The 72089-nt window shown below is 35.7% G+C and overlaps 2 protein-coding genes across 3 annotated transcripts; both read right to left on the reverse strand.

Moving 5' to 3' along the window:
- Positions 1–1382: 1382 nt before the first annotated feature.
- On the reverse strand, positions 1383–3839 carry LOC145682062 (uncharacterized). The gene has a single exon (XM_081753658.1). The coding sequence runs from the start codon at positions 3837–3839 to the stop codon at positions 1383–1385; it is 2457 nt and encodes an 818-aa protein (XP_081609784.1).
- Positions 3840–4072: 233 nt separating this feature from the next.
- Positions 4073–50334, reverse strand: LOC145680897 (uncharacterized). Of its 2 annotated transcripts, none has more exons than XM_081752057.1 (9): positions 50240–50334; positions 34087–34177; positions 29938–30074; positions 29265–29331; positions 26444–26609; positions 25739–25929; positions 23916–24081; positions 7857–7995; positions 4073–4270 (listed from the first exon to the last, which is right to left on the reverse strand). In XM_081752057.1, the coding sequence occupies exons 2-9, from the start codon at positions 34123–34125 to the stop codon at positions 4243–4245; spliced, it is 933 nt and encodes a 310-aa protein (XP_081608183.1). In that variant the 5' UTR covers positions 34126–34177; positions 50240–50334; the 3' UTR covers positions 4073–4242. The 2 variants fall into 2 exon arrangements, with proteins under 2 accessions (XP_081608183.1, XP_081608182.1); XM_081752056.1 differs by lacking the exon at positions 50240–50334 and adding an exon at positions 43161–43572.
- Between the last annotated feature and the right edge of the window lie 21755 nt (positions 50335–72089).

Genomic DNA, 72089 nt, shown 5'->3' on the forward strand with positions numbered 1-72089 from the left:
TTCGACGTACGACACATCATACTCCCATATAATATTAATCGGAATTTAATGGCATCATATGTTTTTCTTAAGACGGACACCTTCCCAAGATACGGTTCTTGACTTTGACACATTTATATTAGAATTGCAGAAACCCATTAAAAACTGCTTTCATAAATATCTTTTTAGTAGTTTAAACTTAGTGTCACATGACATCCTTCCCAATTAAAAAAAAAATACTTAGAATTAAAGATGGCAGACAACGATTTACCTTCCTTTCACGCAATATTGTTTAACTTTTGTTTTAAACCCATTTCGGTAACACTAAATCCTTTTCATTAGCAAATCCAAGTTACATTCTTATAAAGGAACCCGAACCCATACAAACTTTTGCGACTGGGTACACGGATTCCTTTTCCAAAGCGGTTTTATATATATCGGGTGTAAGGAAAAGGTAGTACAGGCAGACAGACTTGATTCTACAGCTAAAACGATACGAAAATGTCTTTATAAAGTTGTCCTTTAAGGCCCCCTTTTGGAAGGGACAGACCGGTAAACTTTGGTCGATATGGCAATATCGCACGGGTTGTCCGTAACAACACTTGATAGCAGCGACTTTGGAATGGTGTTTATCGTGGAGTAGAGGAAAGTGCCGTACTTCAAACGAAGGTACCTAACTTCAAAGCTCTTTGTCATTTTTCTTTTTCTTCTTTTTTTAAAATAAAGGTATGGAATATCGGATGCAGCAAAAGGTCTGAAATGTGGCGGGAAAATGTGAAGAGATGAAAACGTACATTTAAAATGTCAAATTGAATAAATGTCGTACAAAAGGAAGCTTTCTGTGCCCAGATCATGACAAAACATGCCGTTTCAAATCTAGCCATTTTGTTGTTAAAATAAAAAAAAACTGATTTAAAAAACCTTAGATAACGAAGAAGTTTAAACTAAACTCCAAAGCCGATATCACTTGTTTCTACAGAGTACCGCAAGGTGTTACCTCATAGTCCAAATTTTACCCGTCTGTCACTTCAAAAGGGAACCTCGGAGGACAAAATATCGTAAGACATTTTCGTTTCATTTCAGCTGTAGAGTCAGATTCTGTCCAAGCTGTGCGATCTTTTCCTTACACTCGATATGTAACCTTTTTCTATTCCGAACAAAAATCTGTATAAAATTTACATAGAACCAACCATGTTTTTTAAAAGTTTAGTTCCTACTTCGGTGGCCATAGGACCATGCAGGCAAAACATCTAGTAGTACAGGAATGTATGCTTCATTGCAAATGCTTTGTTAGTGGATATAATATTGTTTGACTGAAAATCACATGGATTAAGAAACATTTTCTTATGCTCGAGCCCTATTACGATTATGTTAGAAAACACTGTCCCACATGCAACACAAAATCATACCGAAACAGAAACATATATGTTGTCATTATCGATCATCTTATAATACGTAGGAGGCCCTGAAAAATTCAAATTTACTGGTATGCAGATCCACTCTTGCGTGAAAGACAAATGATACGCACAGTAGTAACTGTCATAGCCAACTGTTTTGATTTTCTTACATAGAAGGAAAATGTGCGACTCTTCTTCTAACAAAATTTTTTTTATATTATAAAAGTTTAAACCATCTTCATGAATTTCGAACGCTACCATGCAACACTTGAACACAAATCCGTTGTATATGCACCAAGCTACTGACCGATAAAGTTTCAACAACGAAGGAGGTAAACACATTGAAAACAATGGAAAATTCTGATCTTGTGAAAGGTATATCTTTGCTCCAGGTCCAATTTCTTGTTGAATATGAAAACCGTTTTTCTGAAAGAACTTATAACATATCTGCAATTGGTGTTTCAAACCTATAGTTTCTAGAACATTCTTTCGACAATAAGCAATACGGGCAGCAATCTTGGACGGTTGGTGTTTGGATTCATACCTCATACACCATGTGAAAACAAGTGGTCCTATATGTCGCATTAAACGTGGATAGTCATATCCATAAGCCATATGATGATGCTTAGGTTTTAATGTATCCTGAAAAAAAGATTTGTATATCTCATGATGTTCTTCAATTACTGTACAAAGTAATTCAGAAGTGTTTACGTGAATAACTTTTGATGTTAATATGACTGTTATTTCTCTTAGCAGAATATAAAATTTCCAAACGATATTTTCCTCGGGGATTAAGTCACCCATTATCAAACCAAAGTACCTTATGAGAAATAACATTTCAGCAGCAGACAAGTTTAATTTATTCTTTTCAAGATTTTCAGAAGATAAAGGTGCCGGCTTATTTACGTCATCTGACATGCTTGCAAAGGCCGAAATCCTACTGTTTAAAATATCCATTGTGAAAAGACGTGTTTCGTTGATGTAGTACTTCAAAATATGCATCATATCATAGTTCCCCACCCCTTCCAAAAGATCATGCATCACGTCCACACTGTAATTTTTGGTAACATGAAAACTCGGCAACATGTTCCAAGTGCTATTCTCTTTTACTCCTGTCTGTGAAGCATCTCCGAGAATTACATGTAGTTCATAATTCTCAACGTCCCGCAAATTCCGGACGTTTTCTCTTGACTGCGCCTGTAAATCTGTTTTTGATGTAAGGCAAAACCTGCAAGGGTACTTAGCAGAAAATGACTCTGTAAAGCCAAGAACGGAATTCAATCCAAGATTGTCACCTGTAATAACACACAACTTAAAATAAATCTGTACTTCTAAACCATTATACATTACACATATACCTTCACATTCTAGGAAACGCAACTCTTCAATAAGAATTGAAAAGGTTGCTTTATTACCGAAAGTTTTTCTATCATTTGAATGAAAGAGTAAGGCGAGAAATACGTTCTCTAGTTTCGCGAAAAACTCCGGTGGAATACATGCAATTGTATAATAAACTACCCCTATCTTTTTTGTACCAGCATGCCCACTTAAAGGATTGTTAATTTCATAATCGTCAAAGTAAAGAAATAAAGGTAATATCAAACGATCATCAGAAACTGTTACCTCGTTTCTCCAATGCAGTCCTTGCACACTACTGAAAAGTACTTCAGTCTCTTGTTCTGCACTGTTCTTGAAGTGGAGTAACGTTGACAGAACATTCGGTAACTCCAAAAATCGTTTAAGCATATTTCGCATAGGCACAAACTTTCCAAGCACTTGTAATGTTTCCACCGAAACCTCGCCTTTCTTTCTCTTTGAAGATAATTTCTGTCCAAGAACATAATCAATTGGTTTTATCAAACTGCCCATTGTCTCTAACATGCCAAATCGCCTATATTCGGTTTCCAAGCTATAAAATGGACTGGACATTAATCTAAACATGTTCATTACTTCAGTTACTGTATTATCATCAACATGATTTCCTCGAAGCGTTTGTAAAATTTTCTCTCTTAGCAGTTGCATCACACTACCGCCCATAAACCCGTGTACCCAGTCGCAAAGATTTTGTATATGAGTTCTGGTTAAGTTACATTGACTATACACTTTAGTAATAAAAAGAAGGGCTTCCTCCTTTACAGCCTCACGGTAATCTTCAAGAGAAAGGCTTTCCACAGAAGTTTCAATTGGTATATCACCATTATCAGTCAACTGTCTCTCAACATTGATGTGACACACCTCATTTTGGTATCCACGAAAAGGCTGGTTCCCATCACCACCCGTACTTGTTCTTTCGTGTTTCAGCAAGTGTTTGCGGAATGAATTGGTGTTATCAAATTCGCGTCCACACAATGATTCCCCACAACGAAAGGGGCTCATGGCACCTAATTTGTGACAAAATTTTAAATGAAGTAACAGAGACTGACTCGTTCTTAAGTCACTATGACAAACAAAACACTTAGGCATCTTCTTACAAACTAAAAAGAACGTATATACATGAAAAAACTATTTTACAAACTAAATGATTAACGGAAAACAACCTTTCCCGCCATTACACGGTACTAGATCTTTGATATTTCAGAGATAAGCGTGTTCACTGAAGGAAAATTCTTGTCGCAGTCATTTTCAATTTTGTACATATGTTTCTGCACAAATGTCCACACCTGTTCCGATTCCTTCGGATATTCTGCATCCAGTACTTGAAACGACTTGAATGTGCTATCGATTGCTTTCAGTGGAGTTTCAACTCTGTAGAGATTATCCTCAATACTCACGTAGAAGGCTTGAGGTTCATCTATTTTTGAAGCGACAACGACGGGCATGGGCTGCACACTACATCCAAAGCGCTGCATCTTTAGATGATGCCTTTCTAACTCTGTTTGAAGATCGGACGCTTCCTGTAAGTCATGTACACAGAATTATTATCACGTTACACACCTATTAACACGTTATCAAATTCCAAAAACTACAAATACACGTATAATTAAAATGAGCTTGTATTTTAAACACGAGGTGCACCAATAATATATATAGCAATCCAATTAAACTGCTATCAACTGTTTTCAGGCATTCTTCTATACTAGAAATGTAATGTAATGAGGTCACTTCTACGCGATATGAAATGTCATGAAAACTAATATAGGTTAATATGACAGTATTTCGAATGTATTATTATACCCCTTGAGTTGTACATTTTTAATACCGTTCATTGTGTTTGTATTATCCGATGCAATTAAGAAAAGTTCTGGAAAAATTAAGTAAAGTTCCTTAGAGGAATCTACCCTTTAGTATAAGGTTTGAGAATAATCACAAAGAAAACAATCTGAATTATTGCACTTATAAACTTGACAGTAGTTACGTGAATAGATAACTGCGACATAAATAAAATTGTCCTAAGCTTACACTTAATGGTTTACATTTACAGTAATAAATATTTCAATTAAATGTGGCAAACTTGGAATCACATCCAGACATAAAGTAAGCACGGATATTTTAAAGATAAAATAAATTTAGATCCTGCACGTCAATGACCGCAATTCTTGACGTTACAAATCTCCAGGAAGAAGAAAGAAAAACCTTTGCGGAAATTTGAAAAGCAAGGATGCTACAATATCAATGAATTAGTTTTTAAAATAATGATCGCGAAAAGGTTGGTGCAGTTACCCTACGTGCTGTTTAGTATTTTTATAAGATTGATATTACACACATATCATTACCTCGAGTATACACCCTCCATTCCAAAAGAAACCGAACTTTTGAAAACAAATAGTACCACTAGTGCCATCTGTTGTAATATTTTACCGGTAGATGGCGTAGTCCCTCATTGACAACTGGTATAAATGTCATGACATTTGGATGCACGGCAACAAAGTTATTGCGTTTCAACTGTCAGTGTGTTGTGTACATCGGTCGGAAAATGAGTTTCAAACAACGAGCTGCAATTGAGTTTTGTGTTAAACTGGGTAAAACTTTTAGTGAAACGCACCAAATGCTACAAAATGCATATGGTGATGAGTGTCTATCCCGTACGCAAGTTTACGAGTGGTTCAGGCGATTCAAATCGGGTAGAGAGACGCTGGATGATGACGAAAGATCAGGCCGTCCCAGAACCGGATTATCGGAAGAAAACATCGAAAAAGTGCGTGAATTCATCAAACATAACAAAAAATCGTCGGTGAAAGTTATTGAAATGGAATTAGGCATTCCTCAAACAACCGCATACCACATTTTGACCGAAGTTTTGGGCCTTAAGAAGGTTAATTCGCGGTTTGTACCACACAAACTCACCGAAGACCAAAAAGTTAATCGAATTGCGCATTGCAAAGACATCGTTAAAAGTGCTCGGCAGGATCGAAACTTCATGAAATCGATTGTAACTGGTGACGAGACGTGGTGTTTTGAATATGAGCCCGAAACAAAGCGGCAAAGTGCTGAATGGAGAGCGCCGGATGAAGGAACACCCAAAAAAAGTCGCTTGGTGAAGTCAAAAGTTAAGGTGATGCTGATTTGTTTTTACGATTCAAAAGGAATTATCCACAAAAAATTTGTTCAGCCCGGCCAGACAGTCACTGGAAAGTTTTACTTAGGCGTCATGAAGCGTTTGCTGGCAAGAATTCGTCGTATTCGGCCCGAATATCGCGAAATCGGCAGTTGGACTCTTTTGGACGATAATGCACCATCACATCGTTCGCGACTTGTAACTGAATTTTTGGTCAAAAATCACATTATTCGGTTGCATCATCCGCCCTATTCACCAGATCTCGCTCCGTGCGATTTCTGTCTGTTCCCGAAACTGCATTTGGCGATGAAAGGAAAGTGGCACGCATCTATTGATGCCATTGAGAAGGCGACGACCGCCGTCCTAAAGACCATTCCAATAAAGGACATGGAGAAGTCGTTTGACAACTTGTTGGAGCGTGCAAATATGTGTATCGATGCAGAAGGGGAATACATTGATTAATAAAAATGATTTGTTCCAAAATGTACATTGCTTTTTTGTTTTTTTAAAACGTTCGGTTTCTTTTGGAATGGAGGGTGTAAACACTTCTTACTTATTTATGCCATAAAATGAAGAAAGGAGTGCTATCATAGTTTCAATATTTGAAGGGTTGAATGAAGAACATTTTTAAAGACACTGGGAAAAAGCTGTTTTGAGCCAAGTAAACATTTTATCCATGACCATAAACATATTTAACCTCTACTTATGTTTTAGAAAATTTACATAGCATTCACCGAAAGTTTTACAGCATTTTTACGTTTACTATTGTTATTGGAATATAGGGTTTCATCACGGGAACTTCATAAGGCATAAACCTACAGTGGAACCGAAAATACGAATAACATCCTAAAATCCCTTCCCCCTTCCTCCCGGGAAATCGAACGCAGTCGCCCAACAAAGGAGATAAGTGTACTAGCAACGAAGGAGTAACTTTTAGGTCGGCCTTAAGTTCGTCACGTTTGAGGGATGTCGTCCCTCGGAGAGCACACAATCCGAGAGAGGGGAAGCAAGAAAGGAATGGATGGGGAAGGAAGCGGTCTGGGACCTGTGTGTTAGGTACCATCCCGGCATTTTTAGCACTGTGTTTATATTATCCGACGCGATTAAAAAACAAAAAAAACTCACTCAACCCGGGAAAAAAAACACTCAGGATGATTGGCCTGAAAAAGCTGTTACACTTCTTTGATCGAGTGATCCCACCGGGAATCGAACCCAGAACCGCTCGCACCAAAGGCGAGGGCGTTAGCGACTGATAAATATTGTGTTTTCCTATTTTATGCATATTCCTTTCTATCTACACAACTTAGGTTCACGATATCTTCGTAAGATACAAATCGCGTCACATACACCGATATATGCTTTACTAATTGCATGAAGAAGAGTCATGTATATTGCAAAATATGGTTGATAGCTCACTCCACCAAGGGCGTGCTGTCCCGAGGGGGCCTTTTCTTAAACTTTTTTGTTTCCATGTACCACCAATATGATCCTCTTGATATGGTATGGTAATCATATCAATTGAGTGCACATCAAAGATGGAGCGGGTCAGTGGCTATGGATCACGTGGGGATAATTTTGAGTATACTTTAGTGGATCTTGGGTTACATTTACATGTTCCACTGTTACGTATGACTACCCTAATCCAACAATAACAACTGACTCATTGTAGTCCTCAATATAACACATTCCACTTTGATCCACTCTCGACATATTCGGTCAGTAGGTCGAAGTAGATCAGTAGATCATGGTGACACGTAGTGAGTCAGAGTGGATCGTGGTTTGATGAAAATGGTGTTTGCTTACACAATATTTTTGTTTGAGCATAGCAGTTTTTCCAGAAAAGCTGATTTTTTTGTTTGTTTGTTTGTTCGATAAGGTTTCGTGCAATGTTCTCCATTCTCCAATCACTAATTAAATGTTAATGACATATTTCGTTGTAATCAAGTGTAGATATTAATAACATTATATTACATAATGGTACATACTCTGACATGAAAAGGAATCCTTGCCGTGCCTCGTATTTGGAAGGTTTCCATAATCCACCTCCGTCTTTCCTTTTGATACACGTGGTCACAGATGGGAAATATCTTCCAAGAAGTATTAATATTACGACTGTTCTGGCATCTGGAAAAGAATGAAATATCAAGAACATTTGTAGGTAATTAATTTACGCTTATACAGCGAGGTCCGGAAGTGGGCGTACCTCTAATTGGTGTTTTCTGACGGTTTTTGGTTTTACCTACATTTGTTTGGTAACACTGCTTGGCATTGTCTGGTAACATTCCTTTGCATTGTCTGGCAACATTGCTATCCATTTGTTTTCTGCTTGGTAACAGTTATCAGATCAGTTCCTGAATCAGACGTTTCCTGGCCGCTGGATTGGAAGAGGTTGTGCATCCAACTCTTTGCAAGGCCTCCAAGAAGTCCCGATCTGACGATATCAGACAATGCTCCCTGGGCTTTCATGAAGCAACACGTAAGAAACACTCGATATCACACAACGCAGGAATTACGAGCAGCTGTGGAACACGCCTTCACCCTCGTTGACTAAGGAGTATCTCCGCAAAACATCTGCCAGAACTTTGTGCAGAATTCAGTTGTGTTATGCCATGGATGGTGATCATACCTTTGTTTATGACTCTTACGACTTCAAGATAGCTGTGTACAGACATTCTACCATAACTAACACTATACTGTTGAAACTAAAGGGGGGTACGCCCACTTTTGGACCACTTTATGCTAATTTATTTGAATGTAAGTGCTAACTTTCTTACTGCATTCATTCTCATACCTGCAGAGGTTTGCTCTGTGATACGCAATGAATACGGTATATTACTTTAAGTCAATAATCAAAGAAAAAAGGAAATTACATTTTGTAAGCAATGGACAGCAGTCTGAAAAAAACACACACAAAAAGTATCATCTTTTGTAACTACACCCAGATTCGGCAAAGGGATAATGCGATGTTTCTTATATGCAAATATTGGGTCCAAATAATGGTGAAAACTAATCTTAATACGATACTTATCTATCGCCTATAAGTACGTGTATAAAAGCTGTACATGAAGTATATTATTTCAAGAACCAAAGGTTAAAGTCAACGTATGTATTTCTCTTTGGGAAGTTGCAACAGATACGGATAAAAAGAGAGAAATTGAACAGCTTATTGAATCAAAATAGACAATTAACAACAAGTTAAAGACTATACGCTGCGGAAAAGCTCTTTCGTCACAAATTCTAAACATTAGTTTCATTCATTGCTACAAAAGGGATTTCATATCTGCTTATTAACCCTATTGAATCTATCTTCTTCATATACTGTTATTCAAGTAAATACTGATCTCATGGATGTAAACTGGTCACTGAAGTCAGTATTTCAGACTCTTTGGGAGATTAAACGAAAAATGTTCAATTACTACACAGCAGTTGAAATATTTCTCGTGATCTGAGCTCAATAATGAAACAGAAGAATAACAGAGCTTTTTTAAGTGCTCGATATGTTGTCGATTTACAATTATCATTTATTTTTCTTATAGATTTTGATTTATTCTGCTCTGACTTACGACTAAAAGGAGACAAGGGAAAATTGCCGGAGCAGCTGTAATTGATCTTTTCTTTGCTTACGGGAGTAGGCTGAACAGTGTTGCGTTTTAATAATTATAGTGAACAATACTTAATGAAATAATAAACAATGTGTATACCATTTCTCCACAGTCACAACTTACTTCCATGCACTTCCACCAATGGTGCAAATCCTCCCATAGCGTCGTCACGGTAGAGTTCCTAGCCTTTGAAGCGACATCACGATCACAGCGCTGGAGATCCTCATCTGATAAATAGTACGTTTCCTTAAAGTGTTCCTTCAGTTTAGGATAGATGTAAAAGACGCTCTATGCAAGATCAGAATGAGGAAGAAGTAATACTGACTTGTGAATGGCGTTGTCCACAGAGTTTCTTCCCAAAGGAGTAGTAGGGGCCCCGTTATATCTAGTCGAGTCAGCAAAAATTTTTGTGACGTCATAGGTCAAAGGTCAATGACCTTGGCCCGGGGTCAATGACCTAGGGGTACCTAGGACCACCCCCTCTAAATTTTGGCAGGGGTACCTTGGCCCACCCCCTAAATTTTGGCAGGGGTACATAGGACCACCCCCCTTAAATTTTGGAAATTGCCAAATTTAAAAATTTGGTGTGGTAGCCTAGGACCACAGTATGTACCTCTATCAGTACTGGGGGGTCTATGTCGTTCCCTTTTATGGGTAAAAAATTGCCAAAAATTGAATTTTCGGAGGTTTTTGACCTAATTTATCCCCTTGGATGAGGTGTTTTTTACCCTATATGGTTATATGGGCGTATACAGGGGTTCATTAGCTTTCATAACATATGGGTATATTAATGCACCCCTTGAAAAATTTGGGAGGGGTACCTTAGCCCACCCCTTAAATTTTGGAAATTGCCCAATTTAAACATTGGGTATTATAGTACAGGACCCTAATATGTATCATGATAAATTTGGGTGGTCCACCTCATTCCCTTCTAGGGGTACAAAATTGCCAAAATATAAACGTAAGCAATACGTTGTACCACGTGTTTGGTTTTCGACCTAATTTATCTCCTTGGATGAGGTCCTATTACCTTATATGATTATATGGTCATGTATAGGGGTCCATTCCTTTCATAAGACATAGGTACATTTGTGCACCCCTTTAAATTTTTGGATGGCCCACCCCCTAAATTTTGGCAGGGGTACATAGGACCACCCCCCCTTAAATTTTGGAAATTGCCAAATCTAAAAATTTGGTATGGTAGCCTAGGACCATAGTATGTACCTCTATCAGTATTGGGTGTCTATGTCGTTCCCTTTCATGGGTAAAAAATTGCCAAAAATTCAAATTTCGGGGTTTTTTGACCTAATTTATCCCCTTGGATGAGGTGTTATTACCTTATATAGTTATATGGGCGTATACAGGGGTCCATTACCTTTCATAAGATATGGGTATATTTGTGCACTCCTTTAAAAATTTGGGAGGGGTACCTTGGCCCACCCCTTAAATTTTGGAAATTGACCAATTTAAACATTGGGTATTATAGCACAGGACCCTAATATGTATCGTGATAAATTTGGGCGGTCCACCTCATTCCCTTCTAGGGGTACAAAATTGCCAAAATATAAACGTAAGCAATACGTTATACCACGTGTTTGGTTTTTGGTCGATTTTATCCCTTTGATGAGGTGTTATTATCCTATATAGTTATATGGTCATGTATAGGGGTCCATTACCTTTCATAAGATATGGGTATATTTGTGCACTCCTTTAAAAATTTGGGAGGGGTACTTTGGCCCACCCCTTAAATTTTGGAAATTGACCAATTTAAACATTGGGTATTATAGCACAGGACCCTAATATGTATCTTGATAAATTTGGGCGGTCCACCTCATTCCCTTCTAGGGTACAAAATTGCCAAAATATAAACGTAAGCAATACGTTATACCACGTGTTTGGTTTTTGGTCGATTTTATTCCCTTTGATGATGTGTTATTATCCTATATAGTTATATGGTCATGTATAGGGGTCCATTACCTTTCATAAGATATGGGTATATTTGTGCACTCCTTTAAAAATTTGGGAGGGGTACTTTGGCCCACCCCTTAAATTTTGGAAATTGCCCAATTTAAACATTTGGTATTATAGTACCGGATCCTAACATGTATTATGATAAATTTGGATGGTCCACCTCGTTTCCTTCTAGGGGTACAAAATTGTCAAAATATAAACGTAAGCAATACGTTGTACCACGTGTTTGGTCTTTTGGCCCAATTTATCCTCTTGGATGAGGTTCTATTACCTTATATGGTTATATGGTTATGTATAGGGGTCTATTCCCTATCATAAGACATAGGTACATTTGTGCACTCCTTTAAAAATTTGGGAGGGGTACTTTGGCCCACCCCTTAAATTTTAGAAATTGCTCATTTTATATATTTGGTATTATAGTACTGGACCCTAACATGTATTATGATAAATTTGGGTGGTCCACCTCGTTCCCTTTTAGGGGTACAAATTGCCAAAATATAAACGTAAGCAATACGTTGTACCACGTGTTTGGTTTGACCTAAGTTATCCCCTTGGATGAGGTTCTATTACCTTATATGGTTATATGGTTATGTATAGGGGTCTATTCCCTATCATAAGACATAGGTACATTTGTGCACTCCTTTAAAAATTTGGGAGGGGTACTTTGGCCCACCCCTTTAATTTTGGAAATTGCCCCTTTTTACATGTTTGGTATTATAGTATAGAACCCTAATATATATTACTATAAATTTGGGTGGTTCACCACGTTTCCTTTGATGGGTACGAAATTGCCAAATTTTAGTACAACCACGTGTTTGGTTTTGGCTCAATTTATCCCCATTGGATGAGGTCCTATTACCTTATATGGTTATATGATCATGTATAGGGGTCCATTCCATATCCTCTTAAATTTTGGAAATTTTCCAATTTAAACATTCGGTATCATAGTACATGACCTCAACATGTATCATGATAAATTTGGGTGGTCCATCTTGTTCCCTTTTAGGGGTACAAATTGCCAAAATATAAACGTAAGCAATACGTTGTACCACGTGTTTGGTTTGACCTAAGTTATCCCCTTGGATGAGGTTCTATTACCTTATATGGTTATATGGTCATGTATATGGGTTCATTTCCTATCATAAGACATGGGTACATTGACGCACCCCTTGAAAAATTTGGGAGGGGTATCTTGGCTCATCCACTCGGTTTTAGAAATTGTTTTAATATAAGCATTTGGTATCATAGTACAGGACTTCAATATGTACCACTATAAATTTGGATGGTCCACATCGTTCCCTTTCATGGGTAAAGAACTACCAAAAATCGAATTTCGGAGGTTCTGACACCTTTTTAGCACGTTATATGGTTTATTACCTTTATATGTTTATGTTCCCTTTTAAATTTGGGAATTATCAAATAACAAAATTCGGTAAACGTTTTCTAGGACCCATTGGTGTTCCTCTTATGACCAAATATTCAAAATTTAAATGTTATTGACCGGCTTTATTATTGAATAAGTACAGGATTTATTACTTTTTTCATAAGACACAGGTGTATTTGTGTACCAATCTTAAATTTTGGGAGGGGGTACATTTCTTATTGTCATATCAATAATTGATAATTGTTCTTTGGGTAAATCATTGTGATCACGTGATCAGTTATTGACCTATGATGGGATTAGGAGTCCAGGACATTGGTACATTGAAACTTTGTAGGATAATTTGAGAATGCGTCATTGGTATTGATTATTACAGCCAAATATAAACGTAAGCAAGACGTTGTACCACGTGATTGACCTTGATGAGCTAGTGTACAGGGATACATAGCTAACCTTATTGAAACTTATGACTCATAGTCTTAAGGGAATACATGCTACAACACTGGCAAAGTTATTGTTGATGCAATTTGATTGGCTGATCACTATCTTTCGTGCAATCTGATTGGCTGATCACTATCTTTCGTGCAATCTGATTGGTTGATGAGTGTTAAATCTTTGCTGTATTCAGTTTTTAAGTTTTGTTTTACATTTAAAAATCTTGTTTTCGTTCAATATTTTGCACTCAATGATAAATATGATCAAAACCGTTTATTTGTTAATCGAATAGTTAAAAACCGGATAAAGTTTGACGGTTAACCGTGAAACGTAAAATTTTTTAGTTTGAATTTTTTTTGCTTGCAACATTTTGTTTGAAAATTCTTGCTTTCAAATTTTTTGTTTGAATTTTTTGTTTCAGAATTTTGTTTGAATTTTTTTTGACAACTTTTGTTTCAAAATTTTTTGTTTAAAATTTTTTTGTTTGAAATTTTTTTTGTTTTGAAATTTTTCGTTTCCAAATTTTTTGTTTGAAATTTTTTGTTTCAAAATTTTGTTTGAATTTTTTTTTGTTTCAAAATTTTGTTTGAATTTCTTTCGTTTGAAATTTTTTTTGTTTGAATGTTTTTTCGTTTCAAAATTTTGTTTCAAAGATTTTTGTTTGAAATTTTTTGTTTCAAAGTTTGGTTTGACATTTTTTTTAAAGTTTGTGCACTCATTAGTAAAGAACCGGAACTGTTTAGAACTAAAACCTCTGGCAACATTGTGGTGCAATAGTACACGTCAGAACATGATAATGCAACGTCATCAGTTTTGCATCATCGTTCGCGTTAGTATTCATGATAACATCATCATGGCTACTTGTCTGCAGTTTCTAAACACACGTGATGTGATGAAATCATTTACCAAGATTACTGATTTACAACAGAATGTACCTTATAGAATCCCAAATGATCCCTACAAAGTTTGGATTAAGAATCGTAGTGAAGCTTGAAAATGATAAGAATATAATTTTACCAGCAAGATATTTACCCATGGAAGCATCAAAACAAGAAGAACTGCTGCGTTTCTTAAATACTGGATCTGTATCTTTATGCTATAAAAGACTCTTGGGTCGAAGTCATCAATTTGAATTTAGTACACAGCCAGATTCGTCATCAATTGTGATTCAAACATCAGCACATCAGACATAGTTGTATGAATGTGGTTGGTCAGCATGACGTCAGCAACTGTGATGAAACCATGTATTCAAGCGTCAGCACATGACGTCAGCCGTAGTTCTATAAATCAACCAATACCGTGAAATCATTTGAGCAAGTGCTTTTCAGGAGGAAAGATGTGTACTTCTAACGATAAAGAGTTCATCTTCGCAAGCTATTATCCAATAAATATATTTCAAACAAAACATGTGATGATTAGTATCAGTGCTAGAACATTTGAACCAGTGATTCGGTTGGGCAAAGCAGAACAATTTGGTGTACAACTGACCTGTGAAGAATGGCACGAATCGACCAAATGAACGATTATTTTCATGATGAGCTAAATGTGACCATAGTCAAATCATTAGGCTCAAATCATGAAGTGGTGCTGCGTACAGTCCTCGAAGAGAAGATGATGCTGTTACGTAAAAAGAGTACATTCCATCTCCCTCGCAATATGGTGTATCTAACGGAAACAGAATGGAACAAATTCATCAGCGTATTTCAGTGTGTGAAACATACAGTGGAAGTGTGTAACAAAACAAGTATATTCCTGAAAAAGTACTATTTTGAAAAATGTGTCATGCATATTGTACAACATGTATCTAGATATTGTGATGGTTGTCAACATCGTTCGTGGGTGCATACCTGTATTGATAAAAAGTTTATTTGTGATCAAATGGACATTGAGTTTCCACCAATTGATATTGCATTAGACCTTAAAACACTTCAATTGGAATTAAAATTATATGCTAAAGACAAACTAGTGCAAGAAGTTCAAAATACATTGTATCGACAATATCCAGAACCACTATCTGGTATGGATGTATGTGGAGTGTAATAAAATGATCCATTTCAATGAATTGTGTTTTTTCATTTCAAGTACAACCCCATGTTCTGACGTGTACTATTGCACCACAATGTTGCCAGAGGTTTTAGTTCTAAACAGTTCCGGTTCTTTACTAATGAGTGCACAAACTTTAAAAAAATGTCAAACCAAACTTTGAAACAAAAAATTTCAAACAAAAATCTTTGAAACAAAATTTTGAAACGAAAAAACATTCAAACAAAAAAAATTTCAAACGAAAGAAATTCAAACAAAATTTCAAAACAAAAAAAATTCAAACAAAATTTTGAAACAAAAAATTTCAAACAAAATTTGGAAACGAAAAATTTCAAAACAAAAAATATTTCAAACAAAAAAATTTTAAACAAAAAATTTTGAAACAAAAGTTGTCAAAAAAATTCAAACAAAATTCTGAAACAAAAAATTCAAACAAAAAATTTGAAAGCAAGAATTTTCAAACAAAATGTTGCAAGCAAAAAAAAATTCAAACTAAAAAATTTTACGTTTCACGGTTAACCGTCAAACTTTATCCGGTTTTTAACTATTCGATTAACAAATAAACGGTTTTGATCATATTTATCATTGAGTGCAAAATGTTGAACGAAAACAAGATTTTTAAATGTAAAACAAAACTTAAAAACTGAATACAGCAAAGATTTAACACTCATCAACCAATCAGATTGCACGAAAGATAGTGATCAGCCAATCAGATTGCACGAAAGATAGTGATCAGCCAATCAAATTGCATCAACAATAACTTTGCCAGTGTTGTAGCATGTATTCCCTTAAGACTATGAGTCATAAGTTTCAATAAGGTTAGCTATGTATCCCTGTACACTAGCTCATCAAGGTCAATCACGTGGTACAACGTCTTGCTTACGTTTATATTTGGCTGTAATAATCAATACCAATGACGCATTCTCAAATTATCCTACAAAGTTTCAATGTACCAATGTCCTGGACTCCTAATCCCATCATAGGTCAATAACTGATCACGTGATCACAATGATTTACCCAAAGAACAATTATCAATTATTGATATGACAATAAGAAATGTACCCCCTCCCAAAATTTAAGATTGGTACACAAATACACCTGTGTCTTATGAAAAAAGTAATAAATCCTGTACTTATTCAATAATAAAGCCGGTCAATAACATTTAAATTTTGAATATTTGGTCATAAGAGGAACACCAATGGGTCCTAGAAAACGTTTACCGAATTTTGTTATTTGATAATTCCCAAATTTAAAAGGGAACATAAACATATAAAGGTAATAAACCATATAACGTGCTAAATAGGTGTCAATAACCTCCGAAATTCGATTTTTGGTAGTTCTTTACCCATGAAAGGGAACGATGTGGACCATCCAAATTTATAGTGGTACATATTGAAGTCCTATACTATGATACCAAATGCTTATATTAAAACAATTTCTAAAACCGAGTGGATGAGCCAAGATACCCCTCCCAAATTTTTCAAGGGGTGCGTCAATGTACCCATGTCTTATGATAGGAAATGAACCCATATACATGACCATATAACCATATAAGGTAATAGAACCCCATCAAAGGGAAGAAATTGGGCCAAAAACCAAACGCATGGTACAACATATTGCTTATGTTTATATTTTAGTAATTTTTACCCATGAAAGGGAACAAGATGGACCACCCAAATTTATCATGATACATGTTGAGGTCATGTACTATGATACCGAATGTTTAAATTGGAAAATTTCCAAAATTTAAGAGGATATGGAATGGACCCCTATACATGATCATATAACCATATAAGGTAATAGGACCTCATCCAATGGGGATAAATTGAGCCAAAACCAAACACGTGGTTGTACTAAAATTTGGCAATTTCGTACCCATCAAAGGAAACGTGGTGAACCACCCAAATTTATAGTAATATATATTAGGGTTCTATACTATAATACCAAACATGTAAAAAGGAGCAATTTCCAAAATTAAAGGGGTGGGCCAAAGTACCCCTCCCAAATTTTTAAAGGAGTGCACAAATGTACCTATGTCTTATGATAGGGAATAGACCCCTATACATAACCATATAACCATATAAGGTAATAGAACCTCATCCAAGGGGATAACTTAGGTCAAACCAAACACGTGGTACAACGTATTGCTTACGTTTATATTTTGGCAATTTGTACCCCTAAAAGGGAACGAGGTGGACCACCCAAATTTATCATAATACATGTTAGGGTCCAGTACTATAATACCAAATATATAAAATGAGCAATTTCTAAAATTTAAGGGGTGGGCCAAAGTACCCCTCCCAAATTTTTAAAGGAGTGCACAAATGTACCTATGTCTTATGATAGGGAATAGACCCCTATACATAACCATATAACCATATAAGGTAATAGAACCTCATCCAAGAGGATAAATTGGGCCAAAAGACCAAACACGTGGTACAACGTATTGCTTACGTTTATATTTTGACAATTTTGTACCCCTAGAAGGAAACGAGGTGGACCATCCAAATTTATCATAATACATGTTAGGATCCGGTACTATAATACCAAATGTTTAAATTGGGCAATTTCCAAAATTTAAGGGGTGGGCCAAAGTACCCCTCCCAAATTTTTAAAGGAGTGCACAAATATACCCATATCTTATGAAAGGTAATGGACCCCTATACATGACCATATAACTATATAGGATAATAACACATCATCAAAGGGAATAAAATCGACCAAAAACCAAACACGTGGTATAACGTATTGCTTACGTTTATATTTTGGCAATTTTGTACCCTAGAAGGGAATGAGGTGGACCGCCCAAATTTATCAAGATACATATTAGGGTCCTGTGCTATAATACCCAATGTTTAAATTGGTCAATTTCCAAAATTTAAGGGGTGGGCCAAAGTACCCCTCCCAAATTTTTAAAGGAGTGCACAAATATACCCATATCTTATGAAAGGTAATGGACCCCTATACATGACCATATAACTATATAGGATAATAACACCTCATCAAAGGGATAAAATCGACCAAAAACCAAACACGTGGTATAACGTATTGCTTACGTTTATATTTTGGCAATTTTGTACCCCTAGAAGGGAATGAGGTGGACCGCCCAAATTTATCACGATACATATTAGGGTCCTGTGCTATAATACCCAATGTTTAAATTGGTCAATTTCCAAAATTTAAGGGGTGGGCCAAGGTACCCCTCCCAAATTTTTAAAGGAGTGCACAAATATACCCATATCTTATGAAAGGTAATGGACCCCTGTATACGCCCATATAACTATATAAGGTAATAACACCTCATCCAAGGGGATAAATTAGGTCAAAAAACCCCGAAATTTGAATTTTTGGCAATTTTTTACCCATGAAAGGGAACGACATAGACACCCAATACTGATAGAGGTACATACTATGGTCCTAGGCTACCATACCAAATTTTTAGATTTGGCAATTTCCAAAATTTAAGGGGGGGTGGTCCTATGTACCCCTGCCAAAATTTAGGGGGTGGGCCATCCAAAAATTTAAAGGGGTGCACAAATGTACCTATGTCTTATGAAAGGAATGGACCCCTATACATGACCATATAATCATATAAGGTAATAGGACCTCATCCAAGGAGATAAATTAGGTCGAAAACCAAACACGTGGTACAACGTATTGCTTACGTTTATATTTTGGCAATTTTGTACCCCTAGAAGGGAATGAGGTGGACCACCCAAATTTATCATGATACATATTAGGGTCCTGTACTATAATACCCAATGTTTAAATTGGGCAATTTCCAAAATTTAAGGGGTGGGCTAAGGTACCCCTCCCAAATTTTTCAAGGGGTGCATTAATATACCCATATGTTATGAAAGCTAATGAACCCCTGTATACGCCCATATAACCATATAGGGTAAAAAACACCTCATCCAAGGGGATAAATTAGGTCAAAAACCTCCGAAAATTCAATTTTTGGCAATTTTTTACCCATAAAAGGGAACGACATAGACCCCCCAATACTGATAGAGGTACATACTGTGGTCCTAGGCTACCACACCAAATTTTTAAATTTGGCAATTTCCAAAATTTAAGGGGGGTGGTCCTATGTACCCCTGCCAAAATTTAGGGGGTGGGCCAAGGTACCCCTGCCAAAATTTAGAGGGGGTGGTCCTAGGTACCCCTAGGTCATTGACCCCGGGCCAAGGTCATTGACCTTTGACCTATGACGTCACAAAAATTTTTGCTGACTCGACTAGATATAACGGGGCCCCTACTACTAAAGGTATACGAGCGGTACATCGAACACTAAAGAAGTTGAAAGTTCGACTGACGCGCGTCAGACCTGAGAATGGAGCCTTTCTTCACCGGAAAGTTGACCACCGACACAATATTAAAGCTTGGATACACTACACTCCATACAGCCCTGATCTTAAACTTAGTGACTTTTGCATCTTTCCTAAACTGAATGTACACTTAACCCACTATTTATCAGAGAACAATGTCCACCGTGCGATACGATTGTGGTGTTGCTCTATCGGCAAAGCATTCTACCGCGACGCCATTGAAGGTATGATGCGCAGTTGGAGAAGTGCGTGGAAGTGAAAGGTGACTATGTAAACAAGTAATGTTTCAGAACTGAACCCTACATGTCAATATGCTCTTGTTTTCTTCTTCTTCAAATTATGTTCACTATAACCCGATATATTAAACAACAAGCAAAAATTTTCAGCCCACCTTTGTAATAAAAGTGAGATTTCCGCAATCTGAAATACGGTATTATTATACACGATTTTGCTTTCGTAGTTCACGGTCTTAAGTCAGAGTTTTAATAAAATTGCAAGTTTTATTAATAATCTAACGAGTTTAAGATATATTTACAGCTGTTCTGGGACAGACTGTTAAACTGTTGTTACATAAATATTGAGAGACATCAATTTCTTGTTTAAAACCGTTGTTTTTGTGGCATACACCTTTCGCATACGGAAGTTCAAGTTATAGTAGATCTGAGTGCAATATTTTCTTTTAAGGGGATGTCTACCCACTTGCAAGTGTTTTAGGATCCCTATAAGATAACACGTAGATATTTCTATGTGAATATTTAACAAGGTATTGCACTTACCGTCTCCAAATTTTCTATATTTTCCAACAGCAATACCTATATGTTCATGGTTTCTGTTTTTGATTTAATGCCCCAGATCAATTTAGATTAATTATAATGTATACTTCCGTTTACACTTGGCAACGTAGAGGATAGAATTTCTCCAGGAATTGAGAGCTATCTGCTGAACCTCTAGCCCTAATAGTCTTCGCGTCACGTGGTACTGATTTATGAGCGCTTCTGGCTAAAAACAAATGTTGTCTCTGTTTCTTCCTTTTTTTTTTTTTTTTTTGTCAAAAACTTGTTTTGGGCAGCTTTGTCCTCAGTTTTGTCCACTGCCTCTATAGAAATAGCAGTTATACAATGGAGATCGTTTCCAGATCTCATAGCAGATAATGTAACATTCTTTGAAGAAACTCGAAGACTGACATACGAACCGCGTGATAATTTGGGGAGGGAATCTGGAGCGTTGCAATTTTGTGTTCTGAAGTCCGCCTTATCACACAAGACGAAATGACCATAAACAAGAGACTTGTGAAGGAAGAAGGAAAATGTTCTTAGTAATTGTTGTGTAGTATTCTTAGTGGTTTTGTAATAATAATAATACTGTATAAGGAAAAGGAATGAAGACGTACTAAAGAAGCTAATGAAGGACGACAGATCATGAAGATAATAGGAAAAAAAAGAAACACATGCTTGGACATCTTATTCGGTACTGCGATTGGATCACCGTGTTGATAGGGGAAAAGGCAGAAGGAAAACCAGGAAGTGGAAGACCAAGGATAGAAAAATCTATAAGTTTTACGTCCCACAGTTATGCCTGGTAGGTTAAAGGAGCTAGTGATGTTGAGAAAAGAAGGAAATGCTGGAATGCAGAAAGTGGAAGGAAACAGGAGAACCCCGAGAAAACCCCCACACATGGTGTTTGTCCTCCACAAAGTTCACTTGGTGCGAGCTGAGATCGAACTAAGGACGCCATGCATTAGAGGTGAACGCTCTACCACTGAGCCACCGCGGCCCGACCAGAGATAGATGCAGTTACGAAGAAGAGACCTTGTCAAATTATAAAACAGCTCTCCCAGGGGAGAGAAAAGTTTTAAAATTTCCTTCTTGCGCATCAACCTATGATTGAAGTGAGAAAGATGATGATGATGATGATGATGATGATGATCATTATTATTATTATTATTATTATTATTATTATTATTATTATTATTATTATTATTATTATTATTATTATTATTATTATTATTATATCGAGAATGTACTTCTGGGTTTCCTCCTTAAAAAATACACACACTATTTCCAATTATGGTTATCCTACTTTTTACAAATTTGTCTTTTTTTTCCTCTGTCTTTCATTCCCATCATGCGATGGGCGGGCCATAGAAGGTGACGCCTTCTCTTGGCCAGAGTGATCAAATTTGTCTAATTCAATATTGGTTTAAATAGTAGTAGTTTTCAAGCTACATATATGAGTTCTTTGACTAACTGAATAGTGCACGCCCCTTCTGGCTCACTCGCCACTATTTAACATTAAATTTCAGATGCCTCGATATACTTGCATAAGTTTATTATTTCTAAAATAAACATTACGTAAAAGTTTATTCAAATTGATATCAAGTTTTTCTGACATTTGTATATTACGCATATCTTTCTTAATTTTCATTACTCACATTACCCCAGAGAACGAACAAATTTTAGAGTTCTGGTTTGAACTTCTCTTACAATAATAAGCAAATATACGAGGAAAAAATTTACCATTATTGACGATGCGGAGGGGAGGAGATTTTCTGGTCTAGGAAGGAATGTGTGTGGATGCAGAGCAGAGGTCTGCACGGGCCGGAATTTTCAGCCCGGGCCCGGCCCGTGAATTTACAATGTGAGGCCCGACCCGAGTCCAAAATATGTCTTAGCATTTAGGTCCCGAGCCCGGCCCGAGCTTGTGATAATCAAATGAGCCCGAAATAAGCCCGAATTGCAGAAACTTAATTATTAATGCAAAATTGTATTTTTATTTACAGTAATTCGAGGTTTGATTTTGCAGTTGTGTTTTAAAGGCCTCCAGAAAGAACGGTGCAATTTGTATCGTTTTACACTATATTTACAAAGTTAGGCCCAAAAAAGTCCGAGAAATATGGTTGTATATTTAAAAATTCACAGCCCGAACCCAGGGACGTCATTTAGGGGGACAGGGAGAGGCATTTGCATCCCCTGAGTTTGAGATTTATATAGATTTTATCAATAGAATAGTAGTAAATCAGTGAAAAACGCGAAATTTTACATATATCAAGGGGTCTTGGCCCCCCAGTCCAAATCTGAAATGACGCTACTGCCCGAACCCCTCCTGGACCCGAAGTGATACATTCTTTGTAGGCCCGAGCACGTGCAGACCTCTAGTACAGAGGCGTTTCAAGTGGTGGGCGACAGCCCACGGCCTTGCATCTTGAGGGACCTCGCAAAGACCAACGAGCCTAAATCGATTTGGCACTCACTTTTGTCGATGCAACAATAGAAACAAATATGAATTCGGACTTATTTACAGAAAAACAATACATAAGGCTTCAAACTAACTTTTCATCTATTTGTATATATTAGATCGCTAGCATACGCGACAGGCGGCGAGTTTATTTTAAAATTGCAATAATGAATGTGTATAAGTCTCTATCATCGAGATGAATTGTTTTCGATAAATTTTATTATAATTAGCAATTTTTAAAAAAGGGGGCAGGAAGGACTCGTAAACCTTATTCGCCTTCTGTGCAGATGGTATGGTAAAAATCAATACTGGATAATGAAAGTGTAAGTGTAAAGGCTAATATGGAACAGAGAAACAAAAGAGAACTTCTTCAGAAGGGAATTGGGAGGAGAGGGAATGAGAGTACAATGCTGTGACACTTAAAATGCGTCTTGATTTGTATACTTCAACAAACTTTTCTTATTAGATTACGCAATTTCTAGTTTCTTACTCCGATTATTCAAAGTATTCAAATGTTCTCGCAGGGAGTGACCGCCCCTCCCTTTAATCCGTCCGTGGTGTCATTCGTTTGGCTTTTCGCTACTAATTCAAAATGCTTTCCGAAACAAGTTGTCTTCTTGTGACAGCAGGGGGTGGAAGAAACAAACAAACCGTGAAAGGAAGAAAGAAGTGGTTTTGGGCTCTTCCAGTCCAGACCATTCTAACCACTGAGAAGTGAGAATCACAACGTGATTTTTCTGGTAAGAGCGTCCTTTTTAAAGCAGCTAACAAGCAAACAGATGGTCAGCCCTCTTCCCTCTGCAGCATACTTTTTATTCTCTGTTGCCAAACTTACTGAAGAATATATTGCAATTAATCTAACGCATGTAACGTAAATTGGAGACCGTGGTTGGATTTATATGGGTCTTGTCTATTTGTATTAAAAATTTCAAGTCATTACCTACAATACTTTGTTAGAAATTACCATATTAAAATTTACATGTTTTCAAATGGGAAGTTAGAAACATAAACGAAGAGGTAGAAGATCCCCTTAATAAGAAAAATAATTACCTTCCCTGATGTTCTCCTGCAGCAAAAGTTCTACTAATGTGGCTCCGTCATTTGTTGTTCGTTTGGTCGTGGTAAGTATATGCTGAATCTTCTTTAAGTCTGCATTCCACGTTGAAAAAAATGTTATATCTTTCCCAGGATATAACTGGCCAAAATCAATGTCGATCTGAAAAGTAAAAGAAATTGTTGTCACATATACCTAACGCTGTTTGATGATATAATGTTCTATGCTTTCTTCTCTTTATACAAAAGTTTGGTAGTATAGTTTTCTTTGAAGTTCATTAAATAATCTTTGTTTCAACAGAGCGTTTTTAGTCAAGTTATGAACATCAATGGCATTCACCCCACTATAGTATCCATTTTCAGAAAATACTATGTCTGATTGAAAAAGAAATCCCAAAGTAGGCATGTAAAAAACAATTACTTAGAGTGGAACTGATAAAATACACGCAAATATAAAACAAACTTCCAAGCGCTTTCGCATTTATGGAGTCGTCATACAAAGACGCAAAGACGAAAGTGGAATAAGAAATAGAGAAAGACACAAGGACCGCACCTATACCAACAGTGACTTCTCCACAAGGTTCTCTACTTTCTCGTATGAGTACTTGACAGCAGTCACGTGATCACATGACCACCATAGCACCTAGCAGAAATATGGCAAAATGAAATGAAATGAAATGAAATCTTTGAGTTTTACGTCTCACGGTTATGCCGGTTAGGCTAAAGGAGACGGTGATGATGATAGATGAATGAAATGGTGGAATGAAGAAAGTGGGAGAACCCGAGAAAACCCACGAGCACGGTGTTTGTCCACCACAAAGTCCACACGGCGGGAGCAGGGTTTGAACCCGGGACCCCAAGCACCGGAGGTGAACGCTCTACCACTGAGCCACCGCCCCCCCCCAAAAATATGACGTAACTCGTCTTACTCTGTATCTTTCTTCTTCCACTTTCGTCTTTCTCTTCCTGCCTAACAAAGCCATAAAAGGTGAAAGCTCTTACAAGCTTTTTTTCTCTTTCTTAAATCTTTGCGCGCATGTACTGCACGTGTATTTTATCTAATTTCTGGTAACTGTTTTATACATTGGTTGGTTTTTAATTACACAAAAACGTGTCTTTAACGTAAGCTTACATAATTCTGAACCTTCTGCCGCTGATGCTGGTATATTTGTAAATTAAAATAAACTATTAAATGTTTTCATAGGAACACCATCAACAAGAGTGAGGATGTGGGGCTGATCGGGGAGCGGGCTGGGTAGCGTAGAGGTTAACTTATTGGCATTGTACGTCGAAGACAAAAGATCTATTTTCGGCCCACTCGCACTTTTTCACTCGGATTTTTCATTATTTCTGAATCTATACAGGATTTGGTGTACTGAAAATCCGGTTGATTTTCTCAGAATTACTAAACGTTCTACCTGCTACAAGATGCACCATCTCGTCTATCAGCTTACTCACAGGAAAAAATTAGAACCGAAAAACTCCGAAACATAGTGCAAGACAGGGTACAACTTCATACACCGAAAAACATTTATAAACTCTCTCGCCTCATGCTAGGTGCTTTTTTTGCAAAGAAAAACTGCCGTGTTCGCAATTTATATATAGCATCAACATAAGACCCTTATGTTCATGATTTTTTTTTAACTCATTAAATTTTGTTACACGTTTTTTTTTTTTTTCATTTTCCTTTAAGTACAGTTCGTTCTGTGATACGGAATTACACTTCTATAAAATAATATAAAGGTATTTTCTTTCTTCGCTTACATTCACAAAATAATAATAGAAAGATGTAAACTTTTTAGCAATATCACTACACTTACAAGTGTGTATCCAAGAGGCTGTTTTAAAGCAGGAAATTCCTTGAAGTAGGAGCTGATATCCTTCTCTGACTGAATGTAATTTGCTCTCCGATTTAATGTCGTTTGTTTCCACAGATCACACACTTTCTCCCATGGCTCTATATTATTTCTCAACCACGTGAGAGCTTCCTCGGCAAATTCATCAGTGGACTCTGAAAATAAAGGACACCATCTACATAATTCAGTGGGAAAGAAACGTACATACTCAGTATACGTAAATACATATGTATTAATTTCTAGGACAGAAGTACAAGAAATAATATTTCAATAAACATGTGAAACAGACAGTATTATACTTCTGAACACAATTGTCATATGAGGTGTTCGGAACATGTATTTACAAAACGTCCCGTTAATATATGAAAGCAGTGATAGAGTTTTACACACAGATGAACAGCAGATATACTGATTGCACAAATTCACGGAAATTTGTTGATTAATAATGAAGGTAGTGCCCTTGAACTGTGAATCTGTTGATTGACCATAATACGTGAATATGTGTAACCATGTTGTAAAAAATCGGCACGCATCTCTTTTAGGAAGTTTTGTATCCTTGTCTGAATATAAGATAGCATAAAACACTATGCACCGTGATGTACTGATAAAATTATAATACAGAATTTATGAACATGAAAGTAAATAAATGAAAAAGAACTATGAACGAACCATCTAAATCGACTTCGGTAGAAGTTGTAGCTGCACACCGGTTTCTCAAAGGCAAAACACCACTTTGCCGCAAATACCTTCTTGTGTTGCAATATCTGTCCCAAAGTTTCCCTCTTGCCAAAACCTTCTTCCCTTGAGCAACTTTATAGGGGACGTAGTAAGTATGCTATTTGAAAAACAAATCACTGTTATAATATACAGTCCTGATATCCTATTGCACAACACAAAATTACAATTAAACTATATTATTTCCACAGAGAAACAAAATACATGGAAACCTGTTTCAAACGAAACTTATATAAACCGGAAATTTGCCGAAGATGAATAGTTTTTAGTCCCGGCAACTCTGTCTGATTTGCCACATGGTAAAGATTTTTCTCTTAACTGATTGCCAGCTCGAAACGTAGGGGCACTGTGGTCTGTCTGTCTCTGCGTTGGCGTTACTACTGAACTTCTGTTTTCAATAGTTAAGATCTTTCGGCCGTGAACAAGAATGGAGATAAGTTATGTTATTTAAGTTACCTGTTTCCTGTTTTTGTTGATACACACATAAGCACTTTTCTGTCAAAACTTTCTTTATAAATTAAAGACTTACTGCTTGCTACTCCGTCATTACACATGCATTTCCAAGAATTAGGTCATTTTTGAAAAAAAATGGTAGAAATTTAGACCAGTTGTTGAAAATTTCCATTGTTTCTGCTGCAGAAAATGTGGTTTCAGTGTGGCGTGTTTGTGTGCCCAGTGTTGTGCACAAATACGGCAAAAACAAATGTTATTGTTACTTTGGAGGACACAATACGATTATTGAAGAGAGAAAAAGAGACAATGTTTGTAAAATATAAAGTTCATTTCAAATGTTGCAAACGCAAAATTTCCAACACTGAAACCCAGAAAATGAAAACAATCCTTAAAAGGCGGTGAAAATGTAAAGAGGAATGTGAGAGGAAATACATAATAAAATAATACATACTTGTAGTTTCTACTTTAAGCGTCTGTCTTATTCAAATAAGTTCACTTTGTAAATTGAGTTTATGTTGTAAATACATTTTTGTGTTAATTAATCTTTCACCTCAACCATTTTAACCTAGGTATAGTACTACGAGATTATTTTTACCAGCAGTTATTGTTACAGAACTTAACTTTTCGAATTTGCATACAACGGAAAATTATTTTGTTCCTTGACGTTCCGTCTTATACAAGTTTCACTGTATATATATATGCTGTAAATTAGACATATTGGAATTTCTTTTTTTTCTGGATTCCTTTAGTACTTCAATAAAATGAGCATTGAAAAATGTATTCTGATAAGTTATGAAAAACGTTCACTTGTAAGTTAAATTGTAAATTTCTCCTTGTTCTGAAGACAATGATAAAATAAATATTAATACAATTAAGTCTAATTTTCAATGGGTGTTCAGAAACTATACCGGCGAAATCGGAAGATGATAGTTAATGTAATTCTAAGCAAAAAAGCTTCTACACATATCCGATTCTCAGCGGCCTGACACCTACAGGTTGGTAACCATTCTGTACATTTTTCCAAAACAAAAATGTATTACTCATCCTGTATTTTTTCTAAAGGTCATCTATGATGCATTTGAATGGTGACAGAATGGCCTTTCCAAGGGTATATGGCACGTGACGATAGTTGCGTTGGAAGAAGCCTCATGAAGCTAATTTTCAGAACAAAATATCTTTCTTCCAAGAGCTTCAAGAAACACGGTTGCCAACACTGTCGCCAAATAGGAACGACAAAAAATTACGCATCAACTTCAATTTTTATGCTGAATAATGTCGCAAAATTTATATTATATATATATATATATATATATATATATATAGGATGGTGCATTTAAAATTTGCCACCCCTATATCTTCGAAACGACTGCGAATATGAGAAAACGCTAAAACACGTCCATCATTATTTTAAGGGGCTTGAATTTTCAGCTATAAAAGATTCCCCCTAAACACCCCATATAGCGGTATCTGGAGTCAACTTGAAAATTTTAAATAGCAAAGGGGGTCGAGTGATATATCGTTGGAAAGGTCTCGACAAGAGAAATATTTTACCGAGAGTTTCAAGTCCCTATGTTGACTCCATCTAAAATGGCTCGGGTTCACATTCTTTCCAACGATATATCACTCGACCATCTTTGCCATTTAAAATTTTCAAGTTGACACACGTACCTCCATAGGGGGGTACCTGGGGTGGACTTTTTATAGCTCAAAATTCAAGCCCCTTAAAATAATGATAGACGTGTTTTTGCCTTTTCTCATATTCGCAATCGTTTCAAAGATATAGAGGGTGGCAAATTTTAAATGCACCACCCTGTATATATATATATATATATACACACTACAGTATCAGAAAGAAAAATAAAATTGTCCTTATACAATCGAACTACTTTTATTAAAATGAAGAAAGTTTTTTTCTTCCTCCACAACTTCCCTTCCAACTCCACTATCGTCATATATACATCAGTGGAAAGGTACTTCCATTGCCGTTCAAATACGCCATGCGTCATCTCTCTAAAGTACATACAGGATGAGTAATAAAATTTTGTCCTGAACAAATTTGTATAAAATATTTAACAACCTGTAACTATCAGACCGTTGAAAATTGAACATATTCTTATGGGATCATTTTTGCTTAGAAGTACATCAGCTATTATCTCCAAAAGTTGTCAGTATGGTTTCCGAACACTCTTCAAAGAATCATAAAATACTCCACTTCTTTTAAATTTTTTCCAGTGAACGCAAAGAAAAACGAAGAAATAGCAATATACAAGAATTCCCTCACCTAACTGAATTTTACACAAACCTTGTTTTCAGCCGGAAACAATCGTACAATCGCCTCACTTATTGAAATGAATGACTGTCTACTGATCCTGTAAGACAGAAAATGAAATTTCACAAAGCAATTCCCATAGAAGCTTGAATAAATATTAAGAGACGACGCTCCATTGGGGAGGGAAAAAAACACTTGTTTATAAATTTTGTAACACTGGCACTAAAGAAAGAAGTGAATGTTTAGTTTCATTGTCAGGCAAATAAACGAATTGTAATATTTAATACAACTCAACGTGTTCCAAGTTACTGCAAACAGCTATTAATCAATCCAAAGGGTGTTATGCAGTCATCAGAACACTTTCAAATTCCAACTGATCCATATTGTTGTGTACCACAATGAGCAACTAACGAATTAATGCGTTTGAACTTTTGTTTTGATAATTTCAATGCATTTTGAGACCAAATTAATCCTAAAAACACAACTACAAACATACTTGTAATATAGATCATAAGTGAAAAATACTGTCACGGTGATAAACGCAATCAATACCGTCGAATATGTGCCATGTGAAAACGAGATTCTACTCGGAATTCTTAGTGAAGACGATAAATGTATAGGACAGCAATTACTTAATATTTAAGCCTATTGCATTTACATTATCTTTAACATACGATACCACAAAATATAACGAAACGATCTGTACCTTTTATCTGCGCCAATATATCGAACGATGACATCTGTTAATAAACTGCGAGCTCTGCTATTAAGATGTCCCAAATTCTTGTGCGTAGATAATACTTCTTTTCCTTGCAGTGAACTATTCAGAATCTTCTGCAAGTCCTAGAACAAGGTACTTGTGATCATAGAATTTGAAATAAAACAAAACTTAAACAACAAAAGCAAAACTATAAAATAATTTGATATCACTTATGTTAAGATCACATAAACGTGAATACGTATAACCAGACGAATTTTATTTCAAAAATTTACAAAAAGAAATTCTTGTTTTCTACGAAAAACAAAAACTAGCATGAGCATGTATGTGTAAAAGTACACATATGTTCCAAATTTCGTCGAAATGGGTGCAGTATTTTTTTTTTTTTTTTTTTTTTTTGCTATCTCTGGTGATTACCTGAAAAAGAATTTCATTTTCAACCCCTCACAACTTTAACAATTTTTCACATGGAAATTTTATTTTGATGTCACTTGCAATCTTTTCTACCAGAAAACAAATGTTTTAAATTTCATTCATATCTGTTTCGTAGTTTTCGTAAACGAACAACGCCGAAATGCCATTTTTTGTATTCTAGAAGCGTAAGCACTAGTCGATCTACTTTTTAAAGCCTTGCTTGCAGGGCGACCGTCCTGCCTGATAACGTAGAGTTGGTTTTTAGTTTAGCGTCCCTTTCAGCAGCGAGGCTATATGAGACGTGGACCTACTGATTAACGTGGAATCCGAACCACATGAGCTCCCGCTGGAAATCGAACCCGGGTCCCCCACGCCATGCCTGATAACGTACACGTAGAAGAGTTTAATAACAGTCCAAGAGCCGATTTGAATGAATGTGGTATCAAATGAGTACATTAAATAAGGTTATAAAGAATATGAGTTATGTTTACATTGAGTTCGTCCTACCAAACACATGCTCACTCTTGTGGTCATAAAAGATGTGTGACTAACTGATTATTATCTGGCTATCTTTGCAGATATTTACATCTGTGGATGTATCTCTTGATCCTGCCGAACCACATACTACATCAACTGGAATACACAATAAATAAATAAATAAAATAATGCTGTAAGAATTCTATATTAACCTATCCTTATTCTCTCTCTCAAATAAATTAATTGAAGTACCTTCATTACACGTAAAAGCAATCACCCTAAGCAAACAGAAATGCATGCTAGCGTTAGGACTTCACACTTTGACATATTTTCTTTTACAAATCACAACCAGGAGTGGACCGTATATACCCATGTAACGGCTGCGCTTAAGTAATACTTGCACCCACGCTTTAAAAGTGAATTGAAACAAAAGTGGCCTGCTCGGACTGCCATTCTGATGGAGGTTTTCCTTAGTCGTACCAGGATAATGGAAGCAAGAACTGAAATATTTCCAGGTCACTACACCTCTGTCCCAGTCAGAGGGCCATAAATAAAATTCAAGGGAACTCACATAATGTCTACATCCGAAAAACGATAATTTTCTCTACTGGAATATATAATTAAAAGTTTAAAATCATAAAATATGAATACGCAACTTACCACTGTCCTAATTGCTAATATCTATTATAGTAGTGTAATATTTCAAGAGCTTTTCGACTGGCATGTTCACGCGAATCTTCTGTATATTAATAACATGTTATAAAATGCGAGAGATGTTCAACTCAAGGTAAGAAATAAGAAGTAAGGAAGAAATTAACAATATTTATATATTCATTTGAAGACACAATTGAACTCACTTGTGAATGCTCATCGTATCACTGTGTCTTACACCATTTTTTTAACAATTTGAGGAAAAGTATCTCACAAGTAAACCTTACGTTTGGGTGAATCGAGTTGCTGACTGAGACACATATGAAAAAGTAGTACTACATGTGGTCAGTATTTCAGTGAAGTTATAGGTGCGAAGCTCCAGGGGTTTAGAAGATACAGCTACCAGAACATCACATGCAAGTACAGAATAGTTGTCATACAGTTGGAGGTAAAAGCTCTGTAAGACCTCTTGTAACGACAAAAGGTGAATAACAAATATATGGGTACATATTAGAACTAGGGGGAAGTCATATAGTGAGGGTATACCTGACGGCGGCCATCTTGAAATCCGCCATTTTGAATTAAGGTTAAGTTTTTAAAATATGAATAGGGTCATATGATACATGATTTAAGGCGCAAACTTAATCAGAATAACAATGGTGACGTTAATTTTGAATTACGTGCAATTGGTAAAAAGTTACAGGGAAATTAAATATTGTTGCAGCATATGTATTAGTCCTTTACCCCACCTTGTAAGTTTTGTGTTAATGATAAGAATTAAATAAAAAGCAGGTGGATAAATATTAGGTCTATGGTAAGAGTTGCCTTGCTGGCGGCCATGTTCAAATCCGCCATTTTGAATTAGACAAAAGTTTTAAGCAAAACGCATAACATTGACACCTTATTAATAGCAAATTTTACCGTAAATCTAACGGTATAACCATTTTTGCTTTATCATTAACCAGCATTTGTTATCGCATGAACAAGTTGCTAATTGAAGGAAAAATGACCAAACTGGAATTGAGGCATAATTGAACTTGGGTCTTTCTTCCAGAAAAGTCCTCAGTTAGTACAATCAATATGTAGTTCAGAAAAGAGTGAATGACTTGCACAAATGCTATGCTCACAGTGAGCACACCTGACAAAGGCAGTCGAGTTACACTCGAGGAGTGACACATTTGTCCTTAACAATTCTGTCAAAGCAGTAGTCGTAAGGAGCGATCCATTTAATTTTGTGCTGGTTAATGATAAAACAAAAATGGTTATACCGTTGGAGTTATGGTAAAATTTGCTATTAATAAGGTGTCACTGTTATGCGTTTTGTTTATAACCTTTGTCTGATTCAAAATGGCGGATTTGAACATGGCCGCCATCAAGGCAACTCTTACCATAGACCTAATATTTATCCACCTGCTTTTTATTTAATTCTTATCATTAACACAAAATTTGCAAGGTGGGGTAAAGGACTAATATATATGCTGCAACAATATTTAATTTCCCTGTAACGTTTTACCAATTGCGCGTAAATCAAAATTAACGTCACCATTGTTCTTCTGATTAAATTTGCGCCTTAAATCATGTATCATATGACCCTATTCATATTTTAAAAACTTAACCTTAATTCAAAATGGCGGATTTCAAGATGGCCGCCGTCAGGTATACCCTCACTATATGACTTCCCTCTAGTCCTAATATGTACCCATATATTTGTTATTCACCTTTTGTCGTTACAAGAGGTCTTACAGAGCTTTTACCTCCAACTGTATGACAACTATTCTGTACTTGCATGTGATGTTCTGGTAGCTGTATCTTCTAAACCCCTGGAGCTTCGCACCTATAACTTCACTGAAATACTGACCACATGTAGTACTACTTTTTCATATGTGTCTCAGTCAGCAACTCGATTCACCCAAACGTAAGGTTTACTTGTCAGCAACCTGATGCTTTGATCATGGAATCTGTTTAAAGAAAGAAAAATAGTATATTGTTTCTTTTCTTCCTTTTTTCTTAAAAAAAAATTCAGTTAAAAGTCACTTGCATTTTATAATAAGTTTCTCATATGCGGGAGGACGGTAGGAAAGTTCTCGAAATAAGGGCTATTTCAATTTATACGAGCGACTGGGACACTTACCCTTTAATTATCTTACCTATTTATTAACAACATTCCAAATACAGCCGAAAGGCATTTCACATTGAAACAAATAACAACAAAGGAAGGAAAGGAGCTTCGAAGTCGGCGAGGCGGGTCATATATTCAAGGTACCATCCAGACATATGTCTAATGAAACTAAGAAAAAACCCTGGAAAACAATTGTTACGATGGCCTGCCTCAGGATTCGAACCAGGGACCTCTGCATACGCTAACCACTCACACACGCTCGCTCGGTTAACTACTAACTGCAATAGCACACAAAATGCTTATCTTTAACTATTACCATTTTTCCATGCTCATTTTTCATTTTCATGCAATAAAACAGATAAATATTAATCCGAAAATAAATGTTTAAACATGTTTTCTAGCGGTGTTAGTTGGATGTGTCTAATTAAAAATACTTTTCTACGTAAGTCATTGAGATAGAATTACAATCTACTCACAAGGTTCCTCGTAACAATACAATGTGCTTTCATTTGCATTGCTTATCCTATCTCCACCACCAACACTAGGGAAAAAGGAAATAGTTGTCACCTGGAATAAAAGTTTATTATTAGCTTCATTAAATACAATGATTAAAAAATATAAATGCATATAATTACACAGCGCAACTGCGTACGCGCGTAATTTCCCTTAAAGTGTTAACAACTGTTGATTGCCGTTACTTTTATTTTTTATCTTATGACAACGCACAGATTCAACAACTTCAAGATGCCTTTTCTTGAACGTGTGCTGATCATAACCAGTTTCATGTCCAGGGCCGGCCTTAAGCCGATTGGACCGATTGCTCCAAATCGGGCCCCGGGCTAGTGCCGTTTACTCTACTGTCCAGTCTAATCTACTGTACTCTCCACTGCCGTTTTAACATCATATTAGGCCCCAGAGCAAACAAGTGTGTTGTGGTCCCTATGACTAAATTTGCTCCTAACACATGCAATTAATACATGCCATAATGCTCGCCCGGCCCCCAATCAAATGGCTATGGTACCGTTAAGATGGTTCTGCTACTCTCGGTTATCAAGTACACAGCAACATATTGCAATACAGGTATGGTACATCCATGGACTCCATAAAAAAGGGTATGGCCTCTCTCTAACAACAAAATGAATAGTTTGTATTAAGTTTCCGGGTATAAGTACATATTTTCTGAATTTAATGCTGCAGTAGTTTATTTTTATACTTTTCAACTTCTGTTGTAAAAATAGATATGTCCAGGGAGTATTCTGCACACCCTCGATGAAAAACTTGGTGAACAAGTATCCTATCATTTTCAAGGGCACACTTTTGGGGATAAAAAGTAGCACATCATTTCAAAGCGCTGCGAAATGAAAGAGGACGGATTAAGTCTCGACTCTAAGACAATCCTATGCAAAATGATATCGGGTCAAAATGTAAACAAAAACTTAATTGAAAAGTCCATGGCCACCCCTGTGAATTGGAAACGGTGAGACAAATGTCAAACTAGGAAAGCACTTGTGGCATTATTTTCAAAGTACAACGATTTAAAGTAAAAATATCTTGTCCCAGGGGCCACGCACAATCCCAGGTGGGTTCCAACTCAAAAGTTTCGAAGGCAAGGGGATATAATAACGCAACGTTTGAAAGCTGTTGTGAAATGAAAGAAGATGAGTTCCCAATGACAGACTAATTTATATACATATATGATGAAAACAGGATAGAAAAAGAAAGTGAGAATAACAAAGAAGTAAGAAATAGTCGAAATGGTAAATAAATTTAAAAAAAAAAGAATAGTAGTCTCCGTTCTATGATGCTTCCAATCGTCTGCTGCAGCGGTCAGGGTTGCCGCCTGGTGGCAACAAATTATCTGTACTTTGGTCGGGTCACCTGTAGATCTCTCTATTTCAACGGGTTGGATGAATGAAGATGCTACATAATTGTCAGCTGTGATTTTCAGAAGCAACATAATTGTCAACATTTATATGCAAACTCATTTTTCACGATGTCAGCCATATTGGATTACAGATGATAAGTCTTTGACCTTTTGTGGATATCTACTATTGACAATAAACCCAAATACCACATTTCTCTTCTCCAGCTCCAGTGGTTTGAGCTAGACATGCAAGTGATACATAGTGCGGCATTTTGAACTCAAGATGTCGCGTTTTTGAACATTTTGTATGTTTTCATCCCCTACGCTTACTGCCAAATTTGGTTTTCCTAGCTTCAACAGTTTGGAGTGCCTATACTTTCGACATAGGTTTTAAGTGGCCATCTTGGATTCAAAGTGGCCATAGACTTTTCAATTAATTTTGTGTTTACTTTTTTGACCCTCTGTCATTTTGCACAGTTATCGTTGAGAGTCGAGTCTTGTTCCATCTTCTTTCATTTGATAACAGCTTTCAAACGATGTGCTACTATACCCCCTTGCCATTTGATAACTTTGAGCTGGACCTCACCTGGAACCCTACGGGAGCACAGGTACATAACTTTTTTTAAAAACTTTAAATCATGTACTTTGAAAATAATGCCATACGTGGTTTCCTGGTTTCACATTTGTCTCACTGTTTCCAATTTATAGGGATGGCCATGGACTTTTCAATTAAGTATCTGTTTACATTTTCACCCGATGCCATTTTGCATAGGGTTGTCGTAGAGAGTCGAAACTTACTCCATCAGAATCGAAACTTTCATTTCGCAACAGCTTTCAAATGATGTGTCATTTAAAACCATTTAAAACTTTTGAGTTGAACCCCGTTTGGGACCCTGCGGTGGACCTTCGGCAATTTTTTTTTAACCCCAAAAAGTATGCCCTTGAAAAATGATAGGATACTTGTTCACCGAGTTTTTCATCTACTCAACCGTTTCCGAACAAATAACCCGGTTCAAATTATTCTGCCAGGAGCCAGCTAATAACTTTTACACGATATCCCGACCGGTGGCACGTGTAACTTTGGGGTTAGTCTAGTTATAAAATATCAAATTAAAACACAATTGTCTCATTCACATCTCAGCGGACCAGCTCGTGACCTTTTTATGTCAGTGCGACTCTTTTGCATATCGTTTTTCTTATTATAGCTATATTAAAAATACCAAACCTGAGGACAAACTTTGCCCTCTCCTGCGAAATATCCCGTGGATGTATTTTTTAAAAATTAAGTCAGGAAAACGGAATGTATACTAGTGCGTACTGAATATGAAGGTTTGTCTTCTAACTAAATTAATCCAATAGAAAATGCCATCCATCTTCCATCAGTTTCTTAAGGTTTATGTCGTCCCATCGTCTTTCATTTCGTCTGCAGTCGATAACGATTTCAAACTGATTATACCTTTCATAAGTAGCTATCTACGATGTTCTCATTAGGATTCTCTGACTTCAATTCTTTTCAAAAAGCTGTTAAGAAATCTTTGAACCAACGAATTCATATCAATGCGCATTTCATTATGCCTTACAAATATAAACTTATGGAAACATAGACTTTACTATTCTATTTATCGTAAAATTCTAATCTAATATGATATATTACATGACCCTCTTCCTATTTAAAAATGTCGAGCGAGATATAAGACTGACTTCAAGATGGCGGCCATAATACGCAAACCCTCAAAGAGGTGTCTACTTCCTCCCGGTGTCGGCTAATGTGATTTTGTTTTTCATCCCTCTACCCGTTTTACAAATAAAATTAAATTTTCAAAATTGAAACACATTATTACCGCTTATTCTGAACAATCAGGTTTTTGGTCACTGCGGCATTTTTATGGACGGAAGCGGTTTAAATTTTGCTTACACTCGTTTCTTGATATTGCAGTCTTCTTTGTCAAGTTTGGTCAAGAAACTAGATTTCGATATCGATAAGTTTACTTATAAGAGAAGAAAACTATGAAATACAGGTAGGGAGCCTGGTAGAGAACCTTTTTGAAAAATTGGGAGGCATAAGGGTGAAATATGTATTTTAAAATCATTCACTTTCTGCATTTCTAGTCGAGTTACTTATCTAAAAAATTAGTTGCTATAAGCAATAAAGAGAGTGAGCGTTTTCACCAGAACATTTTGCAGATAGACCAGCAGGGAGATACACACACACACACACACACACACACATATATATATATATATATATATATATATATATATATATAATGTTCTACAGACCTTTGGTGCAAGTTAGTTGTAAACCTGGGGCCCCGCAAAAATATTTTAAATCGGGCCCCGCACCACCTAAGGCCGGCCCTGTTCATGTCAATTTTATACATGCATTTTAGTTTATTTTGTGGCATTTCATGTTAAGTGAACCAATGGTCCCCACTCCACCATCTATAATTTGTTTAAACTTTTGCTCCAATGTTACCTGACACAAAAATGAAGATTAGTCTTTTGTAGTCCAGCTATCTCAAAATAACCCATGTAACAGCAACAATAAGTACTTTTTTTTTTTTTTAAAGTGCTTGTCATTGTTCACTGAAAGGTCTAACAAACTTCAAAACTTGCTACCTGAGAGAGAGAGTTAGTCATCAATTCCCATGGATGCGCAGAATTTGTACATAAAATTCACAAGTTTGCTTAAAACAAAGCGTGTGTGTGTGTGTGTGTGTGTACAAGTGTAATGAGTGACAACGGTGTATGAAGTCAATTTAGTAGACTGATACTTGAAATAAATAAAAATGGTAGATGTACTATAGAATAAAGAAAACCTCAAATCTGAAGCACAGATTGTTTTAGGGGCATGCGATCTTATAAAAAGGAAAAGTACAAGATGTGAGAAATGAATGCTCTTCGTATCTCAAAATGGTTATGTTGCCAAACTTGCACCAAATTGGAACCATAACCAATGGAAAGAATACGTTTTCATATAATTAGAAACACATTTTTACGTAGATAACTTTCTTGGTTTCTGGATGGTGGAAAAATAGCTATTAGGTCATTTCACACTGAATTCACTACCGACAGAATTTGCATACCATGTCGATGCAAGTAGTAGAGTAAAGGATACAAATATGGAATAGTACTACTAATATGGAATACCGACCTATAGCGGATATATGGTGCTGCCGCGTAGGGGTGATAGGTGCAGACTGTTATAGAGCTACGTATATTACGCCACACCTGAGTAGAAAGTGTTAGACGAAAGAACCAGTGTGATACAGCTGTTGATACTTTTTTCTGGTTACTGAGTTTTCTGTAGGTAAGTTTTCAGTGGAGTAAATTTTATTCTTAATGAAGTTCAATTGTTGTCACTTTGCAGTCTGAATTTCGACAAATGTCAACGGTCATTTTCGTACAAAGCAGAAAAGAGTTGAAGTGTTTTGTACATTGCTACATCATGTGACATTCCAAGGAGGCAAGGTACAAATATGGAATACCAATGGGGTGATAAATATGGAATAGTATTCCATAATTGTATATCTCACTATTTTCTTTTATTTTTCCTCTTTATTTTGTATCATACATACATTCCTTCATCCAAAAAAAAAAAAATAAATAAATAAATAAAAATAAAAAGAGTGTCATCAGAAAATGGGCAAGCAGCCATCTTCTAGGTGAGAAGTAAGTAAATGGTACACCTAAAACAGGCCAAATATTATGTTCCCAGATCTACTCTATTTAGGTTTGTAAATTAAAATCCGCACTTTACACTTTAGAAAGTTGCCAAAACAACACTTGGACGCAAAACTGTATTACCTATAGAGTTGGAAAATCCGCTAATTTAAATTAGTGGAATATTTATTGCTAATGGAAAAAAAGTATTAGTTCTTCACGAAGACAACGCTAAGAATATGGCAGAAGAGGTCTAAAAATAAATGTCTAACTAGTCCTGAGGAAGTAATACCAGTTCGAAATCCTAGAAAGCAGTTGGGCAGTATCGGAAGAAAACCAGAAATAGCTGCAGTTTTGACATCTTCACCATATAAGAATGATATTCAGCAGCAGGAGAAAAGAAACCCAACAGACAACAAACAGAAAATGAAAACCCAGATAATAAACAATACACTTATAGGGCAAGGAGAACAGTACAAATGAGCCCACAGCTACCTCAAGATATCGTGAACGAAGTAACAAACGTCTAAAACGACACAAAGAGAGCTCTTCCAATTCATCAAAAGAATATGAAATCAATTTCGAAGACTCGTCTTTAGACTTTTCTCAGCCAGACGATGAAGTTATCCCAATAGTCCTGATGCCGAATGTCTCTTGCGGTGGAAAATTCTCACAAGATAATCATGGAGAGCAATGAGTAATGTGTTTTATTGTGAATTATGGTCCCACATACAATGTTTTAGATATGATCGAGGATGTTGTTATATTTGTTAGTTTTGTAAATAGATTATTACAAGTATTCCATATTTAGACCCATTTACGAAAACAGAAAAAATCGCATGTTTTTAGTAAATCATTAATATCTATCTTAGTCTTATTCGTGTGATGAATGTAACTCCATAGTGCTGTAGTAAACATTCTACTTTACCTTTCAAAGTATATTTTGCTGATATTTTCAGTTTTGGTGACGAGTAATTACTTAATAAGTAAATGGTATTCCATATTTATATACTTTCCTCTAATATTTGTAACAAAGTCGTAGGAAAGAAGAGAAGAGATGGGGATAAAGAATGGATGGAGAGAATGATGAAAAGGGGATAGAGGAACACAATACATTTTAGTAACATCATGCCAAAACTTACACTGAAGCCCTCCTCGCCTGTTAGTAAATAGAGTGCGTGAATAATTCACGCAGTCCCGGGTTCAATTATCAGTGGAAGAGCAACGAACACATTACAGTGTTTCTGATTTCACTTTAAAATGTAGTTTCACGTCTAATATAGCGTCAATGCTAAAATGGGACATTTAACTACAATTAACTAAATAACTTACACTAAGGCCAAATCTATGTCTTTCAACTTAGTAAAAAGGAACATCTAACTATTTTGAATGCTGTTACATTAAGTACCCAAAATCACGATCTGCAATACAACATCGAGCATGAAAATTGATATGATCACCGCACCTTGAAAAATCTGGCTGTATTAACTTGTTTAATCTTTGCGTTATTGTAAAAATGAAAGTAAACTAACTAGAAACTTGATTGGTATTCCATATTTTCCAATATTATCTAACCAAATAAAAATTATTCTCAGAAGGTATTTCATCGACGCTTCCGATATTCTTTCAGAAAACATAATATATTTCTCAGAGGATTGACCCTCTGAAACAATCTGGTATCTATCAAGTCGAATGCAGTTAAGGACAGAGATATACCTTGGTGAAACAGAGATATATTTATTAAGACTAGAAGAACCTGTTAGAGAATCAAATCAAACCGTCATTTCGGGACTTTCGCTACATTTAGGGCTCTCAATATGATATTCGTACTCGTAAGTTCTTGTATCTCTTTCATTTACCAAACTTACAATTAAGTTTACATTTACATTTTTCTGCTATCTTTAAATACATGTAAAACTGCTCCACTGTGCGCTATAATTTAAGCAGGGTTGGCAAAAACCATGGTTTTTATTAAAAAAAAACAAAAAAACCGGTTATTTTGGTTTAAACCAGGTTTTTTTGGTTTAAACCAGGTTTTTATGGTTTAAATGATTTGCTCTATATATTCATATCATATATGGACAGAAATAAGTTTGTTTCGCCTTGATGTTATTATGCAACAACCGGGTTATGCTGGAAGGGGCCACATAAGCTTAAAGCGGAATAAAAACCGCTTCTCGAGTTACATCCGAGAGAAATTGTCCTCCATTTGAACTCAGAACCAGGACTAATTGGCCACAAATGCGATACGTCTGCCGACTCACTCACGAAGGAATCCTGATTTTAAAAAATACGTTGTACTGATTTTTACATGCTTCTTAATATAACTGTCAAGAGTCATTTCAGAAGGACAAAAAGATAAACATTGCACAAGTGAAACCATTACACAGAATTACATATGAACAATTTCAAAGTACTACGGACTACAGAAGAACTAATTTAGTTCAAGCTAGTTAACAACGACTTTTATTGGTCCAAATTAAAGAAATACACCGACTTAATCTGCATATCAATAAGAAAGGTGAATAAAGATACGAATTATTTGAGTCCACTTTGGCTCAAACTCATTTATACATAAATAGATACCAAAGATACTTATTTCACTAAATGCCTCTCGTGGGGTCTGTATGACTCACACACACACACACACACACACACACACACACACAAAGTACGGCATTTTCGATGTATTTTATCAATAGTAAACATTGAAACGAAACAATATTTAGAATTTTTCTTCGATTGCAATTACATAACAATAATAACAACTACAAAAGAATCACAAAATAAACATTTATAAACCTGTAAAAAAAAAAAGTTGCTTTTGTAGTATAATCTTTTTGAGTAATGAATGGGGACTTTAGGTCTGAATATAATACGAATAATATACGGGAGTGAAACGTGATAACCCACAAATGTGTGTTCATCAAGATTTTACGAACACTTACACTTTTACGAACATTTTTTTGTTTTTTGGTTTAAACCAGTTGGTTTTTTTGAAAAAACCAGCTGGTTTAAACCTTGGTTTAAACCATGGTTTAAACCACCTTGGTTTAAACCAGCCAACCCTGAATTTAAGTATTAAATTGCAAACATTATTACATGGATAATTATTATATTTTTAAACATTGTCTCTTTTACGGATTTTTTTCCTGGAATCATCTGAAATGGATTACAATTTAACGTTTCGTTCAGAATATTAATTTACTGCCGTTGAAGAAAGTATGTGCATTCGATTTCTTGGTTTAAGTTTAGCGTCTCGTTCAGTAGCGAGGCTATATGAGACGTGAACCTACAGCTTAATGTCGGATCGGAACATGAGCTTCTGCCGGGAATCAAACCCGGGTGTATCGCGCCAAAGGCGCGTCACTAACCACACAAGCACTGAAGACCTCGTATGTGCACTCGAGTTTGAAAAAACTAGGAGGGTAACAAAGAAAAGATTTAAATCACTAGTTTCCTTGTTTTGTTCTGAGTTAGTAATAGTATGACTGGGTTTGGAAAAAGCTTGCTAATATTTTTTACGAGTGAATTAAACGTACAAAATTGTTTTCATTTTTTTCTTTCTTTTGCGAAGCATCAACTTTTACACTTACACATTGACACGGACTAATCCTTACAAAATGCAAGTACCATAAGTAACTGAACGCAAAAGACAAATTTTAAAACATTAAAGTGTAATAATTAAAATTACATCTTCCTGACAGTTTCGGTATATTGCTGACACCATCTTCAGAGAGGGAATAGAATGGGAAAATAGTGGTAGCCTTTTCTCATTCTATTCCTCTATTTGAGGATGGTGTCAGAAGTACATTGAAACTGTTACCAAGATATTTTAATTTGGGTTAATTTGAGTTTAACGTCCCGTTCAGCAGCGAGGCTATATGAGAAGTGAACCTACTGATTAACGAGAAATCCGAACCTCACGGTTGACAATACACCTATGAATACGGTATTACAGGTACAATGATAACAAAGTACGATTATATTTGAGAAAAATAATAAGATATCAGTTATTTCTACCTCGCTATCACTAAAGGTACTGCCTTCTGAGCTGTGTGACAGGAAAGACACAGGGGATGAAGAAGTAGGAGATTTCATCTTCTGTTCCTTGTACAATTTATATTTTGATATAAATTTCATTCGTGGTCCAACTTTAGGAATTAATTCCTTTATTGCATCCACAGTTAAATTTTCGAATGCCTCATCATCGATTTCTTCCTCTGAAATAATAACAAATGTTTGTTCAATGAAATACACAGATTGCACAAAGCTCCTATTTAACGAACAATATAAAGATTATGTCGGAATCTAAGGTACACGATGCTGGGTGAACATAAATTTTGAGCTCCTTTCGGGAATCGAATCCGTCACTCCTCACACCACAAGCGCTAGGCAAAACAAACTGGATGTGAAGAAGCTCTAAGGAAATAAAGAAATATGAATAAAACTTCCCTGAAATGAGAAAAAAATGAATCCTGCAACTCTTCATTCTTTCAATTTAATTTTATAAAACGACATGATAAAATTAGGCAGATTATACAAATATGTTCAACTTTTTGTCACGTCTTAGCTATTTTCTTCAATGTCATTCAAACCGGTTAGCATCTTAAAATATAGGTCCTGAGCGACATCTTTCCCATATTCCTATCTTTCAGTTGTGGGTCAGCTTCTTTAAGCCAAATGGCTCTTTAAAAAAAAAACTATTCGGAAATACAGCTTAGTGATTGCATGTACAAAAAGTATTTATCCTACTTGGAAGTTGGGATACAAATAACTGAAGGTCTGTCCTGAAGAGGCAAAGTAGAACTAAGGAGGTACTGTTCTGTGCCTTTTCTCTTGATATTATTTCTTCATTTGTTTGGTCTTTCGGAAAATCTTACTTTTGATGACTTCAATATGTGAATGGAATGAAGGATCTGTCAATGCTAATGAGGAAAGCATAATTACTATTGCAAAAATATCTTTAATTGAGTAAACAGGAATGAAGTATAAACATCTAGCTTCATGTACCGCAGTTATGCCCTGTATGTTGATGGAGAAGAATCAACAAAGAAACAGCTGCTAAATTAAGAAAAGCAAAGACAGGTCTTTTGTAATGGAACACCAAATCTTGGGAGTTACAGTTATTGTGATCTCAGAAATAAGCTGAGAAGAGGTAGAATATGCTTTAAAGAAAATGAAGACAGGGAAAGCAACTACAAGCTAAAACATGGGTGCTTAGGACCAGAAGTTGTCCTACCGCATACTATGGGATCTAATGAAAACAGTTTACAGACAAGAGAAAAATGCCAAGTCAGTGGAGAGAGAGAGAGAGAGAGAGAGTAGTACTGTATCTATATACAAAGAGAAGGAAGATGTACAAAATTGTGAAAATTACCGAGGAATCAAGCTGATGCCACATACAATAAACACTTGGACGATGAAGATTTAGAAAGAAAAACAACAGTTGAATCCATGCTACAGATGAGTACAACTGATACAATCAGTGGCGTCATTAGCTCTTAAATATTAGGGTGGGCACATGATATATCTCATATATGCAAGTTATTTTCTAATTACATATTATGATTTGGTTTAATTTTATCGAAATAAATTAATGATATACCGTAACTCATGCAGTGCAAATAATAATAAAAAAAATAAATAAATAAAATACTGGCCAGCTGGTAACTTTATACACGACACAGAAAATTACGGGGGGCATGTCCCCGTCACGCTAACGACGCCCGTAGATGCAATCTTATTAAAGCAAACAATGGAAAAGCGTCAGGGAAAGCAATAAGGATGCAGTATTTACTGAATGGGCAAAGACGTAAGACAGAGTACCAAGTCAGGAAGTTTGGAGGTATATGAAAGGAAAATGGAACTCCAGTAAAGTACAGAAAGATTGTTCAAGATCCGTATACAAGAGCTAGTGTCCCGGTAAGAAGCAGTGTAGAAATAATACATCTTACTGCATTTAGAGTTGGACTGCACTATGGTTCGGAAGTGAAATCTCTATCTGGTAGCCCAAAACGCAACAGCCCAATACGAGCATAACCTAACCGTAACTACCCTACGCCAGAAGTCACAAAACTATCTGGATATGTAAGTCCCTCAATAATGAATAGGCACGAAACGAATATAATTAAAACGTAACTAACTCAAGGAAACAGTCACAAAACTAGCTGTGTGTATTTTTGATTATTATCTATCAGAGTTGGTTGGTGTAAACCAAGATGGTTTAAATTTTTAAAAAATCCAATTCGTTTAAGCCAAAAATATAAAATAAATGGTTCACAGCCAGAGTGAACACAAATTATTAGTATCTTTATTCACTTCTAAGCAATTTAAATTAGGACGCTGTACTTCGGATGCAGTGAACTACTTGAATTAAAGTAATCTTCTGTAATCTGTATAATCTTTTGAAATTGTCCATTTATATCAATTATGAAATGAAATATTTAGTTTAACGTGCCACGTTTATACACCGAAGCTAAGAGAGACGGTGATGATGAGTAATGACTGAAATGGTGGAATGGAGAAAGTAGGAGGAAATGGGAGAACCCCGAAAAACCTACGCACACGGTGTTGTCCGACAGACGGCCCACTGGCGCGAGCTGGGATCGAACGAGGGACCCCACGCACCAGAGGTGAACGCTCTACCACTGAGCCACCGTGTCCTCTTATTTCAATTATAAGTCTGTAAAGTGATTTCACTTATGCAGTTGTCCTGAAGTGACGGAAAATATGCACAAGTATGCAAATCGGTTAAACATATTTCTATCACGTGTCCTAAGGTTTAGTCTATAAACTCATCGCCTTCCTAATCAAGGGATCCCGAGTTCAAGTCCAGGTGAAGAACAATTTCTTGGATGTAAACCGAGTAGTGATTCAGGTCCAACCTTAAACTGTATTTCCCGTCCTTCATATCCTCACTGTTGAATAAGTATATATGGACCAGACATTTTCATTAATATGTAATCTCAACAAATAAAGTTTAAAGTGGAATAACGATGACCCCTACTATTTTTTTTTTTTAAAAAGGAATAAAGTAATTTGAGGGTACTGGTGCTATTGAGCTCGATTTCAACCCCTTTAGAAAAAACAGTAACCCGGTCAAACTCGAAGACAAATGTCAACTAGCTCTGTTTTCCTCGCAATCGATGACTTCCAATTCCAACATGTGCAGCAGCTGTGCGTGTTACTGAAGACTAGCCTTCGGCTAGCTGGAGGTCTCGCACCTTATAAACCCACAAGTATGCCAAATGTCATCCGCAGATGTTCAGGAAAAGTCTAAGCATTTTGAGATGTAGAAGATATGATATTAAATAACTGTGAGTTTTCAGTTTTCTAAAACAAATAATATATATAAAAAATAAAAATATTAAAAAATCCCTCTATAACTAGATATTACTTTGATCAATAACTTGATATCGCTATCAAAAGCTTGCAAGCATACCGAATTTCAAACTTTTGTTCCAATTTCAATTACCTAAAACATGAGATTTAATGTCCAAAACAAACATGCATTTAAATAGCACCGGAAATCTTTCTTTTTATTTTAGAATTACCTAAAAACTAAAAATATTTACTTTTGATATTTTTTGTGAGTTATTTCCAGAAGGCTACAAACATGCCAAACTGCATCACTCTAACCTTCGGGCTACATCATTTAACTTAATAATTTTTAATGATTTTGGGCTGTAGAAGGTATCTCCATATAAATAACAAAGGAAGATTTTTCACTTTCCCAAACAACCTCACTGAACTAGGAAATGTATAGTTTTGGTAATTTACTTAGTTAATTTTATGAAAACCCTACATGAATACCGAATGTAAAGTTTTTACTCAAATACAATTTCCTAAGACTTTTTTTTTAAAGTACACCGAAATAAGATGGGAATTTTACTCATTCTTCCTTTTCACCTACTAAAAAGAAAAAAAATCCTGTATACTTTTCTCTGAAGGCTATATGTATGCCAAGTTTCAACTTTCCACGTCAACCGCCAGTTCCATTATTTTGTCAGTTAATGGCACGATGAAAAGTTTGAAACTTCCGGCTTTTAACCTAACTTAACGTACGCTCTAATGCATCGTGTGAACCAGATAATTGCTAAGGGGAAATTCTAGAACACAGGTTCCCCATATAGGTTAGCAAGGTTGGTTCCTTTCTGTACCAAAATTTAAATTTTATTTCACAGAATATTGCTAGCGAGCGTCAGCAAGTGAAAGCGGGTTAGAAGACCGCAGGATATGTTGTTTTCTGTTTTTATTACAGCTAAATGGGAAGTGGGGCATGTGTTCTAGAACCTTGTAATTTCTATGACGTTTATATTTTCTTCTCGCTTATTACAAAGCTAAGGCATTACTGCCGCATCGCCGGACCAGTATTAAAATCGAAAAAAAGTACCAAAATGTACTGTATACGGTTATATTTCGTTGGACTACATTAACTTACATTAGATTACCTCACATTAGGATAAGGGCATAAAAAACTACAGTGCAAAAAACACAAACCAACTTGTGCTAGGTGGCCACTAAGTGCACGAATGCTATCTAACCGAGCCAAGGTAGGGCGGAGCTAGCGGACCAGCGCGGTAGTGTGCCCGAAGGGAGCAGGCGCGTCAGCGACGATGTGTACACGCGTAAGCGAGGGTACTGGAAACATCTGGTTTTCGCAATCATATACATTTCAATAGCACTTCCCATGGTATCATACTAATAATGCTTTACTTGCAAAAAAAAAAAAAAAAAAAAAAAAAAAGTCACCCACCTTCAAAATCGTGAACAACAGTTTCTTGGGGTCTTCTTTCCTTAAACAAGTACTCAGCTAAATAGCCCTCTAAATGGTTTTCCTTCTTCCCTGACGCTGTAAAATAATACGCTCCCTTTCCTTTCTGTATTTTCAATTCATTTCCACATTTTCCAGACACCGTCAACATTTTCAGTATACTGGTCTTTCACAAAATTTCAACAACTGTCGCTCGTTACTTTTGAACAGTTCTATGTACGTAATACACGACATGTGACAGCCTTGACATACACGAGCTATTTTCATACTCCTCTTCGCGCCACTACATCATAACAACTATATCCCTCCGCGAAATGGTCCATCCGCCTCCACATACAATGTCGCTTACAACATCAAAAATAATCAATTTCTTCATTTTTACTATTCCCCTTACATGACTTTTACTCATTCTTGCTCATAAACAAACAAAGAAACTAAAAAAAAAAAAATTCCAACTGACCCGGCAAATTTTCTAAAACTGTTCCGGTGATACACCAGTTAACCCCAAAGCTAAATAAGCTCAATTTCGTGGGAACAATCACATACAAAATAATTATGAATACTTGACTAATTTCAGTAAACTGTGAGATCAACTAAGTTTATATATTAGTTTCATTAGATCATGGTCCCTTGTACGAAGGTACTGAATGGTTAAACTTAGGTCAAGCTTCAGTACTGCTGAATGGGCTGACTGGTAAATAATTTGTGAACTACTGGTACATCATTTGAGGAATTAGTTGACCTCTGACCGAGTCTGATCGGGTTAGATCACTTCTTGAGGTCAAAACCGAGCACTCAATCCAATCAGCGCCCCACCTTTACTTAGTTTTAAATAGGGACTTTGTTTACTCCACTTTAATTTAACCTAAATATATTTAAAAAAATGAACTGGTTCAAACAAAATATCGGATTTAAAAAGAAAATGGTTTCTGCAAAACCTGTTATTTATGTGCTTCGAAGTTTGACATCACCATCATGAATTAAAGTAAAAGTGCAAAGGTGGTGTCACTTAGTGTAACACAAAGAGAGAGCCTTCTGTAATAATTTGAAAGCGACAGAAGCACACTTAAAAAGCATTAAATCGTAACCTATCGTGCTTTCTTTTTGCTACACATACCTAAACTAGCCTATCTAACCATACTTTCGCTCGCTGTCGCTTGTTCAGCATTTTTTAGTAAAAATTAAGGGTGAATTATTATTAAAATTCTTGATCCCACCTGTACTGTTTGTAGAAAGTAATAAGGGCACAAAGTATAACAATTAAGGGGTTAAATTCCAAAGTTGGACGTCCGTTTTCAGCAAAATTTTGAAACTTGCACGGAAGATACGTATAATTTGATCGTTTGTGTGCTTGATAATATATAAGGATAATACAACAACACTCTCTCTATTTGTTATATATAATTGGTTATAAACATGGGACTACTAAGCGAGCGAAGAGAACTACCTCGCGCAAGGTAACCGAATAGTTGCATTGTGGGAAAGTAACGAGCATTCATAATATCAATATTTTGGGTAATATACCGAATCGCTGTACAGGATGTGAACTGACAGTGTTGAATTTCGTGAAGCTCCCGTCGAAGGGTACTTCTATTATAGATCCTAACGTAACCTAATTTAACCTACACTTTCTCCCAACTCGCGAAATTGAAAAATTATACACTTTAATAGCTTTTACGCAATTTTGGTAGAAAAGTATCGGACGTCCAACCTCGGAATAAATGCCCAATTAAGTAAAACTCAACGCAGAAATATCAACCTAGGATCACTATGATCCTCAAGCATCGAATCGTTCTGCAAAAGCTTAAGCCTCTTCCAAATAGTACGAACTCTCACATTAATAATAACCTTTCTCTCAACTTTTCACACAAACATCTTACAAAAAGTCTTAAATCATTATTATACCTTATATAATTTCATCTGTACATTTTCGGGCTTAAGTTTAGAATTGGCCGCTCCAGTTTCCAACCTACAAAAATGCAGTTAAAGCATTAAAAATTGTCAGGTTAGGTTAGTTTAGGTTACCTGGTAAGACTTTAGTTAGACTAGAACAGTGACTGAAACAGGTTCTAATATCGTAATTCCGAGTAAAAACGGGCTAGAAACTCTAAACTTACCCTCAATTGCGTGAACACATCGTGTTTCTATTTTGAAATATTTTGATTTGGTGATAATAAAAATAATATTTTGGTAGCGTCATAAATGCTTAATAATACACTATTTCGTACAAGGGACTTTTGTTGCTTGTGCGCAATACAATTCAAATAAACATTTAGAAATACATATCTTCAATTTACATATTGAAACTTACTGACTATCCACTTACCTTGAAATTTCATTATTAGGGTTTCTAAACCCCAGTCTTTTATAATATGTTGGTAATTCATATTAACTATAGAATCCATCATTATGGCGGCTACATGACAACTCGTAAAAGGCGGGATTTCGCATAGTTGCCATAACAAGAGTTTTATATTGTAATAGCCATTCTAACCATAATGCTATCGCTATTTTAGCAATACTAAATAATCTGGTTATATATACAATATGCATGATATTATTAACCATACTAATATTAGCAATATTTTTTTCTTACCACAGCCATACTAAAAAAATAGGTGTTGTATAAATAACAAATCAGTACTTATACATCAACTATACTATAGTCAATATTAATTTACCAATTAGCAATACTCATCAACAATGCTTTTATTGTCAATTCAGCTATACCATGCTCACTTTCAAATTGCGCCTCTTGAAACCGTCTTTTAAAGCCATGTACCTTCTGATCCTAATTATAAATTTATTGTTTATTAATATTCGATCTTTCCATCAACACAAACTTCTGATAGAACATCTCTTACTGGAAGAACAAATTGATATTTTTGCTCTCAATGAAACTGCACTCAAACCTAATGTCACAGTTTGCATCTCCTTCACCGACATGATTACATAGGACCAGCCGCCAGAGCTCAAGGTGGAGATGCAGTAGGTTTTTCGCCAAAATTAACATTCCGACAATATCATCCACAGGCTTTTGACGATCATCCAAAACATCTTCTGTTGTCCGTTTACTATCCCTCCATTGTTCTCAACGTTGCTACAATCTATATCCGGCCGAGACACCAAATACCATTTGATTTTTTCAATTACATTGCCCAGCTGCGGCAAGTGACCTGCCAATAAAGGCAGAATACCTATGATGATGATGACATTGCCCAGAATTTTCGGAACATCATTATGGCTGATATCATTATTCCCAATCGCAACGACCGAGAAAAACAACAATTTATCAACTACGTAACTCAACAGCTACATTTACATATCCATGTCTTACCTAGTCATACCAGACCAAGTAGTCAAACAACACCAGATGTTGTAATTACGTCACTTAATCTGGTCGGCGATTGTACTATCCAGGTACTTGACACAATAGGCAGCGACCACTGCCCAGTAAAACTCACGATCAATACTGCAAAAATACTCCGGTGTTCCGTACCGTCAAACGTTACGATAAAGCAGATTGGAATACGTATAGGACAACTATTGAAAAAGATATTACTGATCTTCCGGCACCAACTACTGAATCTGAATTGTATAACACTATCTCTCGACTTACAGATACCTTAACCTCTAATGCTGAAGCATCTGTTTCTATGGACAAATTTGTCACTATAAACCAAAGTTAACGCCTCACTATCTGACCATTGTAAAACGTGCACGGCAGCACATTGTACTCGAAACGAGATACATCTTCGTTGCTATAGACAATGGCAACGAGCAGTGAAAAACTACCTTATTGCATATAAACGGAGACACTGGATTAGTGCTTGCAATAAGTTGAGAGACGAAGCACATCCTACCCGCTACTGGAAGAAATTTCATTAATTAACGGAAAAGAATACTGTTACAACATATCCGCTCCATCTCAGTAGTGTTCCACTACTTTCAGACACAGACAAAGCAAATGCTTTTGCAGATCAACTACAAGCAGTATTCACTCCAACTGAGTCTCCACGCCAGAGCGAACGTGTTGATATTTCCAGTGTACCTTCTCTACAACCCTCTGTAACACATCAAATCGACTTAAATCATCCTCTTACCAGATCAATTACTGCTCCCGAATTACATTCCGCTCTCCGACGGAAACGCAACACAGTTCCAGGAATAGATGGCATCTCTTATAAGATGCTGAAAGAATCCTTGCCTCTCTTTGTTTCTTTATTAATATCTATTTATAATTTCATTCTCAGCACTGGATATTATCCATCACATTGGAAAGTCTCAAAGGTCTGCATGTTTCATAAACCGAACAAGCCCATTCATGATGTTAGTTCTTACAGGCCCATTCAGTTAACTTCTGTGTTCAGTAACCTATTTGAAAAGATTCTCGTCAAGAGACTACGTATTCATCTTAAAGAATACGATCTGTTACCAACACATCAAGCAGATTTTAGGCCTGCCTTTTCTATTAGCGACCAACTGCTACGTCTCACCAATCAATACAATAAGGCCTTTCCATCATGTCTAGTCCTTATGGACTTAGAAAAACCTTTTGATAAAGTATGGCACTATGGCTTGCTGAGGAAACTACAGTCACTTAGATTGCCCACTTGCTACATTCGTCTCATTTACACATTTTTAAGTAATCGAATAGCGTATGTTTCAATAGGAAATGTCCTATCTAGACCTATTTTTCCGCACATAGAAATACCTCAGGGATCTACACTTAGTCCATTATTATATACCTTATATGCCTCAGATATGCCTCGACCACAGCCTAATGTCTACATTTTCCAATATGCTGACGACACACCATTTTTATCGCTTGGAAAAACTATATTTCATATCAGCAGAAACCTACAACTAACACTCGACAATTTTCTCATCTGGTTCAGGAAGTGGAAATTAACTGTCAATTCAGAGAAAACGCAAGCTCTTGTATTTCTTCCATCTAAACGTAGAACTAAAGTACGCCGAAATCCTGCTAAATTTTCTATATCAGTTGACGGGCATTTTCTTCGACCAAGCGCCTCTGCTACGTACCTAGGTGTGGCATTCGATACCAAACTCACCTGGAAGCCTCACTTTCAAAAACTGGCGCAAAAAGCATACACTAGATTAAATCTTCTACGCCGCCTTACGAGCATAACTTGGGGGCTAAGTGTGGATGTGTTACTAAAGATATACAAAGTTTTTCTCCGACCTCTTCTCACCTATGGCCACATTGACTGGTGTCACGCTTCACCTAAACTCTACGAGAAGTTAGCAGTTCTGGTACACCATGTTATTCGCCTGGCATATCGGATTCGCTTGTCATATCCAAATAAAATGACCTACGAACGCATCGACTTTCCAGCCATTTTCGATCATCTTGCTACACTCCGGACAAGACACATTCAATCACGCATTACAAATGCTCATCCACTCTATCTGGACACTTTAAGATTTGATGCTCTTACGGATGCTCCATCTCGATACCAGCACTCACCGCTCAACATACTCACCACATTCTATGTTAAGACAACAAATTTGGACGCCGCAGAGAGAGCAATATTTGACATTTACGTCATCAGAGATCATATACCTCATATTTTTCCATTCTAGCACATATTCTTCACTCATCACTAACATTGGGCTATCATCACGTCTTACATCAGTCTCGAGTCGCCCCGAGACAGAAGATTTAACCATCATGTGTCTCAACTAATGTTCCCAATGTGTTTCTGACGTCAATGCACTTCATATCATTATCATACCTGCTTATATATAGCATATACATAGATACATTTATCCTTTAATTACATTTGTATATTTGCACCATTAGTATGATATCTTGCACTACATTATACATTGTTTTGTTTTTCAAGATTAATTTTACGTAGTTTTTTCCTTTCTCAATTTGTTGTTGTACCTGTATTGTACCTGTATTGTAGAGCATCTATTGTACCTGTATTCGCATCATCAACATGAATTAAAACCTATGCCAAAGAGAGGGCGTAACTCTCTAATGCCTGGGGTTAGTTTGTTTGATATGAAACCAAGTATCATGAAGTAAACAAAATAGATGATTAAAGAAATTTCCTAAACCTATAAAAAGCGCTTTTATGGCTATTGTAGCATTTTAATAGATAGATATGGGTGTGTATATGAGTCTATTCCTTTTCATAAGGCATCGCTACATTGATGCACTCCTTTGAAAATTTGGGAGGGGAGCTTAGGACCATCCTTCCAGTTTGGGAATTCTCAATAAACAAGAATTAGCAAATATTCTCTAGAAGTCATTGTAAATTTTGGTAGTTTCCCTTATTCCTTTAATGGCTAGAAAAATTGTTAAATACAGAGCGTTCAAAAAGTCTCTATACACCTGAATCGTGGCAAGTCAAAGTCGCATTCAAAGTCACATGAAATAAAATTTTATGCGGAGGTTTGCAACACTGCTATATTATCGCCTTGCGTGAAGTTCCTTTCTTAGATTCCAGTTGGCAAAGTGACGTTGAAGTGATTGTTGCATCTAGTTAGCGGTCTCTGAAACAATGGTGTTAACTTTAGAACAACGAATATTCCTGGTTGAACATGTGTTCCGTGAACAAGGTGAGTACAAACAAAGATAAGTTTGCAGCTAGGTTTCCGGATACACCTGTTTCGAATCGTTACACTGTAAGGGCACTGATCGATAAATTTAGACATTGGAACGGTAATGGACTATGATCGAAGTGGTAGACCGTCAGTGCTCGATGAAGAAAAAATGCTACACATATCGGATGCAATGCAACGTAGCCCCCATAAACCACTTCGAAAACTTGCCCAGGAAGAAGCAATAAGTGTTGGTACGGCACAAAAGGCGATTCGTAAGAAACTGCGTCTTATCCCGTATAAGGTGAGAGCAGCGCAGCAGTTACTTCCTCCCGACAGTGTAAAACGAGTGCAGTATTGTGAATGGTTTACACGGTTTGTTATGGACAAGTCTGACGATGTTTTGGATAACGTTTTTTTTTTTTTTTTTTTTTTACTGATGAGGCCTGGTTCCATTTATCAGGTCATATCAATGCCCACATCTCACGTTTGTGGTGTGCAGAAAATCCACATGTCATACATGAAGTTCCTCTGCATGACCAGAAGGTAGGTGTGTGGATTGCAATATCCAGAAGAAGAAGAATAGTCGGCCCCATATTTTTCAGTTAACAATAGATTCAACTCGTTATTGTGAAATTATTCACCAGTTCATGGGGGAGAACTAACGGAAGACGAAATTCGTAATGCTTGGATACAACAAGATGGCGCTGCAGCACATACAGCTCGCCAATCCATGAGATTACTGCAAGAGGTTTTTGGAGATCGAATAATTTCAAAGGGATTGTGGCCACCTCGGTCTCCTGACTTGTCTCCTCCGGATGTTTACTTCTGGGCTTATGCAAAGAATTCTGTTTATAAAGGGAACCCCACACGCTACAAGAACTTGAAACAGCTATTCGAGATTTTGCTCATAGCATTCCACATGAACAACATGTGAGAGTATTTGAGAACAAGAAGAAACGTGTACAAGCATGTTTAGAGGCTCATGGGAGACATTTCCAACAATTGCTGTAAAAATGTGTGTTAAAATGTGTGCGTATATGCTACGCCCTGTACATAGTGCTTTTATGCCATAAAATATAATACATTTTGAGTAAAATAATTTTCTCGTTGCTTTGAATATGTGACAATACAGGTATATAGAGACTTTTTGAACGCTCTGAATTATCACGGTCACGTGGTCGGTGATTGACCTAATTTATGGTTTTTGATGAGTCTTCATTACCGTATATGATTATAATGAGCGAGTACGGGGGTCTATTCAATTTAAAACGATCTGGGTATATTTTGTAATTATAAATATTTTGAGGAGTACCTAGGACAATATCCGGTCATGAAAGAATAATTGGTAAATATTTCCTAGGACCCACTGTAAATTTTGATAGGTCCTGCTTATTTTCTTTCTATGGATAAAAATTACCAAAACGTAACCAACATCTCATATTACGTGGTAGGTTATTGACCTTTTTCTAAGTGTGAGGATTGGAATATAAAACAGGAGTACATTGATACACATTTTTGGGAGGAGTACCTAGCACACTCCTGTATAAAAATTGAGAATTATTAAAAAAACAATAGTTAGTCAATGTTCTCTATTACATTTCTTATTCGTCAGGTTTGTTTCATTTTTAATGAAATAATAAATTTATAAGAAAGAATTTTAAACAAAAGTTTTTCAAACCAAAATATTCAAATTAAAAATTTTCCAAACGAGAAATTCGCAAATCAAAATTTTAAACTAAAAATTTCAATCCAAACTTTTCAAACTAAAAATTTTCAAATTAAAAATTTTAATCACAAGTATTCAGGAAAAAAATTTTAAAAATTCAAATGAAAAAAATTTCAAATTAAAAATTTTAATTAAATACTTTTCAAACCAGAAATTGAAAACAATTTTCAATCGAATTTTTTTTTAAAACAAAAGTTCTTCAAACAAAATTCTCGAACTAAAAACAATTTAAACAAATTTTAAAATCAACAGTGATGAACCAATCAGATTGTGCTTTACGTTTCACGGTCAACCATCAACCATTACACGGCTTTTAACTGTTCGATTAAAAATTAACGGTTTTTCATTTTTCGACAACATTTATCAGTGAGTGTAAGAAAATTAAACGTAAAAGTTCAAACATTTTGGTTTGTTGATCAAGTGTAAAACAAAATTTTTTAAACTAAAAATAATAAAAAATTAAACAAAATTTTAAAAATTTTCAAACAAAAATGATATTACTGATATTCAATAACCACTTTAAATACACATTACATTTGAAACACGATGTTAGTTTTGATTATGGATACACAGTACAAACAACCATTTACACATATACTCGCAGGACCTAGTGGGTGCGGCAAAAAGTATTTTATGAAACGGTTGGTATCTAATCTCTCAAGTCTGATCAATACGAAATCTCGTAAGATGTACTGGTACTATACAGAATGGCAAAACATATATGCAATGATGTATTCCATAGAATTTCACGAAGTATTTCCAGGAATGAAAGATTTTCAATCCCAAAATGAATTTCACTTGATTATTATTGATCATCGAATACGTGAAGTTACTGATTTGTTCACTAAAGGTTCACATCATCGAAACATTAGTGTGATTTTCATAACACAAAATACATTTCATCAAAGTAAAGCAAATAGAAGTATCAGTTTAAATTGTTCATACTTGATACTTTTAAAAATCTACGTGATAAGTCACAAATCAAGCTATGAGTTATTGAATCATGGGTGAACATCCATTGTTTTTACAAGAAAGTTATGCGGACGCAACGAAAATCCACATAACTATTTGCTGATGGACCTTAAACAATATATACCCGACGAAATGCGATTTCGTACAAATATATTTCCCGACGATTTACTCTGTACATCATTATGTTTACGTATCAACAAAACAAGTTTAAATTGTTGTGCATGTTAAAGTGATGACTTAGACTATCGTGATGTCTCCTACAGTGAATCACGCTTGATCTGCTACGTGCTCTGCACAAAGCTAAACCAAGACTGCATAAAACTATAATTGACAATACAAACGCTCCATTGATTCATTTTATTTGTAAACGTTATAATGTCTTAAAAGGCAATATTCCACTGACAAGTGCCCAGTAAGCAACGTTGAAACGTTAAAAGAGCACGCTCCGCTACCTCGTGGACAATACAAAATCATTCGATAAGAAGAAACATTTAGCCGTACAAAAAGGATGATTCTTACCTCCACTACTTGCACCTATTGCTGCAAGTGTGTTAACCAGTATCTTGTTTAAACAGTAAACATTATGGAACATAGCAAGAAAATGGTTTTCGTGCCTTCAGAAATGCTTCAACGAATACATGCATCGTCTAATGTGAATGAAAAACATGAGTGTAATCTCGATCGTGAAACGTAATCTATATTGAATACGACATACTCAAAGGGTAAAGAGAAATGGAATCAGTACAACAGAATATTACAGAAGTATCCATGTCATTCGTAAACAAGAAGAACCAATACCACTGAAATTACATCAATAAAACCTGATGATGACGTTCCAAATGCTAGTGATAACATTAAGAAAGAAATCTTAGCCGTCATACCACAAATGTATCGTAAGAAAGCAGAATTACTATTTCATCGTTTAAAATAAAATGACACAATTATGGGGATCCTAAAGGAACAGTATACATCAACGAAAATATAATACATCGATTCAATATTGTATATTTAATTTGTAATGTGACTCGACCGAGGAAAAATACAAATGCTTAAGGCTAGGAATTGTTTCGCAAGTACCTTGCATCGTCAAATACACATCAAGAATTGATTGGCAATCCACGAAGATTGAACTATACTTTAGTTCATAATAGTGCAACATCTTCTGAAGTACTATCATCGAAATCACCACCAGAATTGTTTTCTTCTGGAGAAGAACAAATTGATGATGATTATGTTTTAGAAATGATGCCAAAAAGAAAACGTATTGTTGCTCATTTGTCAACGTACAAACCATGAACGAAAAGATTAAATACATTTATCAAAGTTCAGCACATCCTGCATCATTTTCTACTGTAAAGAAATTATGGCAACTCACAGGAAAATCTATGTCTCTAGATAAAGTAAAACTCTGATTAAACAAACAACCTACCTATACGTTACATTATCCTGCACGTGACCGCTTCCGTAGATATTTTTATCTTGTCAACAATATTGATGATCAGTGGGAATGTGATTTAAAAGATTTACACTTCACTTCAAACAGTTCAAAACTATAACGACAACTACTGTGTTTAGTCGGTACGGGTGAGATGTGCCACAAAAATGAAAAATGACTCGAAGATGTAGTGAATGCATTTGAAATGATTTTCCAGAACAGAAAACCAATTGTGCTGCCTATGACCAAGGACCTGGCTTTACCAACAATACAGTCCAAAAGTTTCTCAGGAAACACAACGTACAACGTTACAACAAAGGATCTAGATATTAAAGCCAGTATCGCAGAAAGACTTAATAAAACATTGGAACATCATATGTGGAAATACTTCACCAAGTATCAGACGTACAACTACATCAAAGTATTATATTTACTTGTAAAAGCATACGATGAAATTCTACATTCCGGTGTTAAGATAGTACCTGCAAACATTTTTCAATAAATTTACTTTAGGTGTGGCATAATTTATACGACAAAAAAATTGCAACGTTCAAAACAAAATACGGATTTATCTTTTAGTGATACTGTACGTATTAGTAAAACAAACCGTATCTTTGACAAGAGCTACCTCGAGAACATTGGAAATATTTAAAGTAAGAGCCAAATTAGCGAAAAATCCACCAGTGTGTCGACTAGAGGATTCAAATAATCAATTCATCGATGGTATTTTCAACAGACAAGAATTAAACCTGTTTTCTAATTTTCGCATTCTTCATGGATAAAATATTGTGTACAAGAACAAAAGATAGCAGAAAGGAGTATCTCGTCCAGTGGAAAAGATATTCCACCTCATTCAATTGGTGGATCCCTGCAGTTCCTTTGAAGAAGAAGAAGAAGAAGAAGAAGAAGAATGGAACAACATCAAGATTTTTACGTCACATTCCCCAGCAAAAGTTCCAGAAAATACATTGACTTCATATACTAGGAAACTACAACGGCGTAAAACAAGAACATTAATCTCCAGTTCGAATCATTAAAATATTGTAGTACAATCTACAAAAAATTATCAAAATTGTTACTTACTGTTTGTTACTTATTTGTTACTTACTGTGAAGATTATCTAAGGATTACGCACTATTTTCAATCACTTAAACCCACTACATTTTGCAATAATTATTATTAGCTTTACAGTAATGCAATACACATCTATTTCATACGATGTCTTCTTGAGTTCTATATTGATAATTATACGGTGTATATAAACAAGTATATTTTAACGAAACTGTTACCTTAGTAACCGGATCACGGTCATAGCAATGAGTAAACAAACATTTCTACCTAGCGACGGAAATCAACATTATTCATGACATTAAGTATAATATTTTATTCTTCTAATATGTAATTAATTATAATAACACTTTTGCCCTAAATACTAAAATAAACAGTAAGTACACGGTAAATACAAGTTATCGTCGAATATGGCTCCAGAACTAAGGGAGTTCCTAAACTGTTCACATGAAAAACTAAACATTCAGTCGTCATGTAATTTACGTATTATAAACATTGTTACCTTACTTTTGAATTGCCTCATATATTAAAATTACATTTCACCAATACAATATATTACATCCTTTTATATTAGTTCATTATCACGTCTCTATAATTCCCATATCCATAATTATCCATAATTCCCAATTGCATTTTAATTAATGGTCGAAGAAATTGCAAAATTCAAAACCTCGCAATTTTGTTAATTAAAATCATAATTAGATTCTTTGTTAATGATAAATTATAGTTGTCATCTTTAGAGCCAATGTAAGTTAAAATATAACATAACCATGTTCTTCAGTTATCATAAAGTTGTAAAATGTCATTCGTATTTTCATGACAGAAAAAAAATCACATTAAATTATAATGGTAATTGAAAGGGAAAGAAACAAACATTAATTACTACCACATTAAAATTACATAACGAGAAAACTATTTTACTAAGAATTAACAAGGAAAATCATGGTTATGTATATTAACTTTGAATAGGACTTCCTGAGGAACTGAAGTTTTAAAAATTTGTATCCATTTGATTTTCTTATGAGGCAAAGATCACCATTTGTTTAATTCGTCTATATTACTCAGACCTTGAAGTTTACCAGTTCTAACATCATATAGTTCGAAAACTTTTGGATTAATCTGTTTGGTACATAAATAAGGTCCGGTATATAAATCACAGAATTTGTAGATTCTCTTCAGTGACGCGTCCTTTGTGGGTGTAATCGAACAAAAACAAGATCGTTTGTTTGTATTTTAGGTTTGCCAGTTTGTTGATCTTCAGTTTTCTGGTTTCGCAATTGGAATTTCTATGTTCTACAAAGATGTACGATATTTATTTATTTATTTATTTATTTATTTATTTATTTATTTATTTATTTATTTATTTGTTATTTAAAATGGCGGAGTTAAGGCATAACTTTTTCTTCCACTCGACCATTTACATTTTTCTTTTATAATCGGATCTCATAATAGAGTTTTTTTACAACGAGAATAAAAAGGATATACACACTTAGGCAACGTTAAAGAGTTACAGACATACAGAACAATACAAAGAAAATAAAACATGAAAAGTGAAAATGAAACTTATTACATATAAAATAAACTTAACCAGGCGACAAACTATACAAGGAGAGAGAAACAAATAAATCAATCTATTATATATAACATATAAAATACATTCCTCTGATTGGCTATGTATAGATAAAATGATGCACATACTCAAGTGATTGTGTATAATATATACGTAGATACACATATATCAGAAAGGAATAGAAAAGAAAATAAGAAGAAATAGAATGAGAGAAAAAAAGAAAAACGAACAACTGCATGGTAACGCAAGGAATAGTTTCGTGTAAACAACTTCTTTTTTCTTTCGTTTACTGAAGACCTTCGTTAGAAAGCGTATTCTTTAAGCCGACGTTTAAAGGTTAACACTGAACCAGGTTTCTGATGCTTTCAGGGGTGTCGTTCTAAGCTTTGGTGGCAAATAGTTTGAAAGATTTGGAAAAGAAATTAGATTTGTGCATTTGAACGGCGAGTGTTGTATTTCCTTTAGAACGGGTATTTAGTGGGTGAGTATCGCCGAGAAATTTAAATTTAGGGGATAGATAAGTAGGTTTTTTACAATTAATTATTTTATATAAAAGTGTTAGAGAATGAATGCGGCGGCGGGTGCTTAGATTGCACCATCCTAGTTGCTGATAACAATGGGAGATATGGTCGAAGCGCTTTTTATTAAATATGAAGCGAACGCAGGCATTCTGAGTGCGTTGTAAACGTTTTGCCAAATCTTCGGTTAAGTCGGCATATGCTGCATCACAATAATCTAAATGAGAGATTACCAATGATTGAACCTGGGGCGCTTTAATGGATTTCGGAAGAGGGTTTTTTAAAGGCTGGAGAGAATGAAGGGTGCCGTAAGCTTTCTTGCATATTCTATTAATATGATCTGTCCAATTTAAGAATTTATCGATCTGGAGTCCTAGGCTATTGACACTATCGAGTACAGGAATGGCTACGTTGTTTACGAGAACATTCGGTAGGCTTGTAATATTGATTTTGGAGAGTAGTTTACGAGAACTAAGCATGATAAATTTTGATTTTATTGGGTTTACTTGCAATCCATTGTTTCGTGCCCATGTGCAGATACTTTCAATGTCACTGTTTAAGTGATCAATCTCGGTGGTCAAATTTAGGGGCTTAGTGGTTAAATAGCATTGTAGTATATCATCTGCATATCAGTGATATTTACAGTGGGTGATATGTTCAGGTAAATCGTTAAGGAAAACAGAATGTATATGTATATGTATACGTAAATGTATAAGGAAAACAGAAGAGGTAATAGGACGCTGCCATGCGGGACTTCACATGGGACAAGTTTCGTATTGGAACATATGTTATTAGTGACAACTTTTTGTTTTCTGTTTGATAAATAGGAGCTAAACCAAGATAAAATTGACTGGGAAAAGTTGTAGAAGGAAGACAGTTTGACAATCAGTATGTCATGGTCTATAGTTTGGAAAGCTTTTTAAAAATTTAGTAGGAATAACAGTGTGATTTGGCGTTCATTCATAGCGGCACGAATATTATCAGTGATATTTACTAGAGCAGTGCAAGTGCTATGCTGAGATCTGAAACCTGGCTGAAAGGGATTTAAATGTTATTTTTTTTCGAGCAACTTAGTTAATTGGTCATGTATTATATGCTCTAACGCTTTGGAGAGTGCAGGGAGTATACTAATAGGGCTGACATCTGCTTTCGTTGGATTTGTGGTTTCAGGCAATGGGCGAACGTGAGAGAGTTTCCAAATTGATGGAGATTCTCCGGTTGTGATGGAACTATTAAAAATATGCACAATGACATCTATAATGAACGGTAATATTTTTTTAATAAGAACGATTGGCAAGTCGTCAGCTCCTGAAGCATGTGATTTGATTTTGTTTATCGCCTTCATGACTTCCGGAGCAGCGACGAGGTGAAGGTTGAATATATTTTTTACAGGGCTCGTTTTTTTAATATTCTTCAAAGTATTGACTTTATCTGGTGTAATATTTAGTGTATAGCATAGCTGTTCATTTATGGTGTCTATATGGAGTTCTGGAAGTTTATCGATTTTGGCTTTGACACCAATACCAAGGAACTTCAGTTTCTGCCATAACTCTCGTGGTTGAGTCGTATGGCTCAGGAGACTTCTAGAAAATTCAATTTTCGCCTTACGAATTTCTTTATTACAACGGCTTCGTAATTTTCTATATTCCTCCTGCATTATTGAGATGTTCGATTTTTGTTTTAAAGCCGCTCTGTAACGTCTGTGGTAAGAGTCTCGAAGGGCCATGAGCGCGAGTATATCATCGTTAATCCAAGGATTGGGGGGTCTACGCACTCTTTTCCTTCTCAAAGGAGCGTATTATACAGTTGATGCACAAAAAATTATTAAAAAGTGTTACTTTTAGATCCACAGTGAGAGCACAGTGAACTAAGTACCACGGCACGAGATTTGTGTCTTCGTACAACGTGTTGTCATTTATTTGTTTTAGATTCCTTTTATATATTACTCGTGGAACGTATTTTGGGCATTTTATGTTATAAGTTAAATAAAGAAGGTCATGTCGGCTTATACCTGGCACGGATATTTGACCTACATTTGTTACTTTACAAGTATCAGACTACGGTACAACCCCTCAAATCCGAACTAATTGGGGCTGAAGCCTGTTCGGATTTCGGGGGGTTCGGATTACCCGGGAAATAATATTACGTACTTATTTCGTCACTGAATTGGCGGCAAAACAACGACTGAGGTTAGACAGGGTAGCCCAGTGGTCGAAAGGGCAGTGACCTTGACTGGCGGGTGTACACTCATGTCCAAAATGATTGTCGCATATCTATAACTGTTGTCTTGTAAGAATATAATTAGATAATGATTTAGAATAAGTATTAAGTCTAAAAATGTTAAAACCTTAAAAAAACTAAATTTGTGTGTTTAAATCTTTTTTTTTAATTTTCCAGCTGTAGTTTTTTTTTCTCCTGAGAACTTGTTCGGATTTGCCGGGTTTTCGGATCTCTGGGGTTCGGATTTGATGGGGTTGTACTGTATTATGTGGTCAATTAAAGATTCCTTCGTCTCAGTTCTGTTAGTAGGCTGCAACGTAGAAAGAGAAAAATTTAGAGAATTAATATAGCTTTATATCGCAGCACCTCGAATTTAGATGTCAAAAGATCATAGTTCATGTCCCCCATAATCATGATGTTACTGTACTGGGGGATAACTTGGGAGATCGCTTCTTCAAAATTTTCAAAGTTTGTATTAGGTGGACGATAAACGGAGATCAATAGAATATGTTTATTTTTTATATTCAGATCGAGCATGAAGTATTCTGCAGAAGCGGAATATAAACTGGGGGACTGATCTAGTATTTTCACTTTAACGTCTTCTCTAACATAAACCAAGACGCCCCCGGAACGCTTCCCTATTCTGTCGCATCTTATAGCCCTGTAGTTGGGAATGTTTATTAATGAGTCGGGTAAGGCAGGTTTCAGCCAAGATTCAGAAACCAGCAAAGGATGCACAGAGAGAGGGCTAAGAATGGCCGTTTTCATCGTGGTGCTTTATTGCACTTAGTGCATTAACGGATAAGATAAGAATAATCAAGGTAATCATTTTCACTAAGCTTGATACCAACATATTGTTCTATTGGTTTGTTTGGAATCGGTTCTATTATGAATATTTGCAGGAGAGACACCCGAAGTCTCGGAAACAGAATAATTTAATAAACGTGTAATTTCAGTCACGTATTTAATCCAGTCTGGGTGATTATTTTTGCAACAATGTCGAAATAGCATACCAAGATTCCAATGAATAATTTCCAGTATTGAACGACTCGTGTGATATGGAGTAACAAAATGAAGTCGAATTTTAGCATTATTCATTGCACGAAGAAAGACCTTAGTACGAAACTTACCTCCATTGTCGCAGAGAATGTGCTCAATAGGCCCATACACATATTCAAAATGCTATGGACAATTGTCAAGTAAGATGCTAATCAAGAATATAAATTATTACTTCGTGTCACACCAATTAAATCACATTGAACTGCACACTCTTGTGTAGAACTGTTAGGAAAATTCGGTTCATTTCTTATTTGTCTCCTATTGGAAAAATTCCTGCCACCTATCCGATTCAAATCACTACGAGATCTACTAATGTTAGTTAAGTTAGCCTGATTGTTTCTATAAATAGTATTGTTTCTGTAAATAGTATTGTCTTTAGAATTAGGTTCGGTTAGGTTACCGGTAAATCTAGGAGTCTATTTTCCATTACAACCATCTCGTCTTATGCTTAGATTGTGTACAGGCACTTGACTATTTTTTACTGCTGATATTATTAAGCGCATTCTTGTTTGTATTATGTTGCGCAGCCAGTTGACTTTTCAAAATTCTGTACTATTAACAAGAAATGGTTGAAATTCATACACTGCGATTAAATTAAGACCAGTTGTAATTTATATGGTAACAAAATTCTAATTGAAGCAATAATTCTCAAATCAGGTTGCAAGAGATTCCCTAATTTTAAATCATTGTATCTAGTAATAACAAAATCCACAATACTTTTATTTATTCTAGCATCGTATTTCTTACTTCTGAGGTAAAGCTATTTTCAAACTTAGCAAGCAAAATACTCTTAAAGTCTTTGTAAATAAGCAAATCATCTCTAACGGCTTTGAACCATACTGAACATGGTGACAATAAAACATGATTTAAGATTTCAAAAAGAAAACTAGATATTAATTTGTCTCATTTCGTATTCCTTCTCAAATTTCTCTATAAAAGTACTTGCTGGAATGTCATTTACACAATCACTAAATTTAGTTAAAGATCTGATATCACTAAACTTTACCGGTACATTTGAAGATTTAGTGTTACTAGATTTTATAGATCTTAGCTCCCTAGTTTTTACACGAGTTGGACTCCGCTTTGGTCTTCCCTCCTCCATTTCACTCTCGTGATCAGAACTAATGCCTTCCCTTATTGTACTGTAATTTTCGGTGAAGTCGTCTTCATATTCACACCTGAGAACTGCTTCATCAGACTCAGGAATTACTACAACTCGCTGTTACTCCGGGATGATTTCTCTGACTGTGTGGTTCGTATTCGCCTCACTGGCGATTGTTAGTTTACTCTTGATGTCCTAAACTTCCTTTTGTAGGTCAGAGATTTGGGTATTTTTAGCTTCTATTCGGGCTTGCATACCATCGAATTTACTTTTCAGACTGTATGAAAATTGTTCCAGCTTGGCACTGTAATATTGCTCCTACTGTTCTAATTTACTACCCATTTGTTCCAATTTGGCATTTATTTGTGTCTGCGACAATTCCAACTGTTGTTCCAAATGTTTCACTGATTGTTCTAACTTATAATCCAAAAGTTCTTTCATCTGTTGCATAAAGTTCTGAAAATTCGTATTGGGTACAGAATTATCTTCAGGAGACAGTTCTTCTCCTCGAGTATCTGGAACAGACTCTGAAAGTCTCATCCTTTGGATAGTGTATATTCTACCTGGTTTCTTAATAGTATTTAATTTGTTTTCATAGTCCTTACCGAGCTTCAGAGCTATCACGAGGAAATACCATAAATTATAGAAATTGCATTAACCCTCGGACTACCAATGGGGGTACTTTATGCCTACCTCAGCATATGTTTTGTAGTCACTCTTCTAATCGTTTCTTCAAAATTTTAAAAAAATATGTTATTGCTCAACATGTTTAGCTAAAACTTATACCTTGTGGTGGTTCAAATTGAACGTTAGTGTGTCTCGTAAAATTTGCGATTTTAAGTTCGTGAACACAAAGTTGGTAAGAGATGTGACTAACATTTAGTAGTGATACTCCTAAATAGCAGCATAATATATGGCAGTATCCACCTTTTCTGAATTTGGCGGTTAGTCTTATCCAGTGTACTGATCATTTTGAGGGTTTCACCTCAGTGTGTCTGGTAAATTTGCTATTTTAAGTTGGTGCCAGAAAGTAGGTAGGAGATGTGACTGACATTTAGAAGTGTCACTCCTACATGGCAGCATAATGGATAGCTGTTGGCCTTATCCTGTGTAATGCTCACTTTAGTCCCTGTAGTCCTTGCAGATTTTTTTTAGTTTCTAATTTGTTTCTTTTGCAAGATACATTTAATCTTATGAGGTGGGCACAAAATACTCCCTTGGTGGTCCGCGTTACGAAAAATACCTAGGTAGTGCGAGTGTTAACCTTCAGTTCGAATCATTAAGATCTTGTAGTATAATCCATATAAAATTATTTGCTACTTACTAGAAGATTATTTAAGGATTACACACCATTTTCAATCAGTTAAAACTCACTATATTTTGCAATAATTATTAATAGCCTTACAATAATGCGATACACGTCTATTTCATACGATGTCTTGTTCAGTTCTATATTGATAATTATATATAAACAAGTATATGGTAGCGAAGCTGTTACCTTATTAACCGGATCACTGTCATAACAACGAGTAAACTAAGATTTCTACATAGCGACAGAAAAATAAAAATTCACAAATCAATATTATTCATGGCATTAATTGCCACATTTTCTTCTTCTAATATGTAGCTGGTGCCAATTAAAATAACACTTTCGCCCTAATAACTAACGAAACAGAGTAAATACACAGAAAATACACGTTATGGTTGTAGGTGTGTAGAGTTTCGTCAGAAATGGTATGTGGCAATTGTAGAGATTCATTATTCACATTCTTTACTGAACATTAACAGTGAAAACAATAAAATATAATACAAACCATCAAGTAATGATCAGGAATCATGAAAGATTGTAACGATCTCTGTACGCTATTATAACAATATAAGGGATCTTATTCATCCAATTAATACACATCATAAAGAAATCAATCTATTTATATCCCATGATACAACTAATAATGTATGCTTGATAAGACATCCCAACCAGAAAATTAATACTTCAGTACAAATCTTACGAATTATTAATTTAATGCTTGGATTTGAACCGAAAAGTGATTTCTAAGATATGCAAAAGGGACAATGTACATCTAATGTACATGTACGATTAGGTTTAACATCACAAATGTACGTCTACTCTGACATTGAATTTGTGATCGTCATAGATACAACAGTACCCTTGCTACGAATTGGCAGCAAGAATCATGTGAATCATATATTTGGAAGTCATGCAGTACATACTTATATCTTTAATCCTGTACATTATGTTCCAGTGGTATTTGAGCAAATACAAATCAATATGAGGGATAGCACAGGATATTGTATGCCATTCACCTTTGCAACTTTGTGTACAAAACTACATTTTCGTCGTCGTCGTCATGACTGATCCGTATTTGTAATACTACCAAAAACAAGCGTTTTCCCGTATAGGAAACGTCTACGTGGGAAGTCCAGGACATGGAATTTGTAGATTCTTGGTGACTTATTTCGTCAAGTTTTACCATAACGGAAGCGGGGAGATAAAACTGTAGGAAAAGAATGATCAAAATCAGGTGCCAACATGATTAATGATGTTGTGGTGTCGAATCAACCGTTGGAAAAATCATTTTATCAACGTATGCAAGAGGCAAAATTAAATTTACAATAAGAAGCTAAAAATAAGTTGAAAACAATCTGGGAAATAGATATCATAAACGAAAAGAGGCCGGCTGCTCGCAGTTTGAAGTTGACCTTCCAACGACCAACAACAGCACCAATGCTATTAAGAGGCATAAATTATCACATAAGAAGAGACAATTGACACCGTTATCGTCACCAGATACTTTTTGTTAATTCAACGATAGCTTTTCTGTATCATCAATCATTTGAATGTGTTAAAAGTGAATTAGACATTTTCTCAACGTTACCCACGCAAGCAAGTGTTCTGGACAATCGTAATATTGGTTACAAATTAGTTAGTGCAGTAGCTGAAAATTCACCAATAAAATTTGTAGTGAGTGGTAGCAGTGATGAATATACTGATTTTCCACAAATATTATTGTATCGTAGACATTGGCGTAACTAGGATATTTTCCTAGAGGGGCCATGGCCCCTTAGTTCTGAAAATTTGGAAGAATCTTTTAGAAGAACTTGTTATGATGTTATATATATATATATATATATATATATATATATATATATATATATATATATATATATATATATATCCATCCTTCAGAGTCCAGCTTACCCCGCACTCATTATCAACTCCAAGTTATTTATTTCTCCTAACACGACACTGTCATGTAACATTTCAGTGAAAATCTATTATATCAGAAATTTGTTTAAAATTGTATCTTCCCTATATGCTGTTGCTACTAAATAACTACCTAAAATCTACTCTAATTACGAAAACTCATAATTTTTTAGTACTGTTTTATTCGAGCAATTCTGAGCGAAAATACATTATTCCTAAACGTTAACTCTCATGCTCTCAATTTACTCTTACACAGGGGGAAAGTGGATCTGAAAAGGTAGGGGGACGGAGGATATCACGCCATCCCCCGTGCCTATCTTTGCCCATTGAACTTTTTAGGAAGTGGAGGGGCACCGTAGATAGTTTTGGAAGTGGGAGAACGGTGTCCTGGCCTTGTGACATGATGCATTATCTTGTCAAAAAATTCCCTACCGTTGGGAAATATGGTCGTCATGAAGGGCTGTACGCAGTCTGCAATCAGTGTGCGATACACCTCGGCGTCATGGTGCCTTGCTCAAGCTCCACTAGACACATGGATGCTCACGTGAATGTTCCCCAGAGCTTAATTAAGCCGCCGCCAGCTTGTCTCCGTCCCGCAGTACAGGTGTCAAGGAGTTATTCCCTTGCAACACGACGGATTCGTACCCTCCCATCGTCATGATGAAGAAGGTGTCGGGATTCATCAGACAATGGAGCGCTCTGCCACTGCGCCAAGGTCCAGTAGCGATGTCGTAGTTGCCGATGTCGTTTTGTGAACATTCGCACATGGATGGCTCGTCGGTTGCGGAGGCCCATCGTTGGAAGTGTTCGGTGCACTATGTGTTCAGATACACTTGTACTTTGCCCAGCATTAAAGTCTGATGTTTGTTCCGCCACAGTTCGCTGCCTGTCCTGTTTTACCAGTCTGCCCAGCCTACGACGTCCGACATCAGTAAAAAGGTGGGGGGCGCCCAATAATATTTGATAGTACTTCTTTACCTGTAAAAATTTGAACGGCCCGGTAAGTTTGTGTAATAAGCACACAGCAGTACACACCACACGTTTAGGGAAACCTTGATAAATAAAGCATTTCTACAGTCCATACAGGATATTTTGGTGCTTAACAATGGTACTCTGATTTGAGAAGAGTTTTTTAAGTTAACTGTCATGAAATAACAGACCAGCTTTTCAGTCCGTAGTGAAGTCGCCTACTTAAGCCTTCATAAAACCATAACTTCAAACCGATTTTCTCTAACGCAGCTAAGTTGTGCTTTAATCATGAGAGAGCAAGACATGCGTTTTCTTACATCATGCTCCCTCAACATCTTAAAGACAATTTCATTAATCAGAAAGCTGTCTGACCTAAAGTCCTAAACATGGAATGGTCTATAAACAGACTGTCCATCAAAAAGACTAATTCTGTTACTTATAGGATTGAGTTGGTTGAATATAAGAAAATTCCTCTCACCACAGAAGTGAAGTGCCTTCAGCAGAATCTTCGTTTGAGGTTAAGTTTCTACAAAACAGTCGTCAAGTTCTCGCACCGAAAACTAAGTCCAGTAATCTTTAAGTTCGCAGTTGAATGCAGTCAGACTGCGGTTAAAAAAGTATTTGAACCTCGTAAACAAGGACCCTCCTTGCTCACGTTTCAAATAAGGCTCTCACTCTAAAATCCCTACGACTTGCTCCATTACTATGGAAACCAGGTATTGCTAGCAATCTTAAATAAACGTGGAAATGTCAATATCCATAAACAGACAGTCTCCCGTGAAAATGTTAGATGTTCCCTGCTAAGAAACAGTGTGATTTAAATCAAGATTTTTTTTAAAAAATCGTTGATTTAAATCAAATTACGAAATAAATTAATTTAAAGTGAAAATAAGTAAAATCCCGTTTCTGTTCTATTTCGATTATGAAAGTTAATAATCATAATACAATGAGACTCAAATGTACAGTATAGTATGAAAACAAGTGTCATGCAGAGGATGATTAGGGAAAATCCCGTTTTGAACAGGTAACGGAGCAATCTTGCTTTATTCTTTTCGTAACATTGGGTGTGGGTTTTAAAATCGTTAACTATTCCAACGGGGAAATCACCATCGACATTTAAAACGAAAAATCCTTTTTTTCTGTGCGTATCTGTTTGTTTGTTCCCAGATAATAGGACGTATTTAGAGGGGTCCTATCCCCTCTCTTTTTTTCTTTCTTTTCTTTTCTTTTCTTTTTTTTTTGTTAATTTTATAACTTTAGGCGAAATTTATGTATTTCATGCCGCAAGCTAGTTCTGAGTTTTTAAAAATAGGTCCCTGCCAAATATCAGTAGCTATTGAGAAAGAAAGTGTCATTTTGATAAACGTTGCTGTACTTTTACCTTAATGCTTAACCTTTTAAATTATATCACCTAGTTTTAGGTGATAGGGTAGAATCTTCATTATTCGATTTAAAAAGTACCAATAAGGCTTTTTACTTCGTTTTCTTTAAGACTGGAGGCATTTTAGAACAGGTTACATATGCTTTCACGCCTTTTTGCGTTGAGGCATAGTGTGTGATATAAATTTAAAAAGATATTTTTGTTATGCGTATCATTATTATTATTATTATTATTATTATTATTATTATTATTATTATTATTATTATTATTATTATTATTATTATTATTATTATTATTATTATTATTATTATTTGGCGGGTTACATTTTGCATTCAGAAGACTGAAATTTTG

The sequence above is a fragment of the Thermobia domestica genome, chromosome 3, assembly GCF_964235325.1.
Source record: "Thermobia domestica chromosome 3, izTheDome1.hap1.1, whole genome shotgun sequence".
In the NCBI taxonomy this organism is placed as follows: domain Eukaryota; kingdom Metazoa; phylum Arthropoda; class Insecta; order Zygentoma; family Lepismatidae; genus Thermobia; species Thermobia domestica.

What these genes read in the sequence shown, in the direction of transcription:
- LOC145682062 (XM_081753658.1), bottom strand. Translation starts at nt 3,839, where the DNA reads ATGCCTAAGTGTTTTGTTTGTCATAGTGACTTAAGAACGAGTCAGTCT.
- LOC145680897 (XM_081752057.1), bottom strand. Translation starts at nt 34,125, where the DNA reads ATGCAAATGAAAGCACATTGTATTGTTACGAGGAACCTT. An exon ending in TACCGAAGTCGATTTAGATG is followed by an intron (nt 25,930 to 26,443) that starts GTTCGTTCATAG and finishes CTTTATTTTCAG; the next exon opens with AGTCCACTGATGAATTTGCC. An exon ending in AGCCTCTTGGATACACACTT is followed by an intron (nt 24,082 to 25,738) that starts GTAAGTGTAGTG and finishes TTTACTTTTCAG; the next exon opens with ATCGACATTGATTTTGGCCA.